Source organism: Eptesicus fuscus, chromosome 9, assembly GCF_027574615.1.
Source record: "Eptesicus fuscus isolate TK198812 chromosome 9, DD_ASM_mEF_20220401, whole genome shotgun sequence".
NCBI classification, from domain to species: Eukaryota; Metazoa; Chordata; class Mammalia; order Chiroptera; family Vespertilionidae; genus Eptesicus; species Eptesicus fuscus.
This window is the reverse complement of record NC_072481.1, coordinates 81874437-81946525: the sequence shown is the minus strand read 5'-3', so window position 1 is coordinate 81946525 and position 72089 is coordinate 81874437. Positions and strand designations below refer to the sequence as shown.

At 41.0% G+C, this 72089-nt stretch overlaps 1 protein-coding gene and 1 non-coding gene across 2 annotated transcripts; both read left to right on the top strand.

The window, feature by feature from the left end:
* The first annotated feature begins 16624 nt into the window (after positions 1 to 16624).
* LOC103290170 (uncharacterized) lies at positions 16625 to 66155 on the top strand. Its single transcript, XR_008556955.1, has 4 exons — positions 16625 to 16679; positions 60003 to 60172; positions 64771 to 64919; positions 65932 to 66155. It is a non-coding gene; the product is annotated as an uncharacterized LOC103290170 (transcript).
* Positions 66156 to 70527: 4372 nt separating this feature from the next.
* On the top strand, positions 70528 to 71268 carry RNF182 (ring finger protein 182). Its single transcript, XM_054720898.1, has one exon. The coding sequence runs from the start codon at positions 70528 to 70530 to the stop codon at positions 71266 to 71268; it is 741 nt and encodes a 246-aa protein (XP_054576873.1).
* The last annotated feature ends 821 nt before the right edge of the window (positions 71269 to 72089 follow it).

The following is a 72089-nucleotide window of genomic DNA, read 5'->3' as shown; positions in this document are numbered from 1 at the left end:
TTAGAAATGAAAGGGGCCCGGGTAGAAACAGAAGCTAAAGAGGAGCCTTGTTGAACTCAAGATTGACCATTTTATTCTTGAATTTCCCTTTTTTGGGATAACACTAAGATCTTGGCCAGTGTCCTCACCTTGCAAGGGTCAAATTGTATGAACCAGAACTTCCCAAACTCTCATGGGAACCAGGATCTTATCTCTGGTGACATAAGGTCCCCCACTGAAGCATCAACAAGAGGCATTATTATTATTATTTTTTAAAGAATCTCTGGTCTGCTATACCTATTTATGTAGAATGTGTTTGCCAGGTACTGTTCTGAGCACTTTGCATGTGTTAACTCTTTTAATCTGTTTTTAAAAAATATGTTTTTATTTATTTCAGAGAGGAAGGAAGAGGGAGAGAGAGATAGAGACATCAATGATGAAAGAGAATCATTGATCGGCTGCCTCTTGCACGACCCCTACTAGGGGTCGTGCCTGCAACCCGGGCATGTTCCCTTGACTGGAATCAAATCCAGGACCTTTCAGTCTGCAGGCCGATGCTCTATCCACTGAGCCAAACCAGCTAGGGCTTAACTCTTTTAATCTTCACAACAACCTCAAGTTCGTACTTTAATCTTTCCTATTTTAAAGTTAGGGAAACCTAACTGTAGCCACAGGGCAGTGAAGAATCTTGCCCAAGGTTACTAGGCTTGCAAGAGGCTGCTTTAGAATCTTTTGGATAGAACTAGAGAACCTCCAAATCTCTACTCTTAGCTATAGGCCATACTGCCCACGAGAGAGGAAATCCTCGTGTGCGATCACCTAGTTAGACCCCTCTGTTGTGCATATGAGGGAAAGGACACACTTAGGGTGGAGCTGGCACAGAAGCCCGTCTACTGCTCTCTGTCTGGGACTCGCCACTGCATCATATCACCCAGATGTGAAAGAGCTGGCAAGGACAAAGGCTGAGCCATTGCGGTATCCAGGAAGACAGGTTTTTCTTAAACTTTATTATTATTATTATTATTGAATCTAGGAGAAGAGGTAGGTCAAAATGTGTAAATGGTGGTGAAGGAGAGAGAAAAAGAAGAAAACGAAGGAGCAGGAAATAAAATTGGTTGGGGATTTGGGAATTTATGATAGGTAAAGTGAAATAATATGCAAGTGTGTCTGTGAAATAGTACCCATTTCATTCTTCATTATGTATTATCAGAAGGTCTCAAGAGAACTAAATTTGCAGAGAGATTTTATCTGAAGTAGAGCGATTCTATTTTATGTGAGAAACTATTAGGTATTCCATATTCCACTTCTGCCTCACTGTGAAATCTATCGAAGAAGAAGAAGTGGATGGATAGCAGCAGGCGATGGAGAAAGATGGGAAGCAGGAACAAACCTTGACAGTCTGATAAAGTGACTTAAAGTCATAGAGTATCAAAGAAAGCCTTCTGAGTCAGCACATGATCAAATCCCCCATCTTCAGAGCTCTCTTTCAGGCAGCATCCTTTTCCTTGCCGAAATCGGCCTTCTGTAACAGACCTCAGACAAGTTTTATGCTCCTCCTGTCTCTACAATATTGGCACTCAGTTTGGCTCAAGGTTTCCTGAGTTTTGTGGGGTTTTTCACCTTTCTGTTCCCTGGCATTTTAGTCATTCTTCTTGAATTGCTCAATTGCTCTGTTCATTTCCCCCCGCTGTCTCTTGAATGGCTCAATATGAAGCACAGCTTCAAAGCGCACTCTGATATCTGGAGTCCTACATTTGATTTGTAGCCTTGCAGGTTTCCCTAGGGGGGATTTATATATCCCTGGGCAATGTTAGAGTGCAGCATGATCAAAGAACATTGCGGAGAACAAGTGAATGCAAGACACGGGAGGACGAGCAATCCATACAAAAGTAAATAAAATAAATTTCAGGTGAGAAAGAACATCCAAAAAGGTAAGGATAGCGGGAAGCATACTGTGAAGCAGTGAAAGAAGATAAATGACAGCTGTAGTCGGGCTAGCAGGAAGTGGTCAAGGTTGGGTGGCTCAGTTTGAATAAAAGCTCATGCTGATGGGCAGAGTGAGAGAAATTTCCCCACAAGTCAGGATAAGCCTCCAGGCCCAGTAATTACACATAAGCCTCTATTTAATTTAGCAACCAACATGAAGAGAATAAATAGTGATAGGCTTTCAGCTTAATTTAAGTAAACATAAGAGAAATGTTTCCAGTAAGCGGGTGTAATAATATCCAGGATAATAAAACAAGCAACAGCTTAAATCAGGAAGAGGGTCTTGGTCTTTTAGGTTCAGGCCTTCATCATCATTTCTTTCTTTTTGTTTCAAAAATCCTCACCGGAGGATATGCTTACCAATTTTAGAGAGAGGGTAAGGAAGAGAGAGAAAAAAAACATGGATCAGTTGCCTTCCGTATGTGCCCCACCTAGGTGTGCACCCTGATCCGTGTGAGAGTGAACCAGCGATCTTTTCTGTCAAAGAAAGGAGCTCACACCATCTTAGGTTCTGCCATCTTGATTTGACCTTCAGGCTCTCTGGAGGGTAGGCTCTGCCTTACCCTCCCCTTCCTCTGAATTAGCCAATCGGCAATGATGGGAAACCAAGCTCTGAGCCCTGACCAATCAGATCAGAGTTCAGAGTGAGGGGCAGGGCAGACTCCCCGTCAGGAAATGAAACCCCAATGGACTTCCTGTTGGGTGTGCTTTTGCCCATGATTTCCAGCTGGCAGAGGCACCCTTCTGCGCAGAAGTAAATTTGCCGATCCGATCCAGTTTCCAGTGTTTGTCTCACCCTGCGACATCATTGAGGGCATTGCTAACGCCAGGAATTGAACCCGTAAACTTGTGGTGTATAGGATGACTTTTCAACCAACTGAGCCACACCAGCCAGGATCATCATCTCATCATTTCTTTTGATGACAATAACAAGTTAATGTTATTATTTGCTTGGGTTTGAATTAATCTACAGGCATACCTTGGAGATATTGTGGGTTTGGTTCCAGACCACTGCAAGAAAGCGAGTATTGCAATAAAGCAAGTCATAATCTTTTTGTTGGTGGAGAGTCTTGTCTTTAATTTGTAAAAAACACAACATCTGTGAAACACCATGAAGCAAAGGGCACCAAGACGAGCCATGCCTGTGAATGGAAAGCCCTTCATTCACTCCTGTCGATACTGATTAACTGCTCATTAAGTCCTTTCTTGGTACTAACCTAGATGGAGAGCCGTATAGAGCATTTGGCAGGTACAGTGGGTTGTCTGCCCACAACCATTTCTCCCTTTTCTTACTCTCAGAACCCCATTTCCTTTTTCACCAGGCAATGTGCCCAGCTCCAGGAAATGATGTGCTGGCCTCCACCAATCATGGTTTTAGAATTTCCCTTTGACAGTGATTGGCCCAAAGATGAGACCCAACTCAGTTCTTTAAGACTTAAGCTGCTGAGGAAATCTGGGTAAAATGTTCCTCTCTAATTAAAGGGAGTAGCATGATGAGAAAGGCCTTTTGTTACATCCCATTTCTTCCCGTTTGGATGTAGTTGTGTGAAGACATGAAGTTGGTAGTAATCCCAACCATTTTGTTATAAAGGGAACTACTGCCAACGCATTGGGAGAGGAGAGGAGAGGAGAGCAGAGACGAAGCAAGAGCCAGTTCTTGGCTGATATTGTGAGCTGCAGGAACTGCCTTCCTCTAGATGTCTTGTTTTGTGAAATAAACACCTATTATTAGGGCTGCTCTTAGTCAGTTATTTCCTTTCTGGTAGTTGAAAGCATCCTACCTGATGACATATGTTGCTATGGCGTGAATGTTCATGTCTTTCCCAGATTCATACATTGAAACCGAATGCTCAGAGTGATGGTATCAGGAGGTGGAGCCTTTGGGAGGCACTGAGTTCTTGAGGGTGGAGCCCTGATGAATGGGATTAATGCTCTTACAAAGGAGACCCCAGAGGGATCACTTCCCCTTCTGCCAGGTGAGCTCACAGAAAAAGATGACCTTTGAACTGGGGACTGGGCTCTCACTAAGATGAATCTACCAGCACCTTTGTCTTGGACTTCCCAGCCTCCAGAACCATGAGAAATAAAAGTCTGTTGTTGAAGACACTCAGTCTCTGGAATTGTTTTTTAGAGCAGCCTGAATGGACACAGTACCTTAGTAACTTAACATTTTGCTGTTATAAATGTGAAAACACTTAAGACAACCACCTGGGATATTGTTTGTCCCAATGACCCCTGACACTAAGCTATCTTTCTTCTTTCTGGAATTTCATTCACTTTAATCATCTGATTTTGTGCACACACATTCCAGTTTTACAAATAAAGTCGTTGAAGAGAAAACAAAACCAAATTAAAAGTTAATTAAACAAACTGATCCTATGAAATCCTTTTGGAGTAGAAGCTGATGAAACAAATGCGTCTGTAGTGCTGGGGTGCTCAGGGCTGTTAAGCAGGGCAAAGGTCCAAGGAGGGGAAAAACCGCCAACAAAAGAAGCCCGCAGGAGTAATTAAGGACATAGGGAAGGAAGCTCAGATTGCACCTCCAAAGCTGTGCTTTTGTGCCAATAAAGTCACCTTCAGAGCAATGGACCACATATTACAAATTGGCACTTCTTCAGCTTGCCTGCACCCCAAGCCCCAAACTACCAACCACCACCTTCCACACAAAACAGAAAGACAAAAACAAATCTTTGATGTGCACTCTCATTGGACAGCTCAACAAAATGCCATGGTAATGACCCAGGTGGAAGTTCACCAGGGCTGGGAGTTCTATGTGGGACCAAATACTGAACTAATTAATTCAACAAACTGCCCATAGAGGGCAAGACCCCAAACTTTGTGGTTCAGGAATTTTTATTTCTGATACGCAAATACCACTTAGCACAAAATATGAGGTAGTTAAGTTCTACCAGAGAGATACAAGGTCATGTGCTATGGGAGATAGATACCAGGTGCGAGAAATTGCATGTGGTCAACAGGATGAGAGATTGCTTCATGGAAGTGTGGGCATTTGGAGTGAGTTTTGAAAGGTGGGTAATATTTGACTGTGAGGAGAGTTGGAGGAAAGGGCACTGCAAGCAGAATAAACCTGTCTCTACAGAAAGACACTATAGTTTAGCTATAGCATAAAGACAATGTAGTAGGCGTTACAGTTAGAAAAGTAAGTTAGTGCCAGTTCATAGAGAGCAAAAGATTTGGGAAAGGTTGTCATTCCAGAGGCAATGGTGAATTACAGAGTGCTTAGGAGCAGGGCATGGCATAGCATATTTAAAGCTGTGTTTTAGCAAGATGGGGTCAGCAGTAATGAGTGAGATGACTAAAAAGGTAGGGGGAGACCACATGACCAACTAAGAAGCTATTATGATATTTCAGATAAAATACAGTAAAGTCCTTACTAAGGTTATGAAAACGAAAGTCAATAGGAGAATGGGTTTAACATTTAAATATAAAGGTATAATTGATAGAAAGTGGAAAATGGATAGAACACAGATGACAAGGTTCACCCAGGCTTTCATTTACTGGAATGTGAATTTCTGCAAGGACAGAGTGCCTTCCCAGCCTACAGGTTTTGTTTTCATTAAAATCAAGTAGTCCTAATGAATGTCTTTCCTGTTAAATGAGTGAACTAAAGCTCCTTGTGATTCTACGATCTCCATCAGCCTACACAACAGGCAGCTTTGGAGGATTCCTGGCTCACTGCCTTTCTCCAGCAAGCTGTCATTGAGGAGGCACACAATGGCGCTGGTCTTGGCGACACTGGATATCCTTCCATGGGAACCTGGACTGGGACCAGCAGGCCTCTTAACTTCCAATACTCTTTATTATTCATCACTTACAGCTTTAATATTTCCTAAGCTCTTTGGAAGGCAGTCTGAAGAAAAGATGTGTGTGTGTGTGTGTGTGTGTGTGTGTGTGTGTGTGTGTGTGGTCACCTAGGGAATAAAGTCCCAGCTACTCAGCTACAAGGGCCCCGGAGGCTTCATTATTGAGAGTTACCAGTGGGTGGGAAAACCTGGGAGGGAATGGAGTCAGGCTCTGTGAGGTCCTGTTAATCAGGAAAGTATTTTTCCAGGGCTAGATTGTACTGTCCTGGGCTTTAATTTTATTAAAGAAAATGCGTTTTCCTTACCCTGGTCCATACAATCTGATCCTTGCTACTGTCCCAATACAATTTCCTGCCACTATCCGATAAATGCCCTGAATTCTGGCCACAGCGAACGGAGTCCCAGAACTTGATCTGCTGGTTCAGCATCTCGGGCGCTTGGCATCTGTTCTTTCCTCTACCTGGAATGACCTCCCTTCCTTTGTTGCCTCAAGAGCCAGTGGGAAAATACCACCTTAGTGGCCTTCAGGGCCCAAAGCATGATTTGCAGACTGCCGTGGAGTGCTTTGCACCTGTTCTACCATGGAGTTTCACTCTTTTTTAAAAAAATTTCTTTATTGATTAAGGTATTACATATGTGTCCTTATCCCCCCATTACCCCCCCCCAAAACCCCCCATTCATGCCTTCATCCCCCTGTTGTCTGTGTCCATTGGTTAGGCTTATATACATGCATACAAGTCCTTCGGTTGATCTCTCCCCTTTACCCCCACCCTCCCCTACTTTCCCTCTGAGATTTGACATCATATCTGCCCTCTGCAGACTGACTTCCCTTATGGCAGGGCCACCCCGTCCTCATCTCTACACCTCCGGCCTTGCCCAGAGATTGTGCATGAGAAGACAACACATAAGAATAAAATCTTGATATATCTGTTCTAATTTTTAAATATTTGTGACTCTTTCTCTTATTAAGCGTTGGCATATCCCCTAGATTTTGTCCCAGGGATATGTTATGACCTATAATGATGATTTAGATTCCTATGTGTGTTCTGGGATAGCCCTCTGCTGCTAAGGAAAAGAAGCCACTCGAAGGAGGTCAGGGAAAGGGAAGGTTATGATAAGGGCATGCCTATTCTACAGTAGCCAAGGGCAGAAAACAAGCTATAGTCACTTCCTGTGGACTAGAACCTGGAACTGGGAAAGCATCCCCAGAGCCCCTGTCAGCAGCATTTCCTGAGGGCTTGCTGTTCCAGGCACCGGGTAACCAGCATGAAAAGGAGAGGCAAATCTTTGCATTCTGGGAGCCTGCATTCCAGAGGGTGGGGTGGTGGACTTGTAAACCAATGATGAGTTCAGAGGATGGTGTTTTGAAAACAATAAAAGAGCATCATGTGATAATGAGAAACTGGGTGCTATTTCAGATTGGGTGGTCAAGAAACGTTCTCTTTGAATGGATGACATTTAAGTGGGTAGCTGAAACACACAAAGGAGATAAATGGAGGGGGTGGGGGAGCATTCCAAGTTCGGAAACAGAGGGCAGGGACTCAGACAGAAGCACACTTGGTGTGCTCCAAGAAAGCAAGCCTGTGACGCCACCCGTTAGGGGGCCATGGAGCACTTGTCTCTGTTTTGCTCTTTGCTGTTGCTTATCTTCCTCCTGCCCTGAGATCAGCACGGCAGTTACCTCTGGTGGCGCATTGTGACATCTCAACTCTATCCACTTCCACCATCTGGCCTCAGTGTCTTCTTTCAGGAGAGATCATCTGATTGGCCCAGCTCCACCCCCTGACAGAATTCTTTATGGTTGCCCAGAAACCGAGGAGGCATGCTTGGCACTTTCCTCTCCCTTATGTCCTAGAGGAAAACCCTCACTAAGACTTCTCCATTCTTTCTCCAAAATACTTGTTTAAACTTTTCACTTCTTTCCATCTCCACTGCCACCATGCCCCCTGCTCAACGCTAAGTCTTCTTTCACCGGATCTACCGAATGAGAGTACTCATGGGTCTCCCTGCTTTTATCTTGCTCACCTCAAATCCATCCTCTGTAAGAAACAGTCATCTTCAAAACATTGCCAATTGGGGATAGACAAGTCTATCCCCCAAAGCGCCGAGATGCTGAACCAGCAGATCAAGTTCTGGGACTCCATTCGCTGTGGCCAGAATTCAGGGCATTTATCGGATAGTGGCAGGAAATTGTATTGGGACAGTAGCAAGGATCAGATTGTATGGACCAGGGTAAGGAAAACGCGTTTTCTTTAATAAAATTAAAGCGCAGGACAGTACAATCTAGCCCTGGAAAAGTGGTGCTGATACATGTTAGAAGCTTGGGGTGGATTTTTCAGACCTTATCTGCTTTTTGGGAAATTTGAAACGTCTCTGGGGAGATATAAAATGAGGTATTACTGACTGGAGGGTTTGGTTTTGTGAATGGTACGAAGGTAGAAACAATGTTTTGGGACTCTACCCCAATGTTTTGGGACCCAGCATCAGTTTGCTCTTGTTAGGGTGGCCTTGATCTTGTGTCCAAATCTAATTGCTGTGCTTTTCATCTCCCCAAGCTTCCCCACAACTGCGCTCACTCCCTTCATTGACCACTTACCCTCACTACCACTGTTAGCCATTGGCTAAGATCACATTGACTACAGATACTGTTCTGCCCACTAGAATAGGTTCTTCCTTGAAGCTGCACCTGCAACGGTTGAAATCCTCCCGGTGCTCTCTGCCTAGGGTTGACTGATTTAGCAAATAAAAACAGAGAATGCCCAATTAAATTTGAATTCTAAAATAACACAAAGAATAATACGTTTTAATATCTGCAATTCCCAAATATTACACATCCCGTGTTTCATCTGTCAACTCTACCTGCCTTTTGCCTAGAGTCCCCTCCACCCCACTGAGCAGAGCTTGTCTCAGGTCCCCACTCCTGCCTAAATCTGCCACATCTGGCTACAGTTAACAAGCCCACGTCTGGGTATTTCCTGTGACCTGTGCCTCTCTAGCAAAGCAAAGGATGCTCAAGTGATGGTAAGGTGTCAGTGGACACGCTGCCATGCGTCTTTCCTTTGACACATTGTGTACCTCATCCATGAAGATCCCGTGTGGCATGTGGTCACAATACCCTTGGCTTGCCTTTGATGGTGTGCAATTCTTCATTTATAATGTTCAGAAGATCTAGCCACAAAGAGAGCCTTTAAAATAGTTTTACTATTATAATGAAGTGTAGAGCACACAGTTTCCTTTGATACTTCATCTAGTCTCTTACTCCAATAGTATTATGCTATTAGCATCACATGGAACCTTTGATCAATGAGCTTTACTGAACAATTGAATTCAGACTTATGAAATCCTTTCCTGGGGAAAAGGGCAGGCTTCAATACCCTCATTTTATAGATGAGAAAACTAGAAACAAATGATTTCCATTCTGCTAAGAGCTCATTTGCAGCGGTGTCAGGAATCAATAAGTAAATAAACTATGAATTTAAAACAGATAATATTGGAACTAGTTCATATTCTGACACATTTTTGCTACTGAAATGAGAAAAGCTGTGAGTGTGGAGAAGGGTTGATGCCAGGGAGCCCTAGAAAGAGATGAGAGCCTCTAATTAATGACCCAAGAAAAGGAAGCAACATCTTGACATTCACTCTCTGAATACAACATTTTGAGCACAGCCAAAAGGTAATTTATTTAAAATAAAGTTTATTTAAGCCAGATTAAAGCACATCAAAAGTTTACTGCGATCTGTTCAATATTAAATAACAGTTTTGGCTGAGATATCATGTTGGATCTCTCCATAGTGAGCTTTTGATGTATTTGTTTTTTAACTCTCTGTTTCCCTGCCACTTACCTCATTGGCAAATAATATGTATATATTTTTAAATGGACTGATGGTTAATATAAGCAGATAAAAAGTGATGGATAAGACAGTCCTTCTCAATCCTATCTACTTTTGGCTGTGTTCCCCAGGATTCTTAGAAGATACACTTCTCTTATTAGCACAACTTGATACTGACTGATATGTCAGATAGCTCAGTGGTGAAATATATGGCCACTTACAATTATTGACAATATTTTTTGTAATACTTGGTTAAGTTGTAAGGAAATTTCAAAATTCTTCTTATCTTTATGGAATAGATTGCAGTGAAATGTTCATTTCCTTCAGTCCTATAAGCAATTATGAAACTATAAGAGGCCCGGTGCATGAAATTTGTGTACGGGTAGGGTCCCTAGGCCTGGCTGGCGATCAGGGCCAATCTGTGGGGTGCCCGGCAGGTGTGGCAATTGGGGGGCCCCCGCTGGCACCCACCTTGGCTGGCGGCTTGGTGCTGCCTGCTCACCGACCCCTACCGTGGGCAGCTCCTGCATTGAGTGTCTGCCCTCTGGTGGTCAGTGTGTGCCATAGCAACTGGTCGTTCCCCCGTTTGGTTGATTTGCACATTAGGGTTTTATTATATAGGATTTAGCATTGATAAGAAAGCTGATGTTTTTTTATTTCTTTACTAGAGGCCCAGTACATGAAATTCGTGCATGGGGAGGGGGGTCTCTTAGCCCAACCTGCATGCTCTCACAGTCCGGGACCCCTCAGGGGATGTCCGCCTGACAGCTTAGGCCCATTCCCTGTGGGGAGCAGGCCAAAGCTGGCAGTTGGACATCCCGTTTGCAGTCCGGGACCCCTCGCTCTTTACTGCCCGCCTGCTTGCTGCTCCTTACTGCTCGGTTCGCTGCTCCTTAACGCTGCCCTGGAGGTGGGAGAGGCTCCCGCCACCACCACTGCGCTCACCAGCTGTGAGCCCGGCTTCTGGCTGAGTGGTGTTCCCCCTATGGGAGTTCACTGACCACCAGGGGGCAGCTCCTGCATTGAGTGTCTGCCCCTTGGTGGTCAGTGCATGTCATAGTGACTGGTCATTCTGCTGTTCAGTCAATTTGCATATTAGGCTTTTATTATATAGGATTAGGGGCCCAGTGCACGAATTCATGCACCTTGAAAGAAACTGTGGGCCATGAGGCTGTGGTGGGCACAGGGTCGGGTCTTGGCCCATCCTCCGCATCCCTGCCTGGCCCCTCCCACTGTGATGCTCAGTCCCCTGTCTGCCGGCAGCCCCATTCCCATAGCTGCCGCTGCCACACGCTGACAGCGCCAGCCCTGTTCACACCCGCTGCCGGCATGGAGCAATTGGGGCCAGCACCAGCAGTGGGTGCGAGCGGGGCCGTCGCTGTCAGCGGGTGTGAGCGGGGCTGTCGCTGGCAGCGGGTGTGAGAGGCGACTGCCAGCCCCGATCACCCCTCAGGAGCAGGGGGAGGTGGAGAAACTCTGAGGGGCGATCAGGGCTGGTAGCTGCCGCTTGCACCCGCTGATGGTGCCAAGTGATTGGGGCCGGTGACGGCGCCTGCAGCAGGTGTGAGTGCCTGGTGGGACTGCGGCATGCGGGAGCAAAGAATTTTCAGTAACCACCAGAGGCTCACCCCGATGATAGCGACTGGCACCCCACCTTGGTCTGGCACCCCAGCTCACCTGCTCCACCATCCCACCGTGGCCAATGCCCACCATGTTCCGTGCTCTGCCACCTGCTCCGACACCCACCATGGTCTGCGCGTGCCCCCTGGTGGTCAGCGCATGTCATAGCAACCGGTTGTTCGGTTGTTCCGCCATTCAGTCTATTTGCATATTAGGGTTTTAGATATATATAGATTGCTAAGGTCGTAGTCTATTGTCAACCAACACAGGGCTCATTTCAAGTTAGGTGAAATTCTTGTCATTTGACTGGATCTTTTATTTCTCTAAGAGATTAAGTATGATGTTAATTGGGCATCTCTTGGAGATTTTAAAACACATGATTTAAACTCTCCTGTATGGCCACAGGTTTTTTAGTCCAAGGGTCCAATATACCTTCTTTGAGGCAGGCTCTTTATATTGCTTAGGAGCAGCGTATAAAGGAGCGCATTTTTCTCTACTTGCAGGGATATAATGGTCAATATTTGCCTTTTAGAGCAGATTTGCCTACTGCCCTGGGTGGGGGTCGGTGGGGGGGGGGGGGCGGGGGGCGGGCAATGGGCAGAGAAGAGTTCGTGAGTTCTGAATTTTAAGCTTGTATAGACTCAGCAGGGTGTTTATTTTCTTTTTCAAGCCTTCTGAATGGCAGGAGCTGGGTTTTTCCAATCAAATTTTAAAACTATCCATGAAGAAAACTGATTTTAAGACAGACAACAGAAGTACTTTTTTCATGTGTTTTGAATGTGTTGTTATCACCTCATTAAACAATGTCTGAACATGACTAGAAGGCAAGGGTCGAAGAAGTTGTTGCTTAATGAGATAGTAATGAGAGAACATTGAAGTTGGCTTTTTTCTCTGCCTGTTCCAAAACTCACGGTTTAATGGGATAAAATATATTTGAACTCAAGCTCTCAATTAAGTTATTTCTTAGTTGCAGTGGTTAAGAGTCTAATAATTCTGCTACTAAATAACTGTGTGACCTTGGATACAGTGTATAATAAATATTAGCTATTATGATTTGTAATTGAGAAAAAAAATAAGAACTTGGATAGATAAATTCCAAATTATAGAACAAGAAACTTTGTATACAAATGCTTCAGTAGGGAGAGCTTCTTTATTTTACACATTAGCGTTTTGGTGATAATAAACAGAATGTTAACCACTTTAGATATTTGTTGCATTTTGTTAAACCTGAAAATTTTAATATTTATCAAAATGAAATTATTATGAATGCATATCTGGTGATTGGAATTTTTCATTTATTTTGCTAACTTAAAATGAGTCAAAATATCTTTGATTTTGATAATTATTTTATATCCATTCAGGGTGAGGAGAATTAAATTTTGACAGTTCAGTCACAGTTCCGATCAGCTTATTTGAAGGAAGATGAAAGAATTATTATAAATATAGACTAACCTACATTGAAGGTTAATAGAATGTGACAGATATGACAAAATGGAATAATAATAGTAATAGTAATGATAATAATAGCTAAAATTTGTTCAGCATTATATGTGATCAGGCATTGTAATTAGAGTTTTTCATGCATTCATTGATCTCATTCTCACAACAGTGCAATGAGGTACGCACCATTATGACTCCCATTTTACAGATGTGGAAATTTTATCAGATGTAGTAAACTGCTTGCCTAGGTCATGTCACTGATAAATAGCAGAGTTGGGACTCAGGATCAGGTAATATAACTTCACAATCTGTGGTAAAATATTCCTAAAATATAAACAAATGTTTGTATATAACATTTTTCTAATAAGTTGAAATTATTTAACATAAATTGCTATATTATGGCACATCTATAAGTTGGAGAGTATTAATGAGGTAATTATATTTTGTTTTAAAAAAAAGTTAAAAATATCTAACTTTTGCTCGGCTGCAGTGGCTCAGTGGTCAACCTATGAATCAGGAGGTCATGGTTTGATTCCTGGTCAGGGCATATGTTGGGGTTGTGAGCTCAATCCTCATTGTGGGGTGTGCAGGAGGCAGCTGATCAATGATTCTCTCTCATCATTGCTGTTTCTCTCTCTCTCTCCTCCCCTTCCTCTCTGAAATCAATAAAAATATATTTTAAAATTGGCTAACTTTGGATTTCCTAATGATATTTTAGTGTAAACACCAATTCTAAAATAGAGCTGTCTAATATATAATTAAAATTTTTCTAGTAACCATGTGAAAGTGAAAATGTCACAATTTAATAATATATTTTATTCAATCCATAATGTTAAAATATGATTTCAACATATAAGCAATATAAACATTATTAATGAGATATTATACTTTTAGGGGGGCTATTGTTCCAAGTCTTGGAAATCTGGTGTGTATTTTTCACTTACTGAACATGTCACTTTGGCCCTATTTTAAGTGCTCAATAGCCATCTTTGCTAGTGCCTACTAAATTGGACAGTGCAGTTATGGATCTTTTTAGGAAAGTAAATTCAGTATTTTACATATTTCAAGCGTGGTGAGAATAAGAAAGGCCAGCCATGCATCCATATAATAATATCTCAGTTGTAGTACCATTATTTCCAAATTAACTAATTGAATTAACGGCTGCCACTTAACCTGTTTAAATTATATACTCTGGCAGGTAAGGTGACAAACTTTAGAAGGATGGTTTCCTTACAATCTTGTAATTTTGTCTAAGAGCTAGAATGGAGCTGACTTTAAGTTAGAACTAAATCTCCTTGGGAAAAGTGAATGTCTACAAGAATGCCTACCTCACAGAATAGTCACTAAGGATTTTACTACGTGTGGACCCAATGTGGACTTTCCAAGTCTTCAGCATCTGAGGGCAGGACTGGCCAACTCTTCTTGCTGTTCTGTATTCAGTGCTCAACCAGGCAGTTGACAAACATTTGTTAAGGATCGTTGTTTCTGATTCTTCATTGAAAAAACTATTAATATGTGCTTATTGAAAAGAAAAAAAATCAGACAAACCGAACAATTCTGGATTATTTATAGTAATAAGTAATAGTTCCTTCAATTCTTACTCTAGTTTCAGAGATAACCACTGTGAATGATTAGGTATGCATTCTCCCAGACCTTTACCTATATGTCTATGTCTGTTTCTATTTTATCTAGAATCTTCTTGTATGGAAATGGATTACACCATACATATTGTTCTGCAGCCTCTGCTTTTTTTGTTCCTTTGTTAATACTCACCAGAGGATATTTTTCCCATTGATTTTTAAAGAAAGAGTGGAAGGAAGGGGGAAGAGACACAGAGAGAGAATCATCGATGTAAGAGAGACACATCGATTGGTAGCCTCCCGCACGCAGTGACCAGGGGCCAGGAATCAGGCCTGCATCCCAGGTATGTGTCCGTGACTGGATCCAACCCACAAGCCTTCAGTCCTCAGGCAAATGAAGCAACCACTGGGAAAAACTGGCTAGGGCTCTGCAGCCCCTCTTTTATTTAAATGAAATCAATCGCTTTCTATGTGTTTTATATACTTTATTATGTTTTAAAATACATTTTTATTGATTTCAGAGAGGAAGGGAGAGGAGAGAGAGAGATAGAAACATCAATGATGAGAGAGAATCATTGATCAGCTGCCTCTTGCATGCTCCACACTGGGAATCAAGCCCACAACCTGGGCATGTGCCCTAACGGGGAATTGAACCGTGACCTCCTGGTTCATAGGTTGGCACTCAACCACTGAGCCACGCTGGCCGGGCTACATTTTATTCTTTTTAATGGCTGCAGAGTATTTTATGGTATGAATGTGCCAAATTTATTTAACCACATCATTGCTGATGAACAAACAAGTTGTGTCAATTTTTTTGCTATTACAAACTGCTGCCCTGCACATCCTTGTACATCTATCATAGCACACTTGTGTATTTCTGCTTGAAAGATTTCTAAGAACTGAGAAAGATTTCTAATAGCTGGGTTAAAGAAATACATATTGAAAATTTTGACAGATACTGCCAAACTGCCTAACAGCCTGTGGGCAAGACCTTGTGTTTGGACTTCATCTGGAAGTACCAACGTTCCCATCACAGAAAAGTGGCCAACCTTCTGAGAAACAAGCTGTTTCTATTCTCCACTCTAAAAAAGGACCTAAATATTTTCATTATTTAATATATGTGGCTTCAGTTGGTAATCCCATTGTTCTGGCTTCTCAGACAGGTAGCAAAACCAGAAAACACCAACTACCCTGGAGTTTTATTGTAATTTTTTGACATTCCTTTGGTGATTCACAAACGCCAGAAAATAAACGCTGTGCTCCCCAGGGTCTAAATGAAGACCCTGTAGGTTTTGGATTCAGTAACGGACCTTTCAGGAAGACAGAGTATGGGGGCGATGACTCACTCCCCCCATGGTGGCTGTCCTCTAGCTCTGTCCTTCAGAGGAAGCATCACCAGGGTCTGCTAGTACTTCTCCCTCCCTCTCCAAGAATTTCCTTAGGAGGGGATGCCTAGCAGGGGCCAAGGTTAGCCTCGTCCCCCCTCTTCTCCGGAGCGCCAGGACCTGCAGCGCACAGCTGGTCTTGGGCACAGAGGAAGCCAGAGCTCCTGGGAGATGCTCAGCCGTCACAGCCAGTAGCTGAGCAGTGGCAGCAGCGGAGATTCACGATGCAGCCCAAAGTTGTGCTTTAGCCTGCGAGGTGACAAGTGTATCCTCTGCTTACTAAATAAATAAATAAGTAAACAAACAAACAAACAAATAAACAAACAAATAAAGCAAGCAAGCCTCCTCCTCAACAATGAGGAGGAGGAGAAGGAGGAGGAGGGGGGGAGGCGGAGGAGGAGGAAGAGGAGGAGGAGGAGGAGGAGGAGGAGGAGGAGGAGGGACATTGTTGCGGCCACGGAAGCGCCAAGTACCAGTTGCTCCACACTTTCTTAGTTTGTACTGCTTTTTCTTTAATCTTCAGTGAATTGGAGGGATCAGCTCCGGAGGACAAAGGTGTGCTGGGGGTGGGGGTGGGGGGTTGGAATGTCCCGCGTGGGAAATCAAAGGGGGTGCCCACTGGGATGGAAAGAATTGGCTCCGGCTGCTCCGCTCCTTCTCGCCGTCCCGTCTCGCCGGGGAGAGACACGCGATTTGGTGAGGGCGCCTGGGTGTGTTTGCGGTGGCGGCGGCTCCTCGGGGGTCCTCGTCCCCTCGGAGCAACCAGACTGCCAAGGAGAAGAGCGGGGGTGCCGGCGGCCTGGAGGATCCAGGACCCTGGGTGTCCCGGGGTCCCCACTGGGCCCGGGGCCCCCGGCGGTTGCCATGGTGACGCAGGGTCGGCAGCTCGGCGCAGTGGAAACAAAGCCGCCCGCCGCCCGCCCGCTGCTCGCCCGACTCCTCCTCCGCGGCCGCCTCCCTCCCTCCCTCCCAGGCGCCGCCGCCCGAGCGGCTCCGGGCCCCGCGCCCCGCGCCCGCCACGGCCGCCGGGGGCAGGTAAGGCCGGCGCGCCCGCGGCCGGGAGGGAGGGAGGGGGCGGGCGGGCGCCGGGGCTGGGGGTCCGCCTGCCGCAGGGAGAGGGCGCCGCCGGCTGCACCCGAGCTCCCCGCGGGGCGCGTCCTCTCCGGGAGACGGCCTCCCGGCGCCGGGGAGCCCTCCGCCCGCCGCCGGCGCCGAGGCCGGGACCGCGGCGGCAAAGTTCGCGGCCGGCGCTCAGCCTCCTCCCGGCGCGACGGCGAGGCCGGTCCTGGCGCCCCCGACGGCCGCGCGGGGCTCCCCGCTCCGGCCGGGGCTCCCGGGCTGGGATTTTGCAGAGGCGGCGGCTGGTTCTCTCTCTCTCTCTCTCTCTCTCTCTCTCTCTCTCTCTCTCTCTCTCTCTCTCTCTCTCGCCTTTTAGAAAAAAAGATGGAACTATTTATCTTTGGATTTCCATGTTTCATAGTTTCCTCGAGCATGGGACGGGAGCGTTGTAAAGGGCAATATACTATCATTTTTTTTCCTTCACAGTCTCTGCAAAGTGAGCTCATTTTTCTGTGCTTGTGACCGAGGCGTTTTGAGGCGCTTCTGAAGTTCGTTTGAGTTTTGAGCACAAGGACCTCTGGCAGGTGTCGTTGCACCTGTCACTGAATGGAGGGGCAGCCGGGTTCCCACCCAGCAAGCCCGGAGTCGGGAGCAGGTCCAGGAATTCGTAGGTTAGATACCTGGCACCTGTGCCGTTGCTGCTGTTTCTGGAAGGTATTGTGTTCACGCTCGAAGGAACTGGGAAATGCCTGGCGTTTCTCTGTGTGAGGAGCGATCCGAGGCGCCTCTGAAGGCAGGTAGCTGGGCGGCATTTGCAGGTGTTTATGCGCCGGTGAGGGTTAGATGCGGTTGCCAAGGGCACACGGGTCCTGGGTGGGGGAATTGTCCAAGTTATGGGTACCCGAACCCCTCCCCCTCCTTTCTCAGCGGCCCACGCCCTTCCATCATTTCTTGATATTTACTTTGTTGCAAACACAAAGAATGCATTAAAAATATGATTGCTAAAACTGTTTTGTGGTGGTTCCTTAGATATCATCTTACGTGTAATGTGAAAGACAGAAAACTTTATTTTCAGGAATATAGCGGATCAATTTGGAAGGAAATAATATATTTGTTAATATTTTTGTTTTAATTGGTGAGAGATGTCACATAGATAACTGGAAAATGAGTCAACGAATTAAATTGTATATCCAATTTAGTAAAATAATTTGTAAGTTGGAATTGATTGGTTAGTGACCGTATGGATGGAATACAAGAAATTGTACCTTTGCTAAACAGTAGTTAATGAAAAGAAACCAGTGGCATGGATCATTTTGAATTGCAGTTAAGCTGATTACAATTATGGCTGTTAAAGCTACATGAGGTGTCAGGCATAAAGTGATTACCTAATATTCCTCTTCTCTCTTTTGGGATTTCAACACCTGTTAGCCTGCTGATTACTAGGTTTCCAAGTCTGTTCATACTTGCTAGCAATTTTAAGTAATGTCACTTCATTAGGAGATTGTATTGGAAACTAAAGGGATAAGTTGCAACAACAATTTGCAGATTAGTTCACAGTTGGGCTTGTTTTTAACTGAATCTTACTTGTAGAGTGATTCACAGATGCTCTGCTAAATACTCTTAGATGATGGTAATGACATGGTACATTGATTAAAATGAAGTAGATCTGTTTTGAGAAGATAACCAGGAGAGAATATACGTATTTTCTCATTGAAACATGAAAGGCAATTGGAATATTGAAGTGTAGGCATATTTTATAGACACTGACTGTAGTTTCATGCTTTATACTGAAACATATTTTGTGTTCTTCCTGAGGTACCAAGAGTACAGCTTTATTCAGATCTTTGCTAGCAAAACCTACATTCAAGTATGTGCAAGGAGCCTGGACCTGCTTTTCAGTCAGACAGAACTCTCACTATGAGTTTCAGCCTGCACATTTATTTTGTGGCTAGAAAATGTATTCTGAAGAATGGAGATATCCAGTGTTAATTCAGCACAATAAGGACTTATGTTTTGCCTTTGTTGCTAGCTCACACAAGGCCCAAGATTCAATATAGTTTGGCATTTTAAAGCTGTATCGCTTTTTGCCAAAAAAAAAATAAAGTCAGTAAACATCAGATACAGTCATGTGTTGCAAGCACTGTTTGGTTGTAGTGGTTTATTTATCCAAACTCTGAAGCATGAAATGAAGCTTTTGTCAGGGCAGCACAAAACATTAATTTGGCATGTTTGTTTATGTTACTAGCATTCTGAGGTATTTTGTGCGTAACCAGTTCATGAAAGAGAAAAATACTGTGAGGTCCACAGTATCTCCTTAGGAAATACCAATGGAAAGTGTGGTTTAAGTCCATGGTTTAGGTTAGCCACCTGGTGGGAGTAGGGTACAGCACAGCGCATCCTCAGGTGTGAAACACCATTCGTCACTTTCACTGATTCACAGTAGTATGAGACTTGTGCATTTCTAGGCTTAAGAGTCTTAAATTTTATGAAGTAAAACTGGTCCCCGTTTTTGGTATAAGTTAAAAAATCTTGTCTATAAACATAACCACGGCCATTGCTCTACTGAAGAATTCTGTAACTGATCCAGCATGTCTAACGATGTAAAATGAGCCAATGCATGAGCAGCATAAGGCCACTGAAGCCTTTATTGGCTATTTCTGGGTCCACATGCTCTTGCAATTTCTAGTTGCACTGTAATAACAGGATGACTTGTTGGTAATTTAGTATCTAGTACAATGTGTTGTAGCATTTATGAAAGCACATTTGGGAAAGAGGATAGTTTTTAATGGTTTCTTAATCATCAAAACACTTCGGTTTGCATTTGTGGCTGGGAAGAACAATGTTGCCCAGGGGTCTGGCAGAAAAAGTGCTATAAATATGTAAGTACTATAAGGTATTGTTAACTGACCTACTGTGCATGGTAGGTATTTGATCATAACTACTGTGCTGAGAAAAGGAATGGGAGACATATAGTGGTGGTGACAAGAAGTGGTGTTTTGTGACATGGATTATTAATAGTGATTAATGGAGGTTGAAAAATTTTGTGGGCATGTGTTTAAATTTTTGTCCTCCCAATTAAAATGAAGATAAGATATCTTAAGACATTTTATAAATCACAAGTGCTTGGGGAAAATGCATACATTTATAGTGTCTGGTACATAATTGGTGTGTTATAAATATAGTTTGAGGTCAGTGATTGATTTCCTTACGTGCCAGTTATTTGTAGCAATTATATACTATAGTTTTGGATATCAGTCAACAAATATTTATCAAGTGTTTCCTTCTATATATTCCATGTTGCTTGATGCAAGTAATCTGAGCTCTTATGGATGAGGAATTACTTGTTTTCCAACTATTATTATTCATTTTATTTTCTGTATCACACCTAAATAGTCTCTTTTGGCCTAGTTTTCAGCCTTCCTTTTCTTATGAGGAAAAGTTACCAGGTAATTCCCAAATGCTTTAAAAATAATTTTATAACCTTAGGGCTTTTAAAAAATAGTATTTGGTTAATTTGTTATTCAACCAGAAGAATCTTGGAAACTTAGTTTATAATGGCGTGCATTAAAAACGTGTTATAAACACATAAAAACAACACATTATAAACCTTAATTTCACATTTGGGACGTTTACAGAGGCTGTATGGTGGATAGAATTTGTGAGCCTGTTAGGTGATTGATTGCTCATTGCCTTAAGTGTGTTGAACTAGATCCTTGCTTCTTTATCTTATAATCAGTGAAAATGAAAGCCAGGGGACCTTGAGGTGGAGGCTTCAATGACTTAAAAGTTTAATATATTGGGAGCCTGCAGGGTTTGGTGGTGAAGGGGAGAAGAGGAAAAAGACTCTGATGGCACTAATAATCTCTTCAACACCTTATGGTTCAGAATCCTGAGGCAATTACCCAAGGGTAGTTTCCAAAGGTTGGCCACTTCTACCACAGAGATGCTGATTCTGGTTGCTTACTCTCACCTTTTCTCCCGACTAACTAAAAAGTGACTTCCTTAAATTGTGGTGTAAGTGCACTTTGAATGTTGTAAACTACAAATTAGGGCATAAGAGTAAAGGTTTTCTGCATGGGGTATATTATGTAAACTAAGAGGTCAAGTAGACCAATTAGATAATCAAGATAGTAATAGAACTATAAACTAAAATTATGTGTTTGTCCAACATATTTGATGTATTTAAATGAGAAATTGTGTTTCTGACTATCATTCCATTATAAATCATCTTCCCTCTATGTCAGTGGTTCTCAACCTTTCTAATGCCGTGACCCTTTAATGCAGTTCCTCATGTTATGGTGACCCCCAACCATAAAATTGTTTTCGTTGCTACTTCATAACTGTAATTTTGCTACTGTTAATGAATCGTAATGTAAATATCTGTGTTTTCCGATGGTCTTGGGCTCTGCAGCAGCGGTTCTCAACCTGTGGGTCGCGACCTACAGGTTGAGAACCACTAGCCGGGTCGCCCAAGTAGTTCCAAAGTCAGTATTGAGGGCCTTAAGACAGTAAGTTTTAGGGCCATACATAGGAAACTGACTCAGGTTCCTTATAGTAGTACTAGAGGCCCAATGCACGAAATTCGTGCGGTGGGGAGGGGTCCCTCAGCCCCAGCTGTGAGCCCGGCTTCTGGCTGAGCGGTGCTCCTGCTGTGGGAGCGCACTGACCAGCAGGGGGCAGTTCCTGCATTGAGCGTCTGCAACCTGGTGGTCAGTGTGCACCACAGTGACCAGTCGTTCTGGTCAACCGCTGTAACGGTCGCTTAGGCTTTTATTATATAGGTTACATCAGCTATCTAAGTTTCAAAATATATCATTAGGGCACTATAAAGTTAATTTGAGCTTTTAGTTACTCGATATACAACATTAGAAATCAAATATCACAATTCTGTTTTTAATTATTTGGATTCCTGATGTTCATGTCTTAAAAAGTTACATATAAAAAGCATAAAAACTCTATTTAGCTTAATTTTATACTAGCAATTCTGAATAAGCTTTTGATTCTGGTAAAAGACAGCAAAAAATAGATCTTCAAAAACCATTTACATTTGTCTTTATAATACTTTTATTACTTTACCTCCTGTCTCCTCTTTTCAATCCCCCCTTATAAACACTTGTTCTTACTGTCTCCACAGAAGGATCACGAAACAGGTTGATTTCAGGGGGATCTTTCTTATTTAAGCTATAGGAAAAGTAAATTAATAAGAGACAGGAGTTCATAAAAGCAAGTAATGAATCATAGTTCTGCAGGTTCGTTAAATAATACATATTGTCGTAGCTACCATCTGTCGAACACTTACTTGGTGCCAGGTCCTCTATTAAGTTTGCTACACAAACTATCTTTTGATCATCATGGTAACTCTTTGTTTCCTCATCTATAAGATGTGAATAAATACGTTATTCAAAATTGCACAGAGTTAGTACATTTAAAAACATGCTTCATGTGGGTAAATCACACTCTGAAGTTGACTATGATTGCTTTGTCAGTTACCAGCAGACAAAGAATGCATTCCTGCTGCAGTGAAGATGCTTTCCGATTAGGTGCTTTGGGAAGAGTGCCAGTTGAGGACTGCCTGGTAGGGAAGGTTCAGAGTGGTAGGTGTGGTCAATTTAGGTAGGGGAGATGGTTCTAAGACGGTAACCAAGAAAAATAAATTTTTGTTTACACTTATTGCTGCAGGATCCAGGTGAGGTTTGGGGTAGAAGGAGGGGAGAACTCTTCCCTTCAAATGTATTTTTTTAGAATTGAAAACAAAATTAAATGAAATTATCTTCTCTCTCCTGAACTTATTTTAACCTTTTGCACTCAGATGTCGAGTGTGACTCGACACGGTTAGCATTAGAATAAAGGAATCGAGAAAAAAGCAAGCGAGTGCAAAGGGTTAATTTTATACTGTGTCTTGGATTGGAAATTCATGTAGAAAAGAGCCATAGAAATGATATAGGATGAAAATAAATGAAAAAATAATTCAATAAATGCCATATACCTTAGGCTGGACTTTTCTAGGATACCGGAGGTCTGGAGTATTGGGTCAGGAAGAAGTTAGAAGCCTTGAAAACTATTCTCATTTGGGTCATTCCCCTGTACACCATGGGTTTCCCCCTGAATTCTTAGTGCAAACCTATCTTGATAGCTACTGGGGGAAAAGAAGAACAAGAGACTTTTAGTTAAAAATCTTACCAGCATGTAAACGCTCACTTTTATAAACACTGGTTACTATTTTTGTCAACATGAGCTCTTTTTCACATTCAAGGGCATTACGAAGAGCATGACTTTTGAAGCCAGACAACCTGGAGTTGAATCCTGGCTCTGCTACCTTCTGGCTGTGTGACCTCCTGGCAGCTACTTAACCATACTACGTATGCCTTCATTTCATGACCTGGAAAATGGGGAGACGAATACTACCTCTCTGGGTTGTTGTGAGGATTAAATGAATTAATCGTTGTAAGCTACTTAATTATTAGCTATTAAGAGTAAGTTTTGTGTACAGAAAGGACAACTAATATATATGTATATCACATATATAAATAACAGATAAAAATAAAATCTAGATTTCTTTAGGCCTTTAAATTCCACTTTATCAATAAAAATAACTGTTTATAAATCTGGTAAATGTGAGTAATCATCTTTACTTTTCCTTTGATGAAACTTTAGTTCAAATTGAACAGATTCAGTTCCTTTAACTGTCAGTCTCATTTACAAACTTAGGTAATAATTTAAACCCTTAAATATTTTCAATTGCACATATAAACTTAATGTATTTAATTTTCTGTTTAAACAAATAAGATGCTTATTGAGCAAATTTATGACCCAAATGAGTTAAACCTTTCCAAATACAAGCTCAAGTTCTTTTGACTGTTCCATCACTTCAAAATTTTATTTTATATCATATTTTATAGACATAGCCAAATCTTTTTGAACATTTCAATATAAATAAGTCATATATCTAAATTTATCACACATTTTAAACTAGCATCATAAGGCTAATCTGCCAGTGTAAGATTCATTTAAACATTAAAAACATAATTATTCACAAGCTGTTCCAGTTGATATAAAACATATTCTTTGGCTTTTCTAAAAAGTATTAATATGAGTCTGATTTTCTTCATCATCTCTGCATTTAATTCTAAACCTTCTCTAGATTGGAAAGCTACTTACCACTAGAAGGAAGTTTATTATCTCAGCTAAGCTGGCGGTACCATTTCATGTGAGCTTTAGTTAACATACCATTCCATATTGATTTCAGTTACTGCTTGACCATTTTTCATTGAAATATGTTTCCTTATTGGTCATGGATTTAAGGCTTAGATACTGCATACATCCTGGATAATTCTTCCTGTGACATGGATGGATAGGTTTGGCCTCCTTTTATAGTCGCCATGACAACAGATGACTTCAAACCATGCTTTTCAGATAGTATCAGTATTTTAATCCTTAGACCAGTGCTGTCCAATATGTAATATTGTTTCGGGTAGCCATATTAAAAAAGCAAAAAGTAATTAATTGTAATAATAGATTTTATTTAACCCAACATATCCAAAATAACACCATAATTTCAACATGTAATAAGTATACAATTATTATTATATATTGGTTTTAGAAAGAGGAAAGGAGAGGGAGAGAGAGAGAAACATCAAGGAGAGAGAAATATTGATTGGCTGCCTCCTGTAGGCCCCCAACTTGAGGTGGAGCCTGCAACTGGCATGTGCCCTGACCAGGAATCAAACCATCCACCCCTCAGTACATGGGATGATGCTCAACCAACTGAGCCACACTGGCCAGGACAGTATAAAATTATTAACAAGATATGTTTCATTATTATTATTTTTTTAATGAAGTCTTTGAAATCTGGTATGTATTTTATACTTAAAGAATCTCTCATTTTGGATGCTAAATTTTCAGCAGTTACAATGAAATGTCGTACTGCCAAAATAGTAAAGTTGTATTTGATGCAAAAATATTGCGTTAGTTTCAAAATTAAAATGAAATAAAATTAAAATTTTAGTTGTTTAGTTGCACTAGCTACTTTTCACATGCTCAGTAGCCACACGTGGCTAGTGGCTCCCATATTGAATAGTCCAGCCCTGGATTCTATGTTCAGACCTCTTCCTCTCAATTCTTTGATCAGCTTTAGGTTGTGTCCCACACCTGCTTCAGATAGCTTCTTTCACACAGCTGGTTCTTTATTTCTCTAGGCCAGTGGTCAGCAATCTCATTAGTCAACAGAGCCAAATATCAACAGTACAACGATTGAAATTTCTTTTGAGAGCCAAATTTTTTAAACTTAAACTTCTTCTAACGCCACTTCTTCAAAATAGACTCGCCCAGGCCGTGGTATTTTGTGGAAGAGCCACACTCAAGGGGCCAAAGAGCCGCATGTGGCTCACGAGCCACAGTTTGCCCACCACGGCTCTAGGCCACAGGATTTTAATGACATATGATTGATGGAATTTTGTTAAATTCAAATATTGTAATTTTTGTCTTTTTTTTCTGAGTGAATTCTCAGACACTTTAAAAAATTTGTTTACACCCGCATTTGTTGTTTCAAAGGAGGTACAGTGGGGTAAGCTTATGCCATCCCTGTTTCATCATAAGTAGTTCGCCTTTTAGGTGGGAATGTTAAGACTTAAATGTAATCCATGTGGGATTGGCAAACCTCCTCCTTTTTCCTGCTCATGATCCTGCTATCCGAGACAACCACTTCTTCCCTTCTGTTCTCCCCTCAAACCTGTACCCCTTCCTCCTCCTCTACCCTCTGTAGATGACCTTACTTCTGCAGGTCCAGACTTTGGATTCTTTCCTTTTTTTGGCCCATCCCATTTCCTAGGTAGCTCATCTTGTCTCATAGCTTTAATATCATTTACCTGCTGATGAGTCTCAAATTCATATCTTCAATAGAAAAATTTTCCCTTAATTCCACTTGGATGTCTAAATAGGCACCTCAAACTCAGCATATCCAAAAATGAACTCTTGATTCCCTGTACCAATACCTTCCCAGCCTGCTGCTCCCACGGTTTTTCTCAATTTAGTAAATGGCATTGTCATTCTTTCAGGTGCTTTGGCCATAACTTTGGACTTGACTTCTTTATAGCTTGATTTTCTTTTTATACTTTAAATTGAGTCCATTAGCTGAGTCCATCTGCCTTCAAATTTGATAATTTCTCCCACTGTAGTACAATCTATTACCATTTCCCTCATTTTTTAAATTGCAGGTACCTTCCAACTGGTCTCCAAGCCGCTTCCTTTATAAGGCAGAATACAGTCTATTTCCTAGGTAGCAGCGAGAACAATCCTTTGAACTTTAAATCAGACCCTATCACTTCCCTGCTCAAAAGACTCTGATGCCAAAAGCAAACGAAATAACACCCCCTGTTTCCCTCCTCACTCAGAATACATGGCAGAGCCAGTTCAGGGCCCACAGGCCTGCATGCTCTGGTCCCTGCCAGCTCCGCCCCGTCCACCTTGCACAAGGTTGTGCTATGAGCACACCAAGACTGCTCGGGCTTCTGGGTCTTAGCACTGCTGTCCTTTTGCTGGGACTGCTCTTTCTCAAAATAGTTGTAAGCTCACTTCCTCTTTTCTTTTAGTTTTGTACTCAAATCTTATCAGAGTGGCCTTCTATAAAAAAGTACTGTATAAAAAGTTGTCATCTTTTTGTCTCCTGTACTCTCTGTCCTTCTTGCTTGTTCTTTTCTGTAGCACTATTACCACCTGATACAACATGTAAACAAAAAAGTATACATCTTTCTTCTATTGTGTCAAATCCATAGAGAGTGGCTCTGTGTTTTTTTTTTTTCCTACTATATTCTCAGATTGTAGCACAATGCCAGGAATATAGTAAGTGCTCAGTAAATATTTATTGAATGAATAGAATAATTTTATATGATGCCTGTTTCCAGCACACAGTGATCAGTCTTAGAAAACTCCAGAATATTATAGAAAAGTTTTCGATTTATGTAGTCAAGGCTCTGTGCTTGGTGGTGTCGAGCGGTTGTTTCCATAGCTTATTGAATGGCCCCAAAGAAGAGCACAGAAAATGCCATCCTCTGTTCTGTTAAACAGATCAAATTTATTTATTTGGTAAAGCTTGAGACATCTATTATCACTGCCATTTCCATGGCAGAGACTTCATCTTTTAACTGTGTGTGTGTGTGTGTGTTTTTTTTTTAAGTCTGTAAAAAAGGTACTGTATAGTTAGTTCCCTTCTCTTCTCAAGAATTTGGAAAAATGGATATAAACAATTTGAAGGTAATTTTGGACCCTTGCTAAGTTAACATGAATTAGAATTTCTTATGTGTAACTTTAGGGCTAAGAAATACATTGAAACCACCTAAAACTCACTTTTCTATGAACCTGAGTTAGCAGTTTGCTTGCAGATATTCAAGTACTGATGGTAATAACTGTCCGAGACAACCATGGTGTCTCAGGGTGTGGGAGGAAGTAGAAGAGGGTAAAGGGGGGATAAATAGTGATGAAGGGAGACTTGACTTGGGGTGCTGAACACACAATGCAATATGTAGATGATATATTGTAGAATTGTACACCTGAAACCTTTATAATTTTATTAACCAATGTCAATACAATAAATTCAATAAATAAAAAAACCCATGGTGTCTCAGGAGCTAGAGGCTGCAAAATCAAGTCTTACAGTTCTTTGATATATCTGTTTTTAAAACTGAAATAAATGTATTTTCTGGGGGGAGAGGTTGGGAAATTGTGCTTTAGCAAAGTTTTTAAAGTCTTAGTCATTGAAATATGAACAGACTTCTGCACAGCAAAAGAAACCATCAACAAAACGACAAGAGAGCCCACTGCATGGGAGAACATATTTGACAGTGTTATATCTGATAAGGATTTAATCTCCAAAATTTATAGGGAACTCATACAACTTAACAAAAGGTAGATAAGCAATCCAATAAAAAAATGGGCAAAGGATCTAAATAGACACTTTTCGAAAGTGGACATACAGAAGGCCAAGAGACATATGAAAACATGGTCGAATTCACTAATCAAAACAACAATGAGGTACCATCTCACACCTGTCAGAATGGCTATCATCAACAAATCAACAAACGACAAGTGCTGGCGAGGATGCAGAGAAAAAGGAGCCCTCATGCACTGCTGGTGGGAATGCAGACTGGTGCAGCCATTATGGGAAAACAGGATGGAGTTTCCTCAAAAATTAAAAATGCAATTCCCATTTGACCCAGTAATCCCACTTCTAGGAATATAGCCCAAGAAATCAGAAACACCAATCAGAAAGGATATATGCACCCCTATATTCATAGCAGCACAATTTACAATAACTAAGATTTGGAAACAGCCTAAGTGTCCATTAGCAGATGAGTGGATTACAACCCGGTGGTATATCTACACAATGGAATACTATGCTGTTGTAAGAAAGAAGGAACTCTTACCACTCACAACAGCATGGGTGGACCTGGAGAGCATTATGCTAAATGAAATAAGCCAGTCTGAGGAAGCTAAATATCACATGAGCTCACTCATTTGTGGAATATAATGAGCAATATAAACTGATGAACAAAAATAGATCCAGAGACATAGAAGCATCAAACAGACCATCAAACCTCAGAGGGAAGGCAGAGGAGGTAGAGGGTAGGGGTAAGATATCAACCACAGGGCTTGTACGCATGCGTATAAGCATAATCCATGGTCACAGACAGTAGGGGGGTGAGGGTATGTGCTGGGGGGTGGGAGCAGCCAGGGAGAGGTTAATGGCGGAAAAAGAAGACATATGTAAAAATTTAAACAATAAAGAATAATAAAGAAATATGAACAGACTGTACAAAATACAAAATATATCCCCACTCCCAGCCTGTGAATTAAAAAAAATTCTGCATTTTGTTGTGTCTGATGTGTATGTGTCATTTATGAACATTTTCTTTTTGAGCTTGTGCCCAATGTTTTCTGAGAAGTGAACAGACTATTGAAGGTTATTAAATCAGCTGTTAGGTGCTAAAATATGGAATTGAGTCAAGAGTGATTCATTGGTGCATGGTCTGCTTTGCTTCTTCACTCTGCCCACATTGCATAGATGGGAGGTGCATGGGATTCTGGGTTGGAATCCTGGCGTTGCCATTTAGTAAGCTGTGTAACCTAGAGCATGTTCCCTGACTTCCCTTACAAGCTTCACTGACCTTATTACAAAGTGGAATACTAATGTACCTATCATGGTGAAATATTAGAGGGTTAAAGAATTAAATGAGGTAATATATGTATTTATGATTTATTATCAGCTTATTGTTTCCTATTAGGTATATAATATTATTACCTATAATCTCTTGGGGAGATTATAGTACAAGTGGATAGTAGTATTACATTTCCATTTATATGGAAAGATGGTATAACCATCTTGGACATAAACTTTGCTAGTAGTGGGAATTGATTTGTGTTGATTTAAAGGTGTTATTGTCATTTAGTGATAGCAGTTTCATTGGAGTTAAGATACATCTGTATTAGTGTGTGTTCTTGCAACTGTTATTCCCACCTGAGTATAGGGCTGAAATTGAATAATTTAGAGAATGTTGGGAACAAATAAATCTGTTAGGATAAAGTAGGAAGTTTTTCTTACTGACAAATGATGGTGGTATAAAGTTCTAAAGAGCAGGGTAAACAACTTTTTCTGTTAAAACTCAAGGATTTGGAAAATCCTATAACTATACACTCTTATATGTATAGTTCTGAAGGTATCAATCTTGGACTTAGCCCATCAAGTTTTGGTTTTATAAGAGAACTAGTGGCCCGGTGCATGAAATTTGTGTGTGTGTGGGGTGTCCCTCAGCCTGGCCTGCACCCTCTCCAATCTGGGACCCCAGGGATCGGGCCTAAACCGGCAGTTGGACATCCCTCTCGCAATCCAGGACCACTGGTTCCTAACTGCTGACCTGCCTGCCTGCCTGCCTACCTGATTGCCCCTAACCACTCTGCCTTCCAGCCTGCTCGCCCCCAACTGCCCCCACCTGGACTTCTCACCCCCAACTGCCACCCCTTGCTGGCCTGATTGCCCCCAACTGCCCCCCGCCCCGCCAGCCTGCTTGCCCCCAACTACCCTCCCCTGCTGGCCTGACCACCCCCAACTGCACCCCCCTGCTGGCCTGCTCACCCCCTATTGCCCCCCCCTTGCTGGCATGCTTGCCCAAAACTGCCCCTCCCACTGGCCTGATCATCATGCCCAACTGCCCCCCACTGCTGGCCTGCTTGCCCCTAACTGCCCCCCCTGCTGGCCTGCTGGCCCCCAACTGACACCCCCCTGCTGGCCTGCTCACCCCCAACTGCCCCCGCCCCTGCCGGCCTGCTTGCCCCCAACTGGCCCCCTCTGCCGGCCTGCTCGCCCCAACTTCCCCCACCACCGGCCTGATCACCCCAACTGCCCTCCCCTCCTGGCCTGATCACCCCTAACTGCCTCTGCCTCAGCCCTGCCACTATGGCTTTGTCTGGGTGGTGGTCATGGAGCCTGCTGGGGTGACCAAGGAAGCCAAGCCTTCTGCCCGCTCTGGCTGGCTTCGTGGCTCCGGCCAGCGCCACCATCTTTGTCACATCAATTTGCATATTCTCTCCTTATTGGCTGTGGGCACCACCATATTTATCATGAAGTGACGGTTAATTTGCATATTACTCTTTTATTAGATAGGATATGTTAATTTACAGAGTACATTTATACAGGTAAAGCAGATGGCACATGTATAAGGAGGAGACCAGGAGCCAATAGACACTGGGCTGGAATAATGCCATCACCTGGTAGGGTTGTTGTGAGGATGAATGATGGGTGGATGGATGTAACATATACAACTCATATGATGGAGAAAATGTACTTAATAAATGGCAGCTCTCTGCTATCTGGCAAGTTTTCCTCTATCACATGACCTCTCATTTTTGCCTTTCCCCTAGGAGATGAAGACTTATACTTAAAGATCATTTTAAATCATTACTTTAAAAAAATAATTCTGGCATTTTGCCTTTTTTTCCAAGGTCCCTGTTTATTTATTAGTCCCAAAGTTCTTTACACCTCCCTTCAAATGCAGAATCCTATTTAATTTAAAAATTGCACTGTGAGTCTATTAAAATTAATAGTGTGACATATTAAAATATCAAACATACTTAGTATGGCATTAATAATATCTCAATGAATAGAATCAGGCTTTCTTATTAGACCAAATGTACAAATAAATTGTCATTAATTGATAAGTTTTATAAAACATTTTCCATGTAGCAGGTTTTTTTTTTAGATGGAGTTATCTATTGCAATTAGGTCAGAAAAATAAGAATAGAATATGATTAGATTGTGGGATTTAGGTTAAATATGTTGTAGTACATCCTTTTTAAAAAATATTATTAATTGCTGGGCCAGCATGACTGAGTGGTTGAGTGTTGACCTATGAACCAGGAAGTTACAGTCGATTCCTAGTCAGGGCACATACCCAGGTTGTGGGCTAGTTCCCCAATGTAGGGTGTGCAGGAGGCAGCCGATCAATGATTCCATCTCATCATTGATGTTTCTATCACTCTCTCCCTCTCTGAAATCAATAAAAATATATTTTATCTTGTTACTTATGCCTGCATTGGTTTTATGAAAGAATTCTGTAGTGATTTTAAAAATATATACCTCTTGTTTTGCTCAAACCTGATAAGTGTATTAATTTTATTGTATAAAACTTGCCTTTGTATCCTTGAAACAGCTAACAGATTTCTCCTAATATCTTTCTCAGCTATACTTTCATTTTTCGTATTCTGAAATCATCTCATAGGTCTTCTTTTCATCCCTCATTTCTGCAGTGCTTCCTCCTGTCCCTGGGCCTTTGAACTGGTTAGTCCTTCTGTGTGGGTGTTCTTCCATTCTTTCTCCTCTCAGTAACTCCTGCTTATTTTCAGATTGCAGCTTAGTTGTTACTTCCCTAGGGAAATCTTGCCTTACATTCCTAACCAGGTCAAACACCAGTACTCATTCAACAAATATTGGAGTGGCTCCACTAGGCCAGGCAGAGTTCTGAGCTCTGAGAATATTAACGGACAAGGTTCCTTTTCCATGGTGTTTGCATTCTAGTGAGGAGATACTTGTACACACACACACACACACACACACACACACACACACACACACAAGATCCAAATAAACAAGAAAACTAGCAGAGACAAATAACATTCGGATAATTAAGGCAAGTTTTGGATGCTACCTTGGATGAGGAGGGAAGGTAACATTTAAGCTGAGATCTGAGTGACAAGGGGAGCCCTTGATTAGGAGCAGAGCATTTCAGACAGAAGGAGTAAGTGCAAAGGTCCTGAGGCAGAGAAAAGGCAAGAGAGTGATATGAGGTTAGGAAGGGAAGGAATGGCCAGACTGCTCAAGGCTTTGCAGTTCAGGGTAAGGGATTCGGTTTTATTTTATGTGCAATGGGAAACCATTGGAGGGCTTTTGCAGAGGTGAGGGCTGGGGGAAAAGGGAATAATTTGGTTTACATTTTAGAAATATTCTTTCATGTAGAGATTGGATTGTGAGGGAGCAAGAGTGGTAACAGGGAGAACTCTTAGAATCCTATTGTAGCAGTCCAGGTAAGAGATGGTGTTCTTAATACACTTGTAATTTTGCATTTATTTATGTGATTAGTTGGTTGATATTGCCTCACTGGACGGTAAGCTCCCTGAGGGCAGAGGCAATGTCTTTTTGCTTAAAGTTGTATTCCCAGTGCTTAGTTCAGAGCCTAGTATCCTATGGACACTTAGTTGCCTACTACTTCAGTGACTAGATAAGAATTTTGAGAAACAATAAGATATGGCCCATCTATGTTGATATAACTATCGATTCAGTGCTTTCCTTTTATCACACATAAAAAGATAAATGCATGTATCATGGCTAAAGAAATTATTATAGCTAGCAGGAAAAAAATTATAGTCATAATGTCAAGGCCCTTATTCACGTATTCAGATAAGAGTTGTAAGTCCTTCATGGTTATTCTGACAGTGCAACTGCTACAAGCCACATATTAATAAGTGGAAGGTATTTTCATGGGGAATCTGTGAGGACATTTGATAGTAAAAAAAAGGGTAGCACACTAATTATAACCATATGATGTCACTGAAACTGTTGAGATTGTTATGATTTTTAATCATGATAATGTATGGGTAGAAAAGTTACTGAGTGTGTCTTACATTGAATAAATATGAAAGATGTTTTAAAATATTTAATTTTAAAAAATAAGACATCTGTGATTCTTTTAAGATAGACCTCACCTATTATAATGGGGCATTTGAAATGGACTATGATATTGATTTATACAGTTTTGGTGTGGAGCTAGCCACATAACAAATTTAATGTTTCCCCTTTCCCCATCTTTATAGACAATGATGGAAGAGTTTGAAACCTTTAAACAATTTTACTCCAACAGTGGGACACATAATTAAGGGGAGCTTAAAGCATTTTAGAACTCGAAATTATATCTAGACTGAGATTCAATTATTCTTTGGTCTGCAATAAATTTAAATGGTTTGATTATTAACCTCTAGATCATGGTTGATTGGTCTATAAATGATAGATTTTTTCTGTCAGAGAAAGTCAGCTTGGAAAAAAAATTAGACAGCCTGTGTAAAGATTTTGCATTATAGAAAGGAGGAAATTAAAAAATATATTTTTATTGATTTTTAGAGAGAGAGGAAGAGAAACATCAATGTGACAGTAGAACAGCATTCGACTGCCTCCTGCACACACCCTACCTGGGATCAAGCCCTCAACTCCGGGCATGTGCTCTGACCAGGAATCGAACAGGCCACCTTTGGGTGCATGGGACAAAGACCAATCAACTGAGCTACACTGGCCAGGGCAGAAATTTTTTAGGTAAATGCACTTTTGGATTTTGCTTTCTTTATTACTTTATTTATTCAGTAATTACTAGTACTTATTGAATCCTCACTGTGTGCAAGGCTCTGATGACCCAAAGAGGAATACCTTCTTGGTGCTAACATTATGGTGATAGGTTATATCACTAGAGTATGACGTGAGGACATGTGATGATGCCTGTGGAAGCACGTAGAGAGGCATCCAAATCAGATTTGGGCGTGATTAATATCTACGCTCAGTGAGGAATATCCCAGGCAAGGGGACAAGTATGGGATTGGTTTGAATGGTGAGAGTAAGTAAAAGATCTAGGAAGAGGGAACTTTGCATACTAAAGTCTAGAATCTATTCTAGAGATAATGTGGCTTCTTTTGGAGAGTAGGTAGACTTGGGGTGGGGTTGAAAGGAGGCGGGGGAGGAGGAGAGAGAGGGAGAGGGAGTGCTAAGAGATGTGGCTGGTGAGGAAGGCAGAGGCCAAATGAAGAAGATATTAAAATATTTTCAGCATGGGAGTAAATTATCAGAGTTGAGCTCTGGGTGCTTTGTGTAGACTAAAAAAAAAAATCACAAAATTCCTTTACCTGGTTTGTGTTGTATGTATCATTTATAGACATAAGGAAGCATTATTTTTTTAAGTAAACTTTATTTTTTAAAATAAATCTTTATTTTTCAGATTATTACAGACGTTCCTCTTTTTCCCCCCATAGCTCCCTTCCACCCTATTCCCTCCCCAACCCTCCCCTTACCTTCCACCACTGTCCTCATCCATAGGTGTAAGATTTTTGACCAATCTCTTCCTGCACCCCTCACACTCCCTTCCCCCCAATAATTGTCAGTCTACTCCCTTTCTATGCCCCTGATTCTATTATATTCACCAGTTTATTCTGTTCATCAGATTTTTTATTGACTTGATTTTTAGATTCACTTGTTGATAGATATGTATTTGTTGTCCCTTTGTTCATAAGTTTTACCTTTACCTTTTTCTTCTTCTTCCTCTTCTTAAAGAATACCCTTCAGCATTTCATATAATCCTGGTTTGGTGGTGATGAACTCCTTTAGCTTTTTCTTGTCTGTGAAGCTCTTTATCTGACCTTCAATTCTAAATGATAGCTTTGTGGGTGGAGTAATCTTGGTTGTAGTTTCTTGCTGTTCATCACTTTGAATATTTCTTGCCACTCCCTTCTGGCCTGCATAGTTTCTGTTGAGAAATCAGCTGACAGTCTTATGGGTACTCCCTTGTAGGTAACTAACTGTTCTTCTCTTGCTGCTTTCAAGATTCTCTCTTTGTCTTTTGCCCTTGGCGTTTTAATTATGATGTGTCTTGGTGTGGTCCTCTTTGGATTCCTCTTGTTTGGGATTCTGTGTGCTTCCTGGACTTGTAAGTCTGTTTCCTTCATCAGGTAGGGAAAGTTTTCTGTCATTATTTCTTCTAATAGGTTTTCAATATTTTGCTCTCTCTCTTCTCTGGCACCCCCATAATTCGGATGTTGGTACGCTTGAAGTTGTCCCAGAGTCTCCTTACACTATCTTCATATTTTTGGATTCTTTTTTCTTTTTGTTTTTCTGGTTGGGTGTTTCTTGCTTCTTCATATTTCAAATCTTTGGTTTGATTCTTGGGGTGGTCTAGTCTACTGTTGAATTTCTGTATATTATTCTTTATTTCAGACAGTGTATGCTTAATTTCTGACTGGTCCTTTTCCATTTTTTTGGCATTCTCATTAAGATTCTTGAAGATCTCACTAAGTTCCTCGGAGGTCTCACTAAGTTTCTCGGAGGTTTCTAGAAGATTCTCGAGTAACCTTATAACTGTGGTTTTGAACTCTATATCCAGTAGTTTGCTTTCCTCCATTTCTTTCATTCGTGACATTTTTCTTTGTCTCCGCATTTTGGCTGCTTCCCTGTGTTGATGGAGTGGCTTTGTGTAGTAGGTGACCTATAGGGCTCAGTGGCTCAGCCTCCCAAATCACCTGAGGTGGACACGCTTGGTGCACCCTTTTGTGGGCTGGGTGCACAGTCTTGTTGTAGTTAAGCCTTGATTGCTGTTGGTACACTGGGAGGAATTGACCTCGAGGCCAATTGGCTGTGAGGACCCGCTGTATCTATAATGGAAGAACTGCTGCGCTGGAGACATGCTTATGGTGCAGGACTTGTTTCAGTGGAGCTTTGGTGCTCACTGAATCTGCCTCTTGAGTGTGTCACTTATGGATGTGAGGAGTTGAAATCTGGTATTGTCTCACACTGACCACTAGGTACACTGGCTCCTGGATCTCCAAGGAGGTGCAAGTCAGCTACTTCCTGAGGCCACCCAGCAGGCACTATAGGAAGAGCTGCAGATTTCTCCTCTTTGTTTGGGGTTTGGAAGTTTTGGAGCTGTCTGACCCAGCTGTAGTTTGTTAGGTTAAGCTGCGAAAGGGCAGGCCATTCATATGCAAAAGCCGCTGCACACAGCTTGGGTGGGTTTGTAAATTGGTGGGGCGGGGTCTCAGGGAATCACCAGGGTGTAGCAAACAGCGATGGCTGCCAGTCGTCTCTGTGTCTCCACGTCTCCGAGACCCCAAGTCCCGCGCCCCAGCACAGTAAACAATGATTCCTGCGAGCACCTCTGCGAGAAAGCTACCCTCACTTTCCGACCTGATGCCAGACAGTCCAGTTTCTCCTCGTAGGTGTCTGGGTCCCCAGAGTCTCACCGGAAACTGGAGTTCAGAGCAGTCGGGATCTTGTAACTCCCTCCCAATTGAAAAAAAACAGCACACCCCGTCGCCAGCTTGATGCACATGCCTCCGTACCTCTGCTTTTCCGTGCCTCTGCACGTCCTACCCGGTCTCAATGCACTTTTTTCTTTCCTTCTAGTTGTAGAACTTATACTCAGCCAGCTTTCTCGTGGTTCTGGGTTATAGTCGTTTTTGTCTTTTAGTTGTAGTTTTGGTGTGGTTGTGAGAGGCAGCACGTACAGGTGTATATCTTATGCTGCCATCTTGGTTTCTCCTAAACTTTGTTTTTGAAGGTTAATATGCATACAGAAAAATATATAGGTCATAAGGTTATAGCCCTATGTATTTTCACAAAGTAAGCCACCTATTTAGTAACTACTATCCACATCAAAAAATAAAATATTATCACCCGAGAATTCATCTATTTCTTTCTTTTAGTTATAACCTGTGCTCAGAGGGTGACCACTAGTTTGAATATATCACAATTGATTCATTTTGCCAATTTTAAAACTTTAAACAAATGAAATAATATAATATGTACTTGTTTGGGTCACTAATTATTTCTTTGTGATATTCATCCATGCTTCTGGGTATAGTAATAGTTATTTTTTCTTCTCCTACATCTTGATATTTCATTGTTGTATATACAACATTTAAAAATTATTTTACAGTTCATAGACATTTTGGTCATTTCCAGTTTTTCTCTGTTACAAATAGTACTGCCATGAACATTCTTATACATGTATATGTGGGCATTTCTTTTGAGTGTATACCTTGGAATGGAATGCATTGTCAGTTATATGTATGATTTACTTTTATTTTATTATTTATTTAAGGAAGAGGGAGGGAAGGAAGAGAGAGAGAGAGAGGAAGAGAGAAAGAGAAAAAAAGAGAGAGACTTATTGTTCCACTCATTTATGCATTCATTGGTTGATCCTTGCCCTGACTGGAGATCAAACTCGCAACCTTGGTGTATCGGGACGATGCTCTAACCAACTCAGCTACCTGGTCAGGGCTCTGATTTATCTTTGATTCAGCCAAACAGTTGCCCAAAGTAGTTGTATAATTTACATCGGTGTGTGAAAGTTTTAGTTGCTTCTCATTCTTGCTCACATTTGGTATGGCAGTCATAGTGGTTTTTATTTATACTTTCCTAATAAGTGCTCTTGAGCACTTATTATATGTTTAATTGGCCATTTGGTCTTCTGTGGATGCTTGCTCAAATATTTTGCCCATTAAAAGAGGATTGTCTTTTTCTTATTAATTTTTATGGAGTTCTTTGTATTTTCTAGATACATGTCTTTTGTAAAATAAATGTCTTGCAGATGTCTTCTATACAGTGATTGGCTTTTTTATCTTGAAATGTTGTTTCTTTGATGAACAGAAAATTTTAATTTGAATTTATAACTCTGTCCTTTAGGTTACTGTTTTTTGTGGTTTTTTTTTTTGTATCTTGTTTAAGAAATGTTTGCTTGCTTTGGTGTCATGAAGATATTCTTCTGTGCTAACAAGAAGCCTTATTGTTTTACCTTTTGCATTTAGATCTATAACCCTCGTGGAATTGAATTTTGTGTACAGTGTGAGGTAGGAGTAAAGATTATTTTTATTTTTTTAAATATCCTGTTGACCTAGCATTTTTTATGGTAAAAATTATCTTTTCTCTGCTGAATTGCAATGGCACATCTTCATAAATCAAATAATCGCATATTTGTGAATCTGTTTATGGACTTTATATTCTACTAGAGGCCCAGTGCTTGAAATTTGTGCACAGGGAGGGGGGTCCCCTCAGCCCAGCCTGCACCCTCTCCAAACTGGGACCCCTTGGGTGATGTCCGATTGCTGGTTTAGGCCTGATTCCAGGGACCAGGCCTAAACTGGCAGTTGGACATCCCTCTCACAATCTGGGACCATTGGCTCCTAAAAGCTCACCTGCCTGCCTGCCTGTTTGCCCCTAACTGCCCCCCACTGCTGGCCTGATTGCCCCTCACTGCCTCTGCGTACCAGCCTGATTGCCCCTAACTGCCCCCCCTGCCAGCCTGGTCACCCCCAACTGCCCCCCTGCTGGTCTGGTCACCCCTAACTGCCCCCCCTGCCAGCCTGGTTGCCCCTCACGGCCCCCCTGTTGGCCTAGTTGCCCCTCACTGTCCCACCTGCCAGCCTAATCGCCCCCGCCAGCCTGGTCACCCCATGCAGCCTGCTTGTTCAGTTGTTTGGTCATCCCTCACTAACTCCCTTGCCGGCCTGGTCATAGGCAGCCATCTTGTGAGGGCGTGAGGGTTAATTTGCATATCATCTCTCTATTATATAGGATTCCTATCTATATTATAAAAGGCCTGTGGCCCCAATGCTGTAACAACCAAAGACCAGCGCGGGTGGGCGGGGCTGCATGATTTCGCGTGCTGGGCTTCTAGTTGGACTATAAAATACCTTAAATTATTTAGTCCCAATATGAGGTAGTATAAGTCTTTCAATTTTGTCTTTCTTCTTGATTTTCTTTTGTGTTTTCTTGGTGTTTAGCATTTACTTATAAATTCTAGAATCACTCTATCAATTCCCTCCACATAAAAAACTGGTTGAGATTTTGTTTGGAATTGAATTGAATCTGTAGATCAATTTGGGAAAGTTGCCATCTTTATATAATAATTTATAATACTTGTAATCAATGAACACATTATATCTCTCTAATTAGGTTGTCTTTAATTTCTCTAAGTAATGCTTTCAATTTCTCTCTGTAGCATTTTTGCACATCTTTCATTAGACTAATGCTTTTTGTTGTTACTGCAAATTACATCTTTTAAAGTTTCACCTTCTAACTTTTTGCTGCTTGTATATATAAATGCAACAGATTTTGGTATATTGACCTCGAGTGCAAGGATTTGGCACATTTACTTCTTAATTTCAATGGTTTATCTGTAGAATCATTTGGCTTATTTATGTGCATAATCATTTTATATGATAAATAGTTTTATTTTTTTGTTCCGTTCTTATATCTTTCATATTTTTTTAATTGCCTCATTGCACTAATAGGACCTTGGTTATAATTTTGAATAGTAGTGATGATTGTGTTTGTCTCATTCTCATCCCCAATTTCAGGGAGAAAGCTTTCAATATTTAAAGTATGGCATTTACTTACTTAGAAGTGTTGTTGAAACATTTTCAGGTTAAGAAAATTCTCTTATTTATAATTTGATAGGCATTTTAATCATGAACATGTGTCAAGATTTAGCAAATGCTTTTCTGCATCTATTGTAATTATCATATGGTTTGTTTCTTCTTTATTTTATCAATGTGGTAATCACATTTTCAAAAATGTTAAAACAATCTTGTATCTCTATATTGTATAATCAATCTTGTATAAACTCAACAGATGTGCTGTGATTTTTGTTTTGTTGGATTCAGTTTGCTATTATTTTGTTAAAGATTTTCGTGTCTGTTTAGGAGAGAGAGTACCTTGTAATTTTCTGTGTGTGTGTGTGTGTGTGTGTGTGTGTGTGTGTGTGTGTGATGAATTTGCCTTATTTAGGTTTCAGGGGCATGCTAGTCTTATGAAATCAATTGGGAAGTGTTCCTTTTTTTTGTCCAACTCTCTGGAAGAGATTGTTATTAGTTCTTCCTTAAATGTTTGATAGAAAATTCATCAGTGAAACCATCTGATACTACTCCTGATCTTATCCATAAGGCCAATAAGCGCTCAGTTGAAGCCATCTCAGACTGGAGTTTTCTTTGTAGGAAAGAAAATGAATACAATTACATTAAGTATAGACCCCCCCCAGGTTTTTCATTTCTTTTTGTGTGAATTTGGTCGGTTGTGTTTTTCAAGGAATTTGGTTATTTCATATAAATTTTCAAATTTGCAGGTGAAAGTTGGTACTACAACCGTCTTTTGAAAGTTTGTGGGATTTGTGTAGTGTCCCCTTTTTCATTCCTGATGTTGACATTTTGTGTTTTTTTCTTGATTAGTCTTGTGTAGGGTTTATCAAGTTTATTCTTTCAGTGAGACAATTTTGACTTGGTTGGTTTTTTTGCTATTGATGCTTATTTTCTAAGTCATTCATTTTTGTTCTTGGTTTATATATTTTTTTGCCTATATGTATAAGTGTAATATTTTTGGGTTCAATGAGCTATTCTTTTTCTAACTTTGTGAGAACACTACTTACATTATTGATTTTCACTCTGCTTTTCTAACATAGATAAGCAAAGTTCTGCATTTTCCATTAAGCCATGTTTTTAATAGCATCTTAAAAGTTTTGATGTCATATCTTAATTTTTCTGCTCAAATTATTTTAAAATGGCCATTGTATTTTTTCTTTGACCAATTAATTTCCAATTAATTGGGATAGTCTAATGATTTTTAACATGGATTTATAGCTTAATCCCATTATTATCAAATAAAATGTTACTAAGATTTTAGTCTTTTTATATTTTTGACATTTGTTTTATGGCCTGACTATGGTCACTTTTGGTAAATGATACATGTACACTTGAATAGACTGTTCAGTATATTCTGTAGGTATTGGTGCAGTGTTCCATATATATGGATTAGATAACAGCTATTAATTGTATTAATCAAGCTTCCTATCTATTATTTTTTTCTCTATTCTGTTAGTTACTGAGAAATGTAAACTAAATCTCTCATTTGTGATGACAAATTTTTATGTCTCTTTTTAATTCTATCATTTTTCCCAAACATATTTTGAGGAAATGTTATTAGAAACATAACATTTATAATTGCTGTATCTTTTCTTGTATTGGACTGTTTGTTATAATTAAATGCCTCTCTTCAGTGCTAGTAGTGATTCTTGACTTGATATTAGTATCAACAAGCTTTCCTTAGGTTAGTGTTTGCATTGTGTATCTTTTCCTGTACTTTAACTTCTAAGACTTTTACTTTTGAGCTGTTTTTTAATAAACAGCATATAGTTGGGTTTTGCTTCTTTATTATCACCTGACAATCTTCAGAGCACCTAATAAGCCATATGCAGTTCAAGTAATTGATATCATACTTGGGTATAAATTTATATTTTACTATTAGTTTTTAAATTATCTCATCTGTTTTTAGTTTTCCTCTCTCCTTGCCTTTTTTCCTTTGATGAATGAAGCACTGAAAATTCAATTTTCTCCTCTGTTGGCTTGTTAATTATATATCCTGTTATTCTCTAGCCACTTCCCTATAACATTAATCCTTCACTTGTGAATTTACTCTGAATGAGTACTTCAAACACTTCCCTCACAATGTATGATTGTGAGAATACTTTAACTACCTGCTTCCTTTTGTACTTTTGCTTTCATTTATTTTAATTTCCCATATGAATAAACCACATGTATTATTATTGCTATTTTATGCAGTTAGTATTTACTTATATTTACAATTTCTCTTCATTCCTTCATGGAAGTCTGTGTTTCTCTCTGGGTTTATTCTTCTTATTCTGAAAGAACTCCCTTAGTATTTCTTTGTATTTTTATTTGTTGGAAAATTTCTTTATTTTTTTCTTAATTATTGAAATGTATTTTTGCTGCATGTAGAATTCTAGGTTGTCAGTGTCTTCCAGTGCTTTAAAGATGTAATTTCATCATCCTTTGGGAAATTTATTTTTGTTTAAAGAATAGCTGTTGATCTCATTGTTGGTCCTTTGAAGATGATGTGCTATTTTTCTGTGCTTTAAATTTTTTTCTTTGTTTTTGATATTGAGGAGTTCTATTATTATGTGCCTAGGTATATTTTTCTTATAATTTATCTTGCTTAAGGATCACAGAGATTCTTGAATCAGTTTAAAAATATTCTTGGCAATTATTGCATCAGATATTACTTCTCTTGGTTCATTCTCTCCTCTTCTCCTGAAAGTACAATTTTATACATTTGTTGGACTTTTCACTATATCCTATTTGACTCTTAAACTCTTTCTTGTATTTTCCATTGTCTTTTTTTTCTTCTTTGCTTTAGTTTGGAAATTTTCTAATGATCCATCTTCTGTTGAACTAATACTCTCTTCTTAGTGTTTAATCTGCTTTTAAAAGCATCTATTGAGTTTTTATTTTATTATAGCCTTATGGAGGCATAATTTACATGCCATAAGATTCACCCATTGTAAGTATATAGTTTAAAGATGTTAGCTAAATTTATAGTTCCATAACAATTACTGTGATCCAGTTTTAGAACATTTATCTACCCCCAAAATTCTCTTGAGCCCAGTTGCAATCTCTGTTCCCATTCCTAACCCCAGGCAACCACTCTTTGTATAAATTTGCCTTTTCTACTCATTTAATACAAATTGAATTGTATGATATGTAGTCTTATGTATCTGACTTCTTTATCCAGCATAGTGTTTGTTTTCTAAAAAATGTTATTTATTGATTTATTTTTTTTTTGAGAGAGAGAGAAAGAGAAGGAAGGAGAGAGAGAGAGAGACTTGTTGTTCCACTCATTTATGCATTTACTGGTTGCTTCTTGTATGAGCCCTGACTAGGTGTATTAGGATGACGCTCCAACCAACTGAACTACCTGGCCAGGACCAGCATAATGTTAACAAGGCTTGTCCATATTGTAGCATGCATTGGTATTTTAGCCATTTTGTTGAATAGTATAATGTTGTATGGTTATACTGTGCTCTGTTTATTCATTAATTAATGGAAATTTGGATTGTTTCCAGTTATTGGCTACTATGAATAATATTGCCAGGACAACTTATGTAAGTTTTGGTATCCTATATAATAAAGAGGTAATATGCAAATTAATCCTAATGCCCTCACAAGATGGCTGCCTACGACCAGGCCGGTAGGGGGGTTAGTGAGGGATGACCAAACGACTGAGCAGCAGGCTGCATGGGGCAACCAGGTCAGTGGGGGGTGGGGGCGCGAGGGGCGACCAGGCTGGCAGGGGGGGCAGTAAGAGGTGACCAGGTTGGCAGGTGGGGGCAGTTAGGGGTGACCAGGCTGGCGGGGGTTGGTGCAGTTGGGGACGACCAGGCAGGCGGGGGGGGGGGGGGGCAGTTGGGGGCGACCAGACCAGCAGGGAGGGACAGTTAGGGGTGACCAAACAACTGAACAAGCAGGCTGCGTGGGGTGACCAGGCCAGCAGGGGGGTTAGTGAGGGATGACCAAACAATTGAACAGCAGGCTGCGTGGGGTGACCAGGCCAGCAGGGGGGGCAGTTGAGGGTGACCAGTTCGGCAGCAGGGGGCAGTTCGGGGAGATTAGGCTGGCAGGGGGGCAGTGAGGGGCGACTAGGCCGGTGGCGGGGGGCAGTTGGGGATGACCAGGCCGGCAGGGGGAGCAGTTAGGGGCAGCCAGGCTGGCAGAGGGGGGCAGTTGGGGGCACCCAGGCCTGCAGGGGGGACAATAAGGGGTTACCAGGCTGGCAGGGAGGGAAGTTAGGAGCAACCAGGCCGGCAGGGAGGGGACAGTTGGGGGCGACCTGGCCAGCAGTGGGGGGCAGTTAGGGGCGACCAGGCAGGTAGGCAGGTGAGCGATTGGGACCAGTGGTCCAGGATTGTGAGAGGGATGTCCGACTGCCGGTTTAGGCCCGATCCCAGGGACATCCCCTGAGGGGTCCTGGATTGGAGAGGGTGCAGGCTGGGCTGAGGGGATCCACCCGTGTATGAGTTTCATGCACTGGCCCTCTAGTAGATATATATTTTCATTTATTTTAGGTAAGAGAAGTGGAGTAGAATTTCTGGGTCATGTGGTGGATATATGCTTAATGTCTTAAGAACCTACCAAACTGTTTTCTAAAGTGGCTGTAACATTTTATATTCCCACCAACAATGTATGAAGGTTTCAGTTTCTTGATATCCTGGTCAGCAATTACTGATAATAGCCATTCTAGTGGATATGTAGAGGTTAATTTGTCATTTAATTTATATTTTCCTAATGCTTAATAATATTGAGCACCTTTTTATATTCTTAATAGCCAGTTGTATGTTTTGCTTGGTGAAATATGTATTTGGTTCTCTTGCCCTTTCTTAAAAAAATTTTTTTTAAATTGATTTTTAGAGAGAGAGGAAGAGAGAGGGAGAAAGAAACATTGATTGGAGAGCCGGACATCAATCAGCTGCCTCTTGCATGTGTCCTGGGAATTGAACATGCCACCTTTTGGTGCCTGGGATGACACCCAACCAACTGAGCCACACTGGCCAGGGTCTCTTGCCCATTCTTTTTTTTTTTTTTTCCCATTTTAAAATTAGGTTTTCTTCTTATTGATTTGTAAGAGTATTTTATATATTCTGGATACAGACTCTTTATTAGATACATGATATACAAATATTTCCCCCAAATCTGTGACTAGTGTTTTCATTTTGTAATAGTGCCTTCTTTTGAAGATTTTAATTTTGATGAAATACATGGCATGCTTTTGTTGTTTTATCTAAGAACTTGTCTAATCTGAGATATCCTATATTTTAATGAAAATAGTGATTTTCTATATTTTGTTCTAGAGGATTTATAATTTTCACTATTATATCTAGGTCTTTGATCGATTTTGAATTAATTTTTACATATGGTTTGATGTAAAGGTCTATTTGTTTATTTACCTGTCTGTTTATTTGTATATCGGTATCCAATCACTTACCAGTACCATTTTCTTTTCTTTTTTTTTTTTCTTTTTTAAATATTTTATTGATTTTTTTTACAGAGAAGAAGGGTGAGGAAGGGTTAGAAACATTGATGAGAGAGAAACATCGATCAGCTGCCTCCTGCACACCTCCTACGGGGGATGTGCCCGCAACCAAGGTACATGCCCTTGACCGGAATCAAACCTGGGACCTTTCAGTCCACAGGGCGACGCTCTATCCACTGAGCTAAACCAGTCACGGCACCAGTACCATTTTCTGAAAAGACTATGATCATTATAAAAAATCAATCACTATTTAATATAAGGCTTTACTTCTAGACTTTCAAATCTGTTTGATCTATCTATCTATCTATCTATCTATCTATCTATCTATCTATCTATCTATCTATCTATCTGTCTGTCTGTCTGTCTGTCTGTCTGTCTGTCTGTCTGTCTGTCTATCCATCCATCCATCCATCCATCCATCCATCCATCCATCCATTCATCCATCCATTCATCCTTACCTTATATCATGCTGCAGCCCTATATTAAATCTTGAAATCAAATAGTGTAAATCTTCCATCTTTATTCTTGTTTTACAAAATTGCTTTGGTTATTCTAAGTCCTATACATCCTCATATAAAGTTTAAGATAATTTTGCCAATTTGTGCAAAGAAAACCCCAACTAAATAAAAATGAAAAAAACTCCTACTGGGATTTTGATAATGATTGTGTTGAATCAATACCATAGCTTTGTTTGGGAAGAATGGCCATTTTAGCAACATTGAGTCTCCCCTAAGAACTGGGAGACAAGAGCTATCTCCCTGTAGGTTTGCATTTCAAAGAGGTGACTCCCAGGACCTTGAGTCATTTCTGGTTGGTGGAAGAGTTACATGTCAAAGGAGCAGAGAAAGGATTAATGATGGCAAGCTTTCTCTAAGAAAAAGGAAGGTCAGTAGCCTGTAGTCAGGTTTTGGCTGGAACAAACAGTAAATTCTTTTGGCAGCACTGAGCTTTCTCAGGCATGCATTTTAGGGAACTGGACCATCTTTCTAGGAATGTGGCCTTGAGCTAATGGAAACTATGCTAGTGTTTGTATGGGAGGTGGATGAAATGTGCTGAAAGTTGCAGTTCTTATAGGCCAAGGTTGAGGCCTGGTTGAGTAGAGGCTCAGAGGAGCCTGACTAAAGTTTGGTCAAGGAGAATCTTTGTCAAAAACACAGGGCAAGCCAGGGTGTTTTATGAATGGAAATCCAGGATGAAACCAGAAATGGGGTGAATATCAGGGATGCCTAGAAGACTTTAATGTCCAGGAACTGGCTAGGGGGGAAAGGAATTAATATTTATTTAATCAGGCACATTATATCTGTTGTTTTAAATTAACTTTACAAACAATTTTATTTTCATATATTCCCATTCTTTCTCCATTCTATCTAGAGTTGTGAGGTTCCTGTCTTTTGTAAAGAACAGTCTTTTTTATTTTTATTTTATTGTTGACAGTATTACAGATGCCCCACATTTCCCTCCTTTTGTCCCTCTCCACCCAGCCCTGACCCCTCACCAGGCCTTCACCACGTTGTTATCTGTGTCCATGGGCTATGCATATAAGCATATATGTTCTTTGGTTTATCTCTGTCCCCTCCACCAGCTCCCTTCTGAGATCTGTCTGTTCCATGTATCTATGCTTCAGGTCCTATTTTGTTTCTCAGTTTATTTTGTTCATTAGATTCCACATATACGTGAGGTTATGTGATATTTGTCTTTCTCTGACTGGCTTATTTTGTGTAACATAATAATCTCCAGGTCCATCCATGCTGTCGCATAGTATAAGGGTTCCTCCCCTCCACCTTTTGTTTTTCTTACTGCTGCATAGTTTTTCTTGGTGTAAATGTACCACATTTTTTATCCACTCATCTACTGATGGACACTTGGGCTGTTTCCAGATCTTAGCTACAGTAAATAGATCTGCAATGAACATAGGAGTGCATATATTCTTTCTGATTGGTGTTTCAGGATTCTTGGGATATAGTCCTAGAAGTGGGATCACTGGGTCAAACAAGAGTGCCATTTTTTAATTTTTTGAGGAAACTCCATACTGTTTTCCACACCAGTCAGCATTTCCACCAGCTAGGGTTTCCTTTTCTCTACATCCTCTCCAGCACTTGTTGTTTGTTAATATATCTCTTATTTTTATTTAATCCTTTTAATAATCCCCTGAGTTAGTACTATCTTCATATTAAAACAAGAGATAGAGGCTGAGACATTTTATCTATCTATCTATCTATCTATCTATCTATCTATCTATCTATCTATCTATCTTTAATTCTCACCCAAGGATATGTTTTTATTGATTTTAGAAAGAGAGAAAGAGATAAGGGGTTGGGGGAGAGAGAGAAGAGGCTCAGACATTTTAAATAACATGACGAAGGTCATATAGTTAGTGAAAAGGTGGAGTTAGGATTCAAACATAGATTTTTTTTTTTACTTCAAAATGCCATCTCTGATCATCAGCAATTCATGTTAATATTGTTATATAGCAATTTTCTTTTCTTAGAAGTAATTTACACTAATAACAGTTAATGTAGATAAATTATTTACTCTGTGCCAGACCCTAAGAAGAAAATTTAACAGGGCTGTGTCAACATTGAGTAGTGAGAAAGTTAGAGTGTTACTAGTTCTTTGCTCTGTCAGGATGTAATGCTCTCAGTTGGTATTTGAATTATTGCTAGCACCCCAATGCGTATGAAAAGCCTGTTCCTACTCACAGGTCCTGTAATGTTGGACCAGGAAGGTCTTTAGCCATCAAGTCCAGAATCTTAATTTCTCAGGTAAAAAAGCCATTACCCAGAAATGGTTAGTGATTTCCCCAAGTGATTTACTCAAGATCCTAGAGCCTGCTCATCATGTTGTGGAGCGGATGCGAGTGAATGACCACTGGAGCCCAGACCAAACTAAAATTTAGGGAGCCTTTATTAGCCGGGTGGCCAGACGACCCGGCGACTGCTCTGCCATTCTCCACGCAGGGAGACCAGAGAGCAGCAGCGACCCTTTGTGTAGGACCGCTTTTAAGCACATTAACCACATCCGGTTTTTGCAGAACAAGTAACCCAAGACAAAACAGTTTTTCCCAAGCAACATCAGGATCATGCCAATGACGACCATGTTATTCACAGGGTCATCCTGTTCTTCAGAAAGCTGACAGTGTTCTGTGAAAGAAGGCCTACGTGCTGGGAAGGGGCCATGAGACCATATCTCAAGGCCTGGCCTGGTGTCAGCACTGACATCTCTATCTGGGGCATAGTCCACGGCCTCTCTGGAAGCATGCTCAAAAATTCCCACTCTCCAACATTCAGAGAAAGCTGGGATTTGTTTAACCGAAAATGACTGTGGCCCATTTGGGGACTTTCCCTCTGATGTTGTTAACACAGTATATATTTATCAATGTCAAATCACCATTGCATATTTTTAGAAAATAACCTTAAAAGGTGAAATTTCCCATAGATGGTGATGACAGTGACTCAACAGTGTCCCTGTAGCCCCATCAGATGATTTAGCAGAACTCTCTGTTGTCAGATACCTCTGTCTGAATCTGCCAAATTACCTTTGAATTACTCCCACGCTGTAGTTTTGGCAAAAATAAAGGAACAGCAACAACACAACAGCCAATCTATATATATAAAGAGCCAGCATCTGTAACTACTGGAACAACCAATGACCGGTCCCTATGATGCCCACTGTGGCTCTCCCCCTGGCCGGCCCACCCCTGATTGGCCTATGCCACTATGATATGCCCGCAGCCCCGTCCCCTGGCTGGCCCCGCCCCTGATCACTCCCTCACCCCAATAGGGGGCAGGGATGGCCAGCCAACCTCCTGCAGCCCCTCCCCTCAGATGGCCCTGCCCCCTATGTGCTCCCACCCCAATAGGGGGCAGGGCCATCTGGCCAACCTCCTGCAGCCCCTCCCCCTGGTCGACCCCACCCCTGATTGCCTTTCCCACCCCAATGGGGGGCAGAGCCAGCCAGTCAACTCTTATAGTCCCTCCCCCTGGCTAGCTCCACACCCAATGGGCCCCCACCACCCTGATTGGCCCTCAGCCCCTCCCCCTGGCTAGTCTTGCCCCTGATCACCCCCCCCCCCACCCTAATAGGGAGTGAGGCTGGCTGGCCAACCTCCTGAAGCCCCTCCCCCAGCCTACCCCACCCCCGATGGGCCCCCACCACCCTGATTGGCCTGCAGCCCTTCCCCCCACCTGGCCCCACCCCAGAGCGGCCCCCCTTACCCTGATCAGGAGCAGGGCCAGTTGGCCAACCACCCATGGCCCCTTCCCCAAGCCACTGGCCCCTGGTTGGCACCCCCCACCCCATTTGGGGGTGGGGCAGGATGGCCCATTGCCCACAGCCCCTCCCCATGGCTGGCCCTGCCCCCAATTGGCCCTCCAACCCCAATCGGGGGCGGGGCCCACTGGCCAATTGCCCATGGCCCCTCCCCCCTGTCAGCCTGGCCCTGATCTGCACCGATCAGGGTGGGCTGGCTGGTCAACCTCCCGCCATCTCCTCCTCCCGACAGGCCCAGCCCTGATCTGCCTCAATTGGGGCCGGGCCAGCTGGATCCCACCCCTGAATGAATTCGTGCACTGGGCCTCTAGTACAGATATAAAAAAAATAAATAAACTTTAAAGTTTTTGATTAAATGTGTCCACTACTGTGTTTTAAAAATTTCAAAGATTAAAATATACCACTTCTTGTCCTTATGTCAAAACAGATGAACTTACACTGTTTTGAGTGTTAAAACAGTAAGTTGGGTTTTGTTCCCCATGTTGTTTTCTCTCTGTTATGCTGTGCCTGAATATCATGTTGACAGTTTTCTTTAGTAATAAAATAATCCATTAAATAATTGTATTAAGAACACTTAATATGAGACTTACCTCTTAGCAGTTGTACGTGTGTAGTACCATGTTGTTGACTGTAGGTTCAATGTTATTAAGCACATCTCTAGAACTTACTCATCTTGCTTAACTGAAACTTTATGCCTGTTGATTAGTAACTCCTCTTCCCCGCTCCAGCCTCTCACTGGCAACCACCATTCCACTCTGATTCTATGAATTCGACTACTTTAGATACCTCACATAAATGGAATCATGCACTATTTTCTTTCTGTGTCTTGCTATTTCACTTAGCATAATGTTCCCAAGGTTTATCCTTATTATAGAAAATGACAGGATTTCCTTTAGATGGCTCAATAATGTTTCACTGTGTATACATACCATACTGTCTTTATCTATTCATCCATTGAAGGACATTTAGGTAGTTTCCACATCTTGACTATGTTACCTTATAATGACAAATATGCAAATTGACCACACCTTCGCTACGCCCAAGCCACGCCCACCAACCACGCCCACCAGGAAACCGTTGCAGGAACGTTGGGGTGTGGTGGAGCCCAAGGCCGGGAAAGCCTCGGGCGGAGGAGCTTGGGGCCAAGCCCCGAACCTGAAAGAAGGCAGAAGGCGGTGGCCACAGCCAATGCCTGGGTCCCCGATGCTGGCAGAAAACTGGTGCAGGCAGCCAGGTGAATGAAGGTCTATTGCACGAATCTCCGTGCAAACGGGCTATTAGTTGTGAATAGTGCTACAGTGAACACAGGAGTGCTAATATCACTTTGAGATCTTGATTTCAATTATTTTGGATACATACCTAGAAGTAGGATTGCAGGATCATATGGTAATTCTATTCTTTTCTCTGAGGAACCTCCATAATGTTTTCCATAGTGCTTATCATTTTGCATTCCCAACATATCCTTGCCAAAAGTTGATATTTTCTGATTTTTTTTTTTTGATAGCCGCCATCCTGGCAGGTGTGAAGTGATATCTCATTGTGGTTTTGATTTTCTATTTCCTTGATGATTAGTGATGCTGAACATTTTTTCACTTATCTGTTGGTCATTTGTATATCTTTTTTGGTGAAATGTCTATTCAAGTCCTTAGCCCATTTTTAATGGGATTATTAATTTCTGCTATTGAGTTGTAGTAGGTTGGGGCTGTCAGAGTAAGTGACAGAAGTAAAGGACCTGGGGGGGGGGGGGCAGAGTGGAGGCAGAAAGCAGTGTCTCACTTGCATTGAGTCATGGAGTAGGCAGTAGGAAACCTTTGGGTTATAACATGGGGTAAGACAGAGCCACTTAGAGAAAGGAAATCTGTTGTTTAGGAGAGAAAAAGCAGAAAATCAGGATAGATTAATACACTATAAAAATATTAAAGAATGGGAATGAGGAAAATAGGAAAGGATAGCTCCACCTTGTCTGCATTCTCTTAGCATCCTTCTCTGCAGCATTTGTCATCAAGTACTGTGATAGCTGAGTTACTTTTTGGGCCCTACCTCTGGAACATACATTACTTGAAGGTAAGGTTATTGCCAGCACCTAGCAATTGTTCAGTAAATATTTGGTTAATGAAGAGATACATGTTTGATGGGCAGGGGGAGAAACAAAACATCCATCAACAGTTGTTGGAAAGTAGAGACAGAAAGCTTTGCTAATGGTTTTTATTTTTATGTTTTTATTATGGAAAAACTTTAAACATATTCAGAAGTAGAGAAAATCGTAGAATGAATCCCTTTTTACTAACCACTCAGCCTTAACAATGATCAACATAAGTCTAATCTTGCTTCATTTTTCTGCCCATCTCCCCGTTGGATTATTTTAAACAAAACCCAGATGTTGCATTATTTCATCTGTGAATAAATCAGTATGTATCTGTACAACAATAAAGAGACTTGCCTTTAAAAAATATATAACCACAATACTACTAGCACACCAGAAAACAGTATAATAATTCCTTACTGTCATCAAATATCTGCTCAGTATTCAAATTTCCCTGATTGTCTTGTAAATTTCTTGTCTAGTTGATGTGCCTGAATCAGAATCCAAATAAGGACTACACATGCCCTTAGTTGATAAATTTCTTAGGCTGCTTTTAATCTATAGGTTCACCTATTTTCCCCCTTGCAATTTATTTATTGAAGAAACTAGATCCTTTGTCTGTAGAATTTCCCAGTGTGAATTTTTACCAATTGTGTCCCCATGGTGTAGTTTAATTTGTTTTTCTGTCCTAGTTCCTGGAAACATAATTAGAACCAGAGCTTTGATCAGATTTTCCATTTTTTGACAGGAAGACTTCAGAGGTGGCCTATGTACTTCCTATTGCAGGGCATGAGGAGACACATAATACCTGTCCTCTTTGTGAGGTTATGTTTGGCCAGTTCAAGCACAGGTATTGTCAGCCTGGTCCATCCATTATAAACCTCCCCATCTTTTTTTTGCTTAATGGTTTTAGCTAACATTGATCATTACTGTCTAGATCAGGGGTTGGCATATGTTTTTGGTAAAGGTCCGGATAGTGAACATATTTCCGCTTTGTAGGCCATATGGTCTCTGTCATGGTAGTGTGGCAGCAGCCTTAGGCAATATGTAAATGAATGAGCATGGTTGTGTTCCTGTAAAACTTTATTTACCAGATCAGAATTGACCTGCTGGCCATTATCTGCCAACTCCTGTCTACATCAATTATTTTATTAGGGGATGCAAAATAATATAATTCTATCACCCTTTCTTTATTAATTGAAATACATTATAAAGAAGAATGTTGCCTTATCAATTATTTGGTTACTCTGAGGAACTTTTTATAAAGGAAAGACAGGATAAATGCTTGAGTCTTTCCCTTCATTTGTTAGTATCCATTTTCAGGATACTGAGTTGGTTTTCTAGCATCTTCCAAAGTTGATAAGTTGGTTTTTAAAGTATCATCATGACATTATGGGTTTTTCACATATTTGATGTTTTAGTCTTCCTCGACCTAGGCCCTGTGGATACCTGTGGCTGGTGTCTGTTAACAGTTACACTGCAGCCACGTGGCACTGCTGAAGTGTTGTTAACTCCATGGTGGAGTTAGTATTAAATAAGTTGGGGGTCTCTGTCTGCAGCTCTAAAATCCATGATGCTACCACTTTCATTTTATTAGTTAAGAAAAATAGTTAATGTTCTTCAAATTCAGAAATTATATTCTTTCTCATAATTTTACATAATATTTCATCTATGTTAACTTCTTTTTATCATTACTAGGTCATGTTGTTAAGCAAAATTGACATTAAAATGTTCACAGTGCAATCTTATTTTGTTACCCTACAACCTAAAAGTTGATTTAATACCCTTTGATTTTTCATTAATGTCAAGTTGGGAAAAAATGGACTTATTTAAAGAGCTCAAACTTAAGATTATTGTACATATCAAAATGCTCCCTTCTAACTTATCATCCATATTAAATCAGTTGTCTATTCTAATGTTCCTCCTTGCTTCTTTTCTCTATTATTTTAACTGCTCAAATACATTGTCTGCATTTTCTCTCTGACATGACCCAAACTCTTACCCTAAACCCATTATAGTCTCCCTTAGATGTTTGTGGTTATGTGTGGTTTCCTCCAAGTGTTTCTTTTTAAAAATTTTTTAAATTAAATTTATTGGGATGACATTGGATAATAAAAGTATATAGGTTTCAAGTCCACATTTCTATGATACATGATTTGTAAAGTGCATTGTGTGCCCATCAAAGTCAAATAACCTTTTGTCACTATATATTTGGCCCCCTTCACCCTTTACTACAACCCCCACACTGCCTTGCCTCTGGTAACCACCATACTGTTGTCTGTATCTATGAGTTTCTGTTTTATATCCCACATATGAGTGAGATAATTTGGTTCTTAGCTTTTTCTGACTGACTTATTTCTCTTAGCATGATAGTCTCAGGGTTCAACCATGTTGTTGCAAATGGCAGTATTTCATCTTTTCTTATGGTTGAATAGTATTCCATTGTATATATGTACCACATTTTTACCCAGTCACCTATTGAAGGACACTTCGATTGTTTGCATGCCTTGCCCACTGTGACTAATGCTGCAATGAACATAGAGGTGCATATATCTTCGTGAATAAATGTTTTCAAATTTTTCTGGTAGATATCCGGAAGAGGGGTTGCTGGATCATATTGTTATCTGTGGGGAGTCTTTCGTGTCCCCACTGGTTGCCTGTGGAAGTGGGCTTATTGCAATGTTACGAGAAAAGAAAATTTCTGAGACTTGTGTGGGAGAATGAGTGATATTTATTTGCATGGACTTAAACCCCTGAGTTTCCAAGGTCCCATTTCTCTCTGTCCTGCCAAAGAAGAAGTCCTATTTCATCTTCAGTAGAGCTAGGATTAAAGTCACTGCCCAGAGTTTCCGCTCAATATTTACACAGTCCAGTCCAGCCCAGCATCAGGCTAGCATAGCTTGTGTTCCCAGCTGTAGCCCATTGTATGTGGGGCCTGCATGGCCATGGGCCATGAGGCTTCTAGAGCCACATGAAACATGGGTGAGTACAAGGGAGCAGGAGCAAAGCCAGGGGAACAAGAGAGAGAGAATTCCTATGTCTGGGGATTTTATTCTAAAATTTCTCATGCTTGCAGTGGCTGCACCCTCTCTTGTCAATGATCTTTGTTCCCAGACAAGTATTTTCCCGACTGCCGGGGTTCTTGTTCCAGCATTAAGAAGGGTTCAGCAATCTGGAGAAAGGCTGTGCGTAGAATAAGTAGGAGTCCAGAGATGAAAGATAATTTTGAAAGCCATTGGGGGTCAGAGGAGCTTTAGCTAAAGAAGCTAAGTTCTCCTTGTCTCAGGACCCCTTGTTTTTTATTAACACAGTTTGTCCTAAGGCAAGGTGGAGATATACATTTCAAAGGGTAGGGTTTTGTACAGAAGCATTGTCAGATTGGGGAATAGCCTACGGCTGTTCAGGTGTTTGGCCAGTAGGAGGCAATAACATGTAGATTAAGATGCCCTGAGCTGTCTGGCAGCAAACAATCATCCTATTCAGGTTTGGGGGAAATGCCTTTTGCCATTCCAACAGGTGATTACGTATGTGACTTAGCCCTTGTTGAGTTCCCAAGTTCCATCAACCTTTTGATGAAACTCTTGCAATTATGACATGCTGGAACTGGCTTCTGGCACCCTACATCACCCTGTTGTTAATGTGCATGTGTCCATCTTCCCCTTTGCTGGATCCCTTCCCCCAATGATCTGTGGGAAATGGACTGGTGGTTTCCTGGGGAGTGTGAAGTTGCAGCTTCCTGGTGAAGCTGCCCAGATGGCCCTGCTCATAAACATCTGTTCTTCCCCCTGATTCTTTCTTCTTCTTATTTTTAATAACTAGCAAATTACAATGGTAACAATATGGTAACTTTATTCTTAATTTTTTTAGGAACCTCTTACTGTTTTCCATAGTGGCTATACCAGTTTACATTCCCACCAGTAGTAAATGAAGGGTCCTTTTTCTCTGCAACCTCTCCAACTCTTGTTATTACTTGTCTTGTTGATAATAGAACACATGGGTACTAAACTTATGGACCTTGGTCTTAGAAAGATTTTATGAATTTGACCCCAAAGGCAAGGGAAGTAAATGCAAAATAAGTGAATGAAGCTATATTAAACTAAAAAGCATCTGCACAGCAAAAGAGACTGCCAACAAAACAAAAGACAGCCAACCAATGGGAGAAGATATTTTCAAACAGCAGCTCTGACAAGGGGTTAATATCTAAAATATATAAAGAACTCATACAACTTAAAAACCAACCAAACAACCAATCCAATTAGAAAATGGGCAGAGGACCTGAACAGACACTTCTCCCAAGACATACAAATGGCCAACAGATACATATATGAAAAGATGGTCAACTTCATTAGCTATTAGGGAAATGCAAATAAAAACTACAATAAGATACCACCTCTCACCTGTTGGAATGTCTGTTATCTTCTAAGTGTTTCTATTATTGATTTCCTTGGTGCTTTTGACAACTCCTTGTTACCCTTTCCTTGGATTTAGGGATGACTTTTTTTTTCTTGACCTGTTGATTCCTTTTCTCTTTTCCCAACCTATAAACAATGTTCCCAGGTCTTCTTTTATATATCCTCAGCACTTCTCACTTTCTAAGTTTCATAACTTCCTTGGGAAGCTCATAGTTCGCCAATTTTAGTTTCATGATTCCATATGCAGGTGACTTTTAGAACTCTGTTTCTAATTCTGAGCTATGATGTTTCTATATTTATTATCAAGTATAAGATGTTTAAACTTTGACTTTTTCTAACAACTGAAAATAAAATCTAAGAGAAGGGAGGACAGCATGTTCTCGAGGTACCCTTGAAATGTATTGATGTTACTCATTGAGCCCTGGTTGCTAGATGAATAATGAAAAGCTTTTGAAGATGGGTTTAAAACCTTTGAAAAGTTGTTTTCTATTTTTGCCTTCTGCTGCACCCTGTCTCTGCTGTGGCCCGGGATCTGCTGGCTGTCTTTTGCTTTAGACACTTCTGTGGCTTTCTTTGTCTGTGTAATAGATCGTGTCCTACTACAAGTTCCCCTTCTTCACAGGCATATTTTCCAGACTAATTCTGACTATCTTCAGAGTTATCGGCACTTTAGCTCTTTTTCTCTCAACCATAAAGAGATGAAGAATTTTTTTTCATAACTTAAAAGCTTCCCAAGCCCATGTTTTCTCTGGGCTGATGAGAAGGGAAGCAGTGCTCTTCTGGGTTTGCCTCTGGAGGATAGGAGTGTGTGGTATGTCCATTAAAAATTACTTAGCCCTAACCGGTTTGGCTCAGTGGATAGAGCGTCGGCCTGCAGACTGACAGATTCCAGGTTCTATTCTGGCTCAGGGCATGTACCTTGGTTGAGGGCACATCCCCAGTAGGGGGTGTGCAGGAGGCAGCTGATGGATGTTTCTAACTCTCTATCCCTCTCCCTTCCTCTCTGTAAAAAAATCAATAAAATATATTTAAAAAAATCACTTAACCTTAATATGTAATAAATATAAAATCATCTTTCTTGAGAGTGTGCTTCTTTTCTTATACAGATATAACTTTTGTCTCATTTAAAATATATTGTAGCTATTTACTTTCTCCTAATTTTCAGTTGAGTATATCATCGATAGTGCCACATTGTGTGGCTGTGTTGTGTGAAGTGACACATTAAGATGAGTCTGAAAGGCCTATTGAGAAAAGCCATTCAGGGCAAATAAATTCAATAAAATTTAATCTATACTTTTGTTTCTCCTTGCCAAGCTTGGATTAGGGCATATTGTAAAAGTGATAGAATTTAGAAAGTGATTTTATTTTCCTTTTTGCCCATTATTAATTGAAATATTTCATTAATTGGATTAGTGACATTTTGCCGAGTCAGAGTACAGTTGGACTTTGGTAAGTATTTCAGCAGGCATGATAGCTATTTTTATTAATGCGGGAGAACATTAGAATTATGGGAGATGAGTGGAATTATGGAAGAGATGAAAAGGAAAAATATTTTTGTTTTTGACTTTTTATTTTAGAATAATATAAAAATAACATCTTTCTAGTTCTCCCTTTATTTATAATTTTCAGAAAGTTGTGAGTATTGAGATATAGCAGTGGTGACCATTTTGCTTTTATATTCAGAGAAAAGTTAAAAGCCTTATATACAAAATACACCTTCTCAGGTTGATATCGAGACATTTACAGAGAAACTCTCCGTGTCCCCACCTATTGCCAGGGGAAATGGGATTCTTGTGATGTCACAAGAAAAGGGATTTTTTGAGACTCACATGGGAGAACGAGTGGCATTATTTGCAGGGAATTAAATCCCTGGGTTTCTAAGGTCGCCCCTCTCCATCCTGCCATGGAAGAAGTCCAGTCCTTAGCAGAGCTTGGATTAAAACCACTGCCCAAAGTTTCCATTCCATGTTGGAGCACAATCCAGTCCAGCATCAGGCTAGTTTAGCTTGTGTTCCCAGCTGCAGTCCATTTGTCCATAGTGGGGTCCACATGGCAATGGGCCATGCGGCTTCTAGGAACATGGGTGAATGCAAGAAAGGAGCAAAACCAGAGGAATGAGAGAGCAAAGAGAATGAACTCCCTTGTCTGGAGATTTCAATCTAAGATTTTGCGTGCTTGCAGTGGCTCTGCCTCATCAGCCAATGATTTTTGTTCCCAGGTTAGACTGACAGGCACTTTCCCTACATCACCCTGACGTCACTGCCCATACACCATCTCCCCATTGTTGGGCCCCTTCCCCCAGTGATTTGCAGGGAATGGACCAGTAGTTCCCTGGGGAATGTAAAGTTGCAGCTTCCTGGTGAAGCTGCCCAGATGGTCATGCTTACAATGTCTGGCCTCCCTTTTGCTCCTTTACTATCCTACATAATAAAAAGGCAATATGCAAATTGCATCACTCCGCTATGCCCACGATTGGGCCAGCTGGAGGTGCGGGGGGCGGGACTCAGGGTGGCTGATTGGCTGGCAGTAAGAGCCGGGGGCGGGGACTCGCAAGTCCCCATTCCCCGCTCCTCCCCGCTCCTCCCGTAGGCCTAAACAACGGCTGGCACTGCGGAAGACACCGGTGGCGGCGGAAGACGCCGGTGGCCGATTGCGTGGTTGCCGGCACCAGTTTTCCGCCTGCACCAGTTTTCCTCTGGCCACTGCCCCCCATCGGAGCGCCTCCCGAGTCCCGCCCTCAGCCTTCAGGAGGCTCTCCGGTCAGCAGGTGGCCAGACGAAAACTGGTGCTGGCGGAAAACTCGTGCTGGCAGCCAGGTGAAGGAAAGTCTATTGCACAAAGCTTTGTGCAACGGGCTTCTAGTTATTATTATTATTATTTATTATTTTTTTATTTTATTGATTTTTTTTTTTTTACAGAGAGGAAGGGAGAGGGATAGAGAGTTAGAAACATCTATGAGAGAGAAACATCCATCAGCTGCCTCCTGCACACCTCCTACTGGGAATATGTCCGCAACCAAGGTACATGCCCTTGACTGGAATCGAACCCGGGACCTTTCAGTCCACAGACTGATGCTTTATCCACTGAGCCAAACCAGTTAGGGTGGGCTTCTAGTTATTAATAACCAGCTAATTACAGTGGTAACAAAATAATCCTTTGGGGTTGTATTCTATGAATTTTATTAATGGACATGTTTAGTGAGTATAAATCTGAAGCTGATGTGGACAAATACTTATGAAAATTGGGAATTTTCAGTGATGAAGATAAAGAAAGGAATTCACTCATTTGTTTAACATATTGAGAGCTTCCTAGATGCTATGATTTATGTATCTTTTTACAGATTTTATTTTATGATTAAAGATTTCTTGGAAAGTTTAACTGATCAGAATCTGTATTTCTTTATGGAAATTATGGGGTATTAGATTTACAATTTAAAAATCTAGATAAAAAATGTATAGTACTTGAGAATGTTTATTAAGACAAAGTGCTGACTTTAACACACTTAAGGGTGGGTGTACCATCGAAGATTAGTGTATATAGGAGGAACTTGGAGACAGTTCAGAGTATTTATTTATATGACAAGTAATTAATGAGTATTTACTCTGTGCTGGCTTATGATAGATGCTTGTGCTACGTGGTCAACAACATATCAGTGGCTCTTCTTATAATTTATATTCAAGTAGTAGAAATTGAAAACAGACAAATTAATTAGTTAAACTGCAGGTGGAAGTTTGTTGAAGAAAGTAAAAGGGTGCTGTAATCTATATTAATAAAAGGGTAATATGCTAATTAGACCAGATAGACCGGACAAAGCCATGGTGGCAGAGGCAGTTATGAGCGATCAGGCAGGCAGGCAGGCAGGCAGAGGGGTTAGGGGCGATCAGGCAGTAAGGTAACATGCAAAGAATCTAAACTTCTAAGACTTCTACATTAGCTGTTAGTGCTCCATAGAGGTAGAATAAGCAAGGGGAAAAAAAAATTTCCCTTTCAGTTCATCAAGTAGTGGAGATTATTACATTTTGCAAAATTGATAGGTTATGCTTAATTTTATCTGGGCTCTATCAGTAGATAGAAAACATGCATAACTTTTGATTACTGTGTTCAATGCATATTATTATATCTACTACCAGTTTACAATGCTGAAGTACTTAAAAATATCAATGGGTACATTATTATTAAATTTCTAATAGCATCCATAGAGTGCTTATTTATACAAAATATATCATCTATATTATTTCATTGAACCCTCACAACAACCTTGTGAGGCAGGTGTTATTTCTTTGTTCATGGTTACATAACCATTGATACCAGAGCCAGGCCCCAGATCTAGGTCTCCTGATACCAGATCCCATGTGCTTCCATTTCAGACTGCCTGCAAGCGATGGCCATGCTCCTGGCCGCACATCCTGGGTCCTGAGGTTGCAGATGTGGATGACTGTACACAGGGTGAAGAGCAAGCGGTTTTTCTCCTTCCTTGCTGGATACTGATTGGTTTAAAACTGCTGGCAAAAGATGCATGATAATCCCTCCTCCACGGGTAAATAGTGGCCTCTCATCCAAGATTAGTAGCCTAGAATTCTAGACCAATAACTTGGCTGTATTCTAATAAATAGCTGTGATTCCCCATCAGATTAAATTATTTGGTCTTGGAGGAGTGGTAAAGTAAGAGTTTTAATCTTTGAGGGGAGTTTTCTGGAAGGTGCTCAGTGTGCTGCCAAGCAACCATTAAGGGTTATTGGTGTCGCAGGTTAAATTCATTTAGAATCAGCTGTTGATAGTTTAAGAATGAGTGCTTGCAACTGTTGAGCCTATTATTGTAGGGTTTTGTAAATTAGAGCCTTTTACACCAAGAGGATTGTTTTCAGTGAAAAGGCATAGCAAAAGCTTAATTCTGAGACCATCACACTATACAGTAGTTCAAATATTGTTAAAATTCCCTAAGGGAGAACTATGGTAATTGGGACTGAGACCAGCATACTCTTGGTGATTAGTAGTTATAAACAGTAATGTGAATCTTTCACACTCTAACTGGAAGCCAACTTACAAATCTCTAGCTGGAAAGGTGCTTTTCTTGAGGGTTATGCCACATGTACGGTTTAAGGTTACTGAGACTGAAGTGTCATGAAGACTATGATTTGGAGCTTAGGGTTTTGTGGACGGGAGACAGCGAGTGCATGTCATTTATCAACAGCTGAGCTTAAAAACCAGCGTTCTGCCTTGATTATTCACAGAGAAGAATGATGCTGCAAGTGCCAGGATCTCTCATATATTTTGAGAAATAGAGTTATTAGTCAAAGAATTTGAGACATCTTAAAAACTGATGATCAAGAAATGAAAATGTTTGAAGAGTGATGTTCCATTTTGCACAAAAAGAAATTCCAGACAGAAGCAAGTCTTCAGCACCATTTCATCTTTAGGGAGGCTAGCCTGGGCTTCTTCACACGGGTTCCAAGAGGGCAGGAGCAGAAGCTGTAGGGTACCCAGCGGTGAGGGTTCCGAACTGTCCCAAAGTCACTTCAACTTTATTTTATTAGTCTAAACATATCACAAGGCCAGGTGAGATTTTTTTTTTTAAAAAAAGATATTTTTATTGATTTCAGAGAGGAAGGAAGAGGGAGAGATGGAAACATCCATGATGAGAGAGAATCATGGATTGTCTGCCTCCTGCAAGTACCCCACTGGGGATTGAGCCCACAACCCAGGTATGTGCCCTTGACCAGAATCGAACCTGGAACCCTTCAGTTCGGAGGCCTATGCTCTATCCACTGAGCCAAATCCACCAGGGCCCAGCTGAGATTTAAGGGCATGGGATAAATGGAAAATCCCATTTCTAAGGCTACGTAGGACTGTGGAGAATGATTGCAGCCATGTTTGCAAACAGTCTCCTCTAAGTGACGGGAAGAGCAGAGGACAGCTAGGTAAAATGGGCCACTGATAAATTTAAAATGGAAATAGAAGAGTTGAATCATGAAAGCTGGGGAAGGAGACCAAAACAGTCTGTTTTACAAAGTATACATGAATGTTTTTGAAATAGAAACATATGAAGGATTCTTATATAATCGCTTTTTGATATAACTTCGTAGGTGCAAAGCCAATAAATAGGCAATTTTGGGGGAAGTGTTTGCAATACAGAGGGTAGAGTTTGATATCTGTAATGACAAAGAATATTTAAAAATTTACTAGAAAGGGCCAACAACCCAAGAGAAAAATAAGAAAAAATATGAACACATAGTTCAGAGAAGAGCAAATGCAGAAGGCCAACAAATAAGACACTCAGACTCAGATGATGATATATCTGTTGCTGTTAGGGAGAAATAGTATACACATTACAGGTTGCAGTATGTGTTATAGTCTGTTGGAAAGCAATCCAGTAACGTATGTCAGAAATAATATCTGTATCACCCAGGAATTCCATTCATTGTTCTCTTAAAGAAATCACCTGTATGTAAGGATATGTATTGTAATGTTGTGTTCTGCCATAATGTGTAGGGGAAAAATAGAGATAAACAAATGTTTACCAGGAAAGGAATGGTTGGCTGTATCATAGATATCCAAATGGTGGAATATTATGCAACCATTTAGAAAGGAATTTAGGGCCCTATTAGTTGAACTGAAAATTTTTCATGAATCATTATTGAATGGGAAAATTTTTCATGAGCCATTATTGAATGGGAAAACTGGGTATGATATACTATAGTAGTAGTTAGAAAAGAGCAATAGGAAAAAGTGTGCTTGTATGTGCCTTTACAATTAGGTGTGCATGGAATATATATGGAAGAAAATATACCAGGTAGTTAATATGGATTACTGGGGGGGAGGGGGAGGGGAGCAGGAAGTGGCTTTCAGACCGATAAGGGTGGAGGAAAGTGAAGAGGCAAAATTAACCAAATTAAAAAAAAATACACACAGAGAGACGATTAATAAACACAACCTGTATGATGGCTTTTCTATATTTATATGTACTAGTATAAGTTTGTGGGTATATGTGTGCAGCACACACATGCAAATGAAATTTTAAAAGTAAAGAATTCCTGCCAAAACCGGTTTGGCTCAGTGGATAGAGCGTCGGTCTGCGGACTGGAAGGTCCCAGGTTCAATTCCGGTCAAGGGCATGTACATTGGTTGCGGGCACATCTCCCGGTGGGGGATGTGCAGGAGGCAGCTGGTCGATGTCTCTCTCTCATCGATGTTTCTGGCTCTCTATCCCTCTCCCTTCCTCTCTGTGAAAAATCAATAATATATATATATATTAAAAAAAAAATTCCTGTTGGCTCTGGGTTGTTTTATTCAATCATTTATAATTTCTGTAGCACTACTAAGGAACCTTGATCTGAAATTCTCAAAATGGTAATTGTATCATGGCTCTGGGTTGTAAGTAGCAGAAATCCAACCACAAACTAGCATGAGCAGAAAAGGAGATTTGTTGGCCCACGGGAGCCTTCACATGCAATTAGATCCAGAAACCCATTCAGTGTCTGTCTTTGCCACTGTCTGTTTCTCTGCAAATCAAATAGGAAGTACTCTACATGTAGGGCAGGGAAAATCGTCATTTGTGTAATAGTTTATGTTGATTTATGAAAATTATGATGGGTAGTTATCCATTTGTATATTCTTACTCCAGATGATTTGTGACAGGATTAAAATGAATAATAAGGAATACTAGCTTCATATTTTTGATGTATTTTTCTAGTTAAAGCAAACCTTTTGTATTTATGTTTTCCCAGCTTTATTGAGATGGAATTGACATATAACCTTATGTAAGTTTAAGGTAATATGATGATTTGGTACATGTGTATATTGCAAAACGATCACCACCATAAGATTAGATAACACACTCATTACATGTTTTAATTCTGAGGCAGTGTCAGTAGGCAGATTCGTTCCCCGGTGCCTGTGAGACATACTTTCAGCAGTTGTTTTTATCGTGGGATGCTCCACACTTGCTTATCTTTAAGGATTTAATGTATTTTAACATTGATTTACTATAAAGTCTGAATATTGAGGTGATATATAAATGACTAACATTTCAATTTTGTGAAAAAAACTAAGAAGCTTACACATCACAGAGGAAAAAATAATAAGTTGGTCCAAATATCCATTGGCAACCTGGGCTACCTAATAGCTAAAGTATTTAGCCACAGATTTTTTTTTCAAACTTGTTGCTGGGGAAGATAACACTTGTGGAGAGCGGCTACAGCGTTTGGACAGGTTCAAGCCTGGGACTAATGAGAGGGCACAATCTTCTCGCGTCAAAGCCACGTGCAAGTCCCAGCACAATTATAGCCAAAGGCTATACTTGTAAGCTTGACCTTATGGTCCAAACCTGTAGCCCCAGTGGCTGAGTGATAGAGGCTGCGGGAGGTGCAGCAAGGAAACAAAGCTTGATCAGGTGCATGTAATTGAGTAGGATTGAAGCCCACGAGAATGTTGTAAACATCTGGACCACGCCCTTACTTTGCCTCCTGGAATCTGGCTATAAAATGAAGACTCGGCTTACAGGCTGTGGTGCTGTCTCTCCATCAGAGAGTGCAGCGTCCCACCCTGACCCAGCCTTCTTCTCTTGTCTGTCTTTTCTTAATCCTTCACCACCCGCTCTCAGGCTCACCGAACCTGGCTGTGCTGGCGCAGCACAAACACTAGTACAGAAAGTTACGCTGCCTGGTGGAGAAGCACACCGTGAACCTGCAGCACCGCCCGGCCAGGAGCCGGAGCCTCTCGCCCCACACGCAGTCCCCTCAGAGGCATCTGCTACCTTGCCTTTGGGGTGATCACTTCCTGACTCTTCTTTTTAGTTTACCATTTAAACTTGCATGCTGACTACAGCTTAGTTTTGCCTGTTTTTGTTTTTGTAGAAATGAAATACTGTATGTGCTTCTTTCACTCAACATCATCATTGTTGTGCACAGTTAGGGAGCGAAGGTAGGGTGGGAACAGGCTGGACTGCATATCTTTCAGAGGACAAATAACTCCAATTGATCGGAGCCCAATAACGTTATAGAGTGTAGGCTATTATTTGACTTCTTTGAGGGACCTTAGAGTCCTAATGAGACAGATGAAGTATTTGTTGAGAACTCTAGCCATTGGTACCCCACCTTCCCAGGAGGGATGATCACCAGGTTGTTTTATGCATTCCAGGAAGAACACTGTTCTGGCTGCACTTCCAGCGATGCCACCAATGCTCATGGCTCCCACCAGCTCTGCCCAGAAGTGCCTCTCAGAGGCAGGAATCGAAGAAGTTTGTCAAGCTGATGCATGGGTTTGCTAGAATTGGCCTTAGAATTAAAGTAGGTCTCTTTTTTATTGTATATTTGAACACTTGGCGTTTTCTTTGTGTGCTACCAGGAAACCCCCTTATACATTTTAATATATATGAACATTATGATTATTTAACACTATATCTTAACATATTCAAAGGTCTGATAGAGTGTTTCTGTGAAGAAGGAAAGCTCTGTTTCAAGTAATAGTTCAGTATTGTCTAAGCAAATGATTTATGTTTACTGAAATATAAACTAGAAATTGTGGCTGGCCCAACATAAAACATTCTTGCCACTCTTCTAATGGTTGGAAGCTTGGCACAGGGAGTATTAATGTGACCTGCTGACAACATAGTGTATTCTCACATACTATAAGCCTTTTTAAAATTGTCATTGTCCCAGTTTTGTTGAGATGTAGTTGACATATGGCACTATATAAGTTTAAAGTGTGAAGCATAATGACTTTAGGAAGAAAGGAAGAAAGGAAGAAAATGTTTTTCCTTGTGATGAGAACTTGTAGGATTTACTCTCTTAGCAACTTGCAGATATGTCATACAGCAGTGTTAACTATAGGCATCAGGCTGTACATTACATCCCTAGTACTTATCTATATATATAAAAGGCTAATAAGCAAAGTGTCCCCTTGGGAGTTTGACCAGGAGAATGGGAGTTCAATTGCTTGCTATGACATGCCCTGATCACCAGGGGGCGGTGTGGACCATGGTGGGCAATCAGAGGTGGTGGCAGGGTGCTGAGGGAGTGAAGGAAGGAGGAAACTGGGGGTTGGGAGGAAACCATATTGTGGTGGTGCATGGATGGCGAGGGAAGACGCGGCCAACCAGGCCTAGGGACCCGATCCCTGCACAAATTTTGTGCACCTAGCCTCTAGTTTATCTTATAAGTGGAAGTTTGTACCTTTGACCACCTTCATCCAATTCCCTGTCCCTTCACCCCCTACTTATGGTAACCACAAATCTAACCTTTAGATCTCTTTTTTTAATGTGTGTGTGCTTTATTTTTATTTATTTGTATTTATTTTTAGATTTCACATATAAGATCACATATATGCCCAGCCGGCGTGGCTCAGTGGTTGAGCATCGACCTATGAACCTGGAGGTCATATTTCAGTTCCTGATCAGGGCACGTGCCTAGGTTGTGGGCTTGATCCCCAGTTGGGGGCATGCAGGAGGCAGCTGATCAATGATTCTCTCTCATCATTGATGTTTCTATCTCCCTCTCCCTCTCCCTTCCTCTCTGAAATCAATAAAAAAGAAAAAAGATCACATTTATGTCTGACTTATTTTACTTTAGCATAATGCCTTAAAAGTCTGTCCATGTTGCAGAAAATGACAGGATTTCTCTTTTATGGCTGAATAATATTCCATTGTGTGTATGTATGAGTGTGTATTTATTACATCTTTATCCATTCATCCATCAATGGGCACTGAGGTTGTTTCCATGTCTTGACTATTGTAAGCAATGCTGCTGGGAACCCTGGAGTGCGTGTATCTCCTTGATACTGTGTTTTCATTTCCTTTGGATATATTCCCAGAGGTGGGGTTGCTGGATTATATGATAGTTCTATTTTTAACTTTTTTTAGGAACTTCCATACTGTTCCATAGTGGCTGCACCAATTTACAATCCCACCAACAGTGCACAAGGGTTCCCTTTTCTCCACACCTCACCAGCATTTGTTATCTCTTGTATTTTTAATCATAGCTACTCTAATAGGCATGAGGTGATATCTCATTGTGGTTTTGATTTGCATTTTATGATTAGTGATGGTGAGAACCTTTTCATGTACCTGTTGACCATTCATATATCTTCTTTGGGAAAACGTCTGTTCAGGTCCTTTGCCCATTTTAAAATGGAATTATTATTATTAGTAGAGGCCCGGTGCATGAAATTCGTGCACTCGGGGGTGGGGATTCCTCAGCCTTGCCTGTTCCCTCTCACAGTGCAGGAGCCCCACGATTGATCTCCTCAAAGAGGTAGGCCCCGCCCACCCATCTGGGGCTCCTCGATGGATTGCCCCAAAGAGGTAGGCTGGAGCCAGGGGACTCCATGCTGGGGGAACCCTGGCCTCACCGCACAGAGGCAGAGCCACTAGGATCCACTTCCATGGCTCTGCATGGAGCTGGAGCCACCGGGACCCGCCTCCGCAGCTCTGTGTGCACACAGCCCAACTCACCCATGTGCGCCCTCTGTGCACGCAGCCTCCTGGTGATGGATTGTGACGGCATGAGGGCATCACAGCGTGACGGTGTGAGGGCGTGATGACCATTTGCATATTAGCTCTTTATTATATAGGATTATTGCTATTGAGTTGTATGAATTCTTTTGGATATTAACACCTGATTAGGTATATGACTTACAAATATTTTTCCCATCCCATAAGTTATTTTTTAATTTTGTTGATAATTTCTTTGCTGTGCAGAAGCTTTTCAGTTTGATAGAGTACCACTTGTTTACTTTTGGTTTTGTTGCTCGTGCTTGAGGTGTCATATTCAAAAATTCATTGCAAGATCCAGGCCAAGAAGCTTTTTTTTCTGTGTTTTCTTTTAGGAGTCTTACATTTAAGTCTTTAATCCATTTCAAGCTAATTTTTGTGAGTGGTGTAAGATAGGTTCTAATTTTATTACACAAAAGCCTTTAGTTGTGTTTCTGTATGTATACTCTGACTTTCTATGCTTTTAGATGTAATTTTGCTTATTTATCCCCATTGAATATTTTGCTCTCTCTTTTTCTGATGTCATTATGTTTGTGTTTACATAGTTATTTTTTTCTTTTTCACACAACTTCTCACACAGCAGTCCTTTTGATGGCAATAGAGGCAATCACTGCTATTACTATCCACTTCAGTATGCCCGTGATTCAGAGGGTGTGAGGCAGCTGCAAGGAGAATGTAGCAGGTTCAGTTTGAATGGGTCTTTGTCTGTGTGGCTACCAGGATGACAGAATGAATGGGAGCTGTCTAATAAGTAAACCACCTGCCCAGGATGAGGGGCCATTCGGATGGCAGCTAACACCCAGTTGAAAGAGCACCTTCTCATCTTTGACTGTCATCCTGGAGTTGTTCATCCCACAGGAGAATAAAAAGTCGCTTGGTAGAACTGTGGGCAAGAATGTTTTGTAGTGATTTGGGCACATGTATTCTGAAGAGGATCAGGATCAGAAATGAAGAAAATATCTGGGATACACAGAAGGAAAAGGAATACAGGAGTTATGCTTGTGTCTGTATGTCCTTTTTGTGTGTAAGAGTGGATACATAGTAACTAGCTTAAGGTAGTGATTATGAAATACATGCATGCATACACACACACACACACACACACACACACACACACACACACACACTAGAGGCCCAGTGCATGAAATTTGTGCACTGGTAGGGTCCTTAGCAGCTGCCAGCTGCTGGCTGGGTCCTCCCTCCCTTCCCCTGGCTGGCCCCGCCCCCTGGTCGAACTCCTGGTAGAGGGGACAATTTGCATTCTATCCTTTTATTATATAGGATAGTAAACTTTGTTTTTTAAAAAAATCCTACCTGTATTTTTTGGTTGATGTTAGGTTCTATTTATTGATTGACTTCCTTTTCCCACCAAGAATATTTTGCTACTAATATCCATTATATTATACATTCTTGTATTATATGCTCAATTAAAAATTTAAAGTCATGAGTAAAAAGGAAGATAATATGTATTCATTTATCAGTTATTCATGATTTTAGAAATGATCCAAGTTTAGCTATCCACTGCCTCTTCTCTTTTTGTAAAAATTTTTTTTGTTAATCCTCACCTAAAGATATTTTTTCAATTGATTTTAAGAGAGAGGGGAAGGGAGTGGGGGAGACACAGAGAAGAAACATTGATGTAAGAGAGACACATCAATTGGTTGCCTTCTGCATGTGCCTGATTGGGACCAGGGATTGAGCCCACATCTGAGGTACTTGCCCTTGACCAGAATCACACCCTTCAATCTGTGGGCCGAAGCTTTAGCCACTGAGAAAACCGGCCAGGGCCTGCCTCTTCTAAGGCAGCATGATCCATAGGAAGCTTTAAATTCTAGCATAGTTGCAGTCGACTTCTCAGGACTGTTATAGCAGCCTTCTGCTATTATTGCTTGTGGGGAGGGGGATGCTCAGAAATTCAATATATTTTTATATTTTCCCAAGTAAAACATAATTTAAGACAAACCTACTACCAAAGTCATATATATTAAAGCAAAATAAAATTTATTTGGGCATTTTTCATATTGCTTCTCCCTTCTATTAGTACTAATAATTGAGAATTAACTGTGCACATGAAATCAACCTTCAGTCATTTGTCCAAAGCCAGTAATAGCAACTAAAGGCCAACAGTAAGGACAGTTGATATTTTGCTTTCTGCTCACTATAAAAAGAGAGTTTGCGTAAACTAAGGTGTGCAGGTGGGTATACCTTGAGTGCTTCTTGGTAGCTGTGCAGGCATGATTCTTCATCTTTGCAGATGCATGGTTATCGTGTTTACTCCTGTTTCTTGAGAATTAGATTTGGTCTATTTATAGTGCTACGTCCGGTGCCATGGGCTTCACTCTTCCTTGAGTGCATTTGTATGAACAACTATGGCTTTTAAGACTAGAACTGAAACAAAGAGTTTAAAATTGAATAGTCAAATGGTGACGGCATTTATAACAGATTTCTTTTCACTGGGAAGGTGAGAGCAGTCTTACTGTATTTAAATATGCTGTCATCTCTATCAGAGTACTTTCTGAAAACACATGTGAAGCATTTTTCCTGAAGGTTTCTCTTCTTTTGTGTGTTCTTAAGTACTATTGAGGGTATTTAGACAACTGGTATTTACACCAAGGACATTCTGAATTAGTTTGTAGTGAATTGAATTTGATGACAAGTGTATCTATTTCTGATGTGTCTCATTCTATTTTCAAAGAGGCTAGGATTTGTTACAGGTTTCAGAAAGAAAATCACTACCTATGTAGTTATACTCACAGTGCTCTGGTGTGTATTTTACGCCACTAAGATTCTTAATTCCTTATTTTTTAAAAAACTTTAAATATGTTTTTTTGATTTCAGAAAGGAAAGGAGAGGGAGAGAGCAATAGGAACATCAATGATGAGAGAGAATCACTGATCGGCTGCCTCCTGCATGCCCAACACTGGGGATCGAGCCCACAACCCAGGCATGTGCCCTGACCAGGAATTGAACCGTGACCTCCTGGTTCATAGGTCGACGCTCAACCACTGAGCCACGCTGGCCAGCCCTTAATTCCTTCTTTACATTTATATTTGGGGACTAAAAAAGCTAAGCATGGAGATAACACATTTCTATCCTGGAGGCAGAAATGTGTGAAAAGATGAAGGGGATTTAACCTTTTTAAGTTTACTGCTCCAGTAGAATCCTCACTATATTAGAATCTCTTTTTTCCTTTGCAGACTCCTCATGTGGCCTTTTCAGATATGCATTTGAGACAGAGTTCTATGTAGAGGCTGAAATGCCTGGAAGATTTCTTGTTTCTGTCACTACTTTTCCTGCCTTTTTGCATCTCTGCCTGATTTGAATTATGTGATATTCAGAGGGACACCTTCACCGAAGTCGTTCTCCAAAAAGACACATCTGGCCAAAGATTGTATATATAATCCAAGATGGCTAGTCAGCCACCAGAAGACGCTGCAGAGTCTCAGGTCTCCGACGAGCTCGAGTGTAAGATCTGCTATAATCGATACAATCTGAAACAGAGGAAACCCAAAGTGCTGGAATGTTGTCACAGGGTTTGTGCCAAATGCCTCTATAAGATCATAGACTTTGGGGACTCCCCCCAAGGTGTCATCGTCTGTCCCTTCTGTAGGTTTGAGACATGCCTGCCAGATGATGAAGTTAGTAGCCTGCCCGATGACAACAACATCCTCATAAACTTGACTTGTGGAGGCAAAGGCAAGAAGTGCCTGCCAGAAAACGCCACCGAGCTGCTGCTGACCCCTAAGAGGCTGGCCTCTCTCGTCAGTCCTTCTCACACTTCCTCCAACTGTCTGGTTATAACCATCATGGAGGTGCAGAGAGAAAGCTCCCCATCTCTGAGCTCCACTCCTGTGGTAGAATTTTATAGGCCTACAAGTTTCGACCCTGTTACCACCGTGTCACAGAACTGGACTGTGTGGAACTGTACCTCCCTGCTGTTTCAGACATCCATCCGGGTGTTGGTTTGGTTGCTAGGTTTGCTGTACTTCAGCTCCTTACCCTTAGGGATCTACCTGCTGGTCTCTAAGAAGGTCGCCCTTGGGGTCATCTTTGTTAGCCTTGTCCCTTCAAGCCTGGTTATTCTGATGGTGTATGGTTTTTGCCAGTGTGTGTGTCATGAATTTCTAGACTGTACATTACCTTCTTAATTGATATGCAAACTAAGAAATTGGACACACATTGCTATGTTTCAAGTTAGGTAATTTATCATAGATTTTATATTCTCTATGCTTAGACATATTGGCCATATGTCTGTGGTCCATTTTTCCATCAAATGTTGACACAGTTGGTTTTCATGTGTGCTGGAAGTACAAATGTTTATTTCTATTTAGGTGTTAACAGAGAAGCAAAAATATGTAAGCTAAGCCTTCATGGAGCTCTTTGCATGAGTATTCCCAGAGAAAGGTCAGGATTTCACTCAGCCCTTCTAGGTGGACCCTGAGCGGGTGGGCAGAAGTGTTAGCCTGCAGTAGCGTCTTCGGGGAAGGTTAGGAATGACCTGATTCCTCTTCTCATCATCGTTGATAATCTACCAGGTGTACCGGTTAATAATGCAGATTTTGTAATCAAAGAAAACATGATAATTTCAAGAGAAATATCAAAAGTGCTTTATTCAAAGTGATGTCCATCGCTAGCTATACTTTCCACCCATCTTTCAGGTAATTTGTGGACACCGTCCCAACAGAACTTGAATTGTTTTGAGGCAAACCATTCAATTTTACACTTCTTCGTAAGTTTTGAAGTGCTGCTCAGAAAGTGAGTGTGCCATCGATTGGAACAAGTGGTAATCTCAAGGAGCAAGGTCTGGTGAATACAGTGGGTGGATTAATACTTCCCAGGCAAGATCTTTTAACGTGTCTTTAACTGGTTTTAAAGTGTGTGATGGTGCGTTATCATGAAGCAAAATTACTTTGCTGTGTCTTCTGGCACATACTGGTCGTTTCATGATCAAAGCATGGTTCAAATTGAT

Excerpts from the sequence above, each read along its gene's own strand:
- RNF182 (XM_054720898.1), top strand. The coding sequence starts at position 70,528 with ATGGCTAGTCAGCCACCAGAAGACGCTGCAGAGTCTCAGGTCTCCGAC.